This window comes from Dama dama, chromosome 3 (assembly GCF_033118175.1).
Source record: "Dama dama isolate Ldn47 chromosome 3, ASM3311817v1, whole genome shotgun sequence".
NCBI lineage: Eukaryota > Metazoa > Chordata > Mammalia > Artiodactyla > Cervidae > Dama > Dama dama.
Genome location: NC_083683.1, coordinates 32703500 through 32764447, shown reverse-complemented (window position 1 = coordinate 32764447; position 60948 = coordinate 32703500). Strand labels below are relative to the sequence as shown.

General features: G+C 35.2%; 1 protein-coding gene across 1 annotated transcript; it reads left to right on the top strand.

Moving 5' to 3' along the window:
- Positions 1 to 397: 397 nt before the first annotated feature.
- Positions 398 to 31053, top strand: RASSF9 (Ras association domain family member 9). Its single transcript, XM_061125430.1, has 2 exons — positions 398 to 767; positions 26096 to 31053. Exons 1-2 carry the CDS (start codon positions 721 to 723, stop codon positions 27354 to 27356), a joined length of 1308 nt encoding a protein of 435 aa, XP_060981413.1. The 5' UTR covers positions 398 to 720; the 3' UTR covers positions 27357 to 31053.
- Positions 31054 to 60948: the final 29895 nt, after the last annotated feature.

The window sequence follows — 60948 nt, the reverse complement described above, 5'->3', positions numbered from 1 at the left end:
CTCAGATCCCGAAGTGGTCTTCCAGTCCACCAGGACCCAGCCTCCAGCTTCGCCCCTCGAAGTCTGCAACCCCATGCAGGGCTTTTTGTGGCGAATCGGTAGGCAAAGAATTCTTGCCCCTCACTCCTGCTGGCCTCGGTCAGATTACTTTTCACAGACCGGAGCTGGCTGGGAGGTGGGGGTGCTTACTTTTAAACCTTTTATATGTGTTCACTACACCTTGTGTGGTTGGGAGTGGAGAGCGGGGGAGGGGGGTTTCCAAATCTGGTGAAATCCCCATTCGTGGGTATTATCATGCCTGTGGGGTTGGCAGTTCTTAAAAGTTCAGCAAGCCTGCAAATAACTACAGAACACAATACGGTCCCCCTCCCTTCCTCTCTCTTGCTCTCTCTCTCTCTCTCTCTTTTTTTTCCTTTTCCTGCCTCCAAACGCCTTCTTGGAGGCTGAAGCTGGGCAGGTCTCCAAAGGTGCAGCAGTCACAACAATCCCGCAGTTCAAAGGTAAACAGAAGTTGCACAACTTTCAGCCGCTCTCTTTAGGCGGCTGCTAATGAGCTAAGAAACCAGGAGCATCTGAGGAGGTGAAGAGGAAGCTCCCAGTTCTCCTGCCTCCACTCCGCAAATCCAAACCTCCCCCCTCACCTCCAAACCGCCCACACCCCCCGCCCCACTCACCCCGAGAACTTGAAGGTACCCTTGCTGTTCGCTGGCCTGGCGGACCATGGCTCCCTTTGGAAGAAACTTGCTAAAGACTCGGCATAAAAACAGGTAAAAGTTCAGCGTGTGTGTGTTCGGAAGCCTGTGTGTGAAAGTATGTGTTCTGTGGTCGTTAGATTCTGATTAAAAATGCTCTTGGGGGAAGAAAGTCCTGGAGAGTTAGGTCTTGTATTTGTACTCCACTGGTAAGGATATTGTTCCAGCCACAGGGACTGCAGTGATCACAGTTGAAGGAGCCCTGAAAAGAAAGAATGATGTTTTTAACTCCTTTTTTCCTTCCTTTGGGCACTTCTGGTTCCACCACTAACATCCCCCTCTTTGTGCTCGTTGCCTTGCTTATTTGATAGTAGTGGAATGGCAAGTTTTCTTTTGTGTCAGACAGGATTTTAGTGTATTAGATGAAGATAGAACTAGAATTTATTAGCTACTAATTAGAAAAAAACAGAACTGCTGATACAATCTGGAAACAATGCTTTGGCTCCCCTTTGAGTGGGGCATTCTTGAAACCTGGAAAGTTCCCAAAGTGAAAATACTCTGTAGAGAAACTTTTTGTAAATTCATTCTTTCGAAAATCTTTGAGAACGTTAGGTGATTTTAGGCACTAAAAAAGGATTCAAACAGCTGTCTCCTTAATCTTTATTACTATTTGATTTGATTTGCTGTTTTTCAAGCCAGCAATGCCCATAGTGTAAATAAATGTATTTCACATACATGCAAATTTTTCTTTATATGTATTTATGTGTGTGTCAGTCCTATTAAATATTTTATTAACTCAAATACCACATTTTTATGCCTAAAAGAATGTGAGGATAACTGTAGAGATGGGCTTTACTTTTTTAATATATTTTGGCACAAGGGCTTTTCCACAACTTTTCTCTCAAACATGCTTGTTTGTACTTGTCATAATTTACTTAGTGTAAATTTGAAAGCATATAATTACATGGCAGGAAATGATATGATTATTTTAGAGGGTCTGCATGATGTTATAGTGGTACAACTTTAAAGTCAATCTCTAGACTTTATTTTGGGCCTGAATGGCTACTTGAAAAACACTGTCATTACCTCTTTCCAAGTGTCTTTATGATTTAGTTGACTAAATTAACCTAAGAAATGAAAGTAACAATCATCAATACTACCAAATTTTCTAAATATGTGTTTTATTTTCTAATAATTTCAATATATATCACAAATTTCTGATAGTTAATGAGACTATGCGTATGTTAAATATATCTGAAAAAAAAAAAGTGAAAGTATTAGTCACTCAGTTGTGTCCAACTCTTTGTAATCCCATGGACTGTAGCCTGCCAGGCTTCTCTGTCCATGGAATTCTCCAGACAAGAATACTGGAGTGAGTTGCCATTCTCTCCTCCAGGTGATTTTCCCAATCCAGGCATCAAACCCAGGTCTCCTTCACAGCATGCAGGCGGATTTTTTTACTATCTGAGCTACCAGGGTAGTCTTTAAAAGTATGATAGTGATAGTTATCAAAAATAGGCTTGTACTTTAGTACTGCTGATGCATTAAAAATTATTTCAAACAACTCCCTTTTGCCAAAAGAAAATCCTTACTGCTTTTTGAAGGGTATTTCAGTAGCATTATTTCTGAAGTGTGCTTGTTTAATGCTGTAAAGATATATAAAAGATTACTTTGGGAAAGTTCATGGTATTATGAAACAAGTTATGTTTTTGGCATACTGATCTTTCTGAATAGCACCCCTGTAAATCAGAGTTGTGTGTGTGTTTTAAATAATTCAAGAATTCTGTCATTGGTACGCCAAATAACAGTACAACAAAACTGCGTACACCCCTGTGAGTTTCCCTCCCATGACTACTTCCGTTGCCTCAAATTGACTCTTCAACATCTACCCATACAACTGGCTTTTGTTCAGGGAGGTGAGTATATGAACAGTTTAATATGACCTTTTCTATGCAAAATTATGAAAAAGTGGAAAGAAACAATGAAAGATGGGGAAGCTTAAAAGTATTTTAAGTTGCTCTGAGAAAATGGAATCGTATTCCCCAAAAGGTGATGCTTTATTATGAACATGTGTTTTGGTGAAAGTGGTAATAGCGTGTAATGACTGTAATAACTATGTTATTAAAGACTTGTATTTTTCCAATCCTTAAGAAACACTTAAACCACAGAGGTGACTTGGGACATAAAACTGTGGGTATTTCAAACTAAGCAGGTAAATAAGCCACATGGTGTGTTGAAAGAAAATTAATGTATATTTGTTTTCTTCAAGGTTTAATTTTGCTATAGATGAGATTTTTTTTGTTTTGTCTGTTTTGTTTTTCCATATTCTCAAAGGTGAAACTACAGGTGAAATTTAGTTACAGGATTAAGTTTATCAATTTCAGTTCCTGAGTTCCATAATGATTTAAATAATTATACTCCAAAACATAGAAACCAAATAACTTTCCTTAAATGACAGGTGATTCATCCTTTGATCAATTCATTCTTTGATGATAAAACAGTTATCTGATAACAGCCAATGCATTCTTCAAGTACATAGTATAAAATTCCTTGTAAAAACTAAAGGAAGAATTTGAGCAATGTATTTGTATACACTGTGATAGAAACTGTATGCAGTTAAAAGATTATTGTATCTTTGTCAGCAGGAAAAAAAATGAGCATTTTGGAGAGAATTTAGGCTTTTGAGATCATAAAATTTGGAGGTTTGTTTCTTGAAGTTTTCTGCATCCTGTTCTCTCTCTTTCAGTTTTGTTCACTCTTATTAATAGAATGATATTTAATCACCCAAGATTGAACCTCTTAAGCTAGTTCTGTAAGTAGTTTCATAATACATGGATATTTGAGAGTCTTAAAGACAGATGAAAAACAAATGAAGCTTCAAAGTATGAAGCAAAAAAACTTTTAGAAAACATGCCTTGTAAATGTTGAAGAGGGTAGAGCCACATCTGTCTAGTCCCCAGTCGGTTCAGTTGCGTCCGACTCTGCAAACCCACGGACCGCAGGACGCCAGGCTGGCCTGTCCATCACCAGCCATCACCACTATCTAGCCCCCTTGTGTTCTAATTATCAGGACAGTGCCCGACATGTGATGGACCTATATAGTACGGTTGTTTATATAGTTTTATAAACTAAAATTGTAACTTGTACTCAAAAAACACGGCAACATTCTATTCTCTCGTCATCATCTGATATCTGCTGGTATTACATAAATGCGAGTACTCCATAAAGGATTGGTTGACATCTGATGCAATCCAAAAACCAGGGAGATGGACAAAAAAATTATATGGATTTGAATACTAAGTTAATCCTACCCTACCAGAACATATTTTCTAAATGTTAAGAATCAGTCAATTAAAAAAACTGGAAAATAGTCTTCAGGAATACTGAGGATAATGCTTGGTCAGAAAACAATTTTACTTGGACACATAAACATTATATGCTTTTCATCTAACTTTCTGTAAATATTTAAAAGAAATGGAGCCAATCTAAAATCTTTATGTTTACAGTCAGAATAATTTTTTTACGGCTTTCTGATCGTTATAACATTTAACAGGAAGAGTACAATTTTCAGAAGACCCTTTGGTCTCAGGAAGTGGATTGTTTACTTTGTTTCCATAATAATTAGAATGTTCTGTGATTGAATCCCAAAGATTGAGGACTACCTTCTTCTGCAACTTTTTGTTCACATGAAGAATAACAATGTTGGAGAGTCTAGATATTTTCTTCTCAATGAACAATTAAAGTTTGTGAAAATGTTTTTAAAAGTTTCTAGGTGGCTTTTGTTTCTCATAGAAAATCCAGAGAACCAAATAATGAAGTGTGAATTCATTGGTATTCATATGCACATTCAATAATTGAATTTAGATTAATATATTTAGGTATTCACATAAGTTCCATCATGAGTGTGATTATCTTTGTATTGTACTAAGTCACCTCAGTCATGTCCAACTCTTTGTGACCCCGTGGACTGTAGCCCACCAGACTCCTCTGTCCACGGGATTCTCCAGGCAAGAATACTGGAGTGGGCTGCCATGCCCTCCTCCAGGGGATCTTCCCACCCAGGGTCAAACCTGCTCTCTTATGTCTCCTGCATTGGCAGGTGGGTTCTTTCCCACTAGCAACCACCTTGGAAACCCCTACAATTCCTTGGTGTTTAATAAAATTTGGGGGCAGAGAATTGGTTGGACTTTTTACCAAACTTTGCTAGAAGCAAAAAGTTGCCATTGTAAAGCAGTACTTCATATGTTTGTTGGAAATATAAAATTAGAATACTTTTTTCAGGTGATTCACTGAAAATTAATAATGATTATGAAAGAGTCTAATTGTGTGAATAAGACCTTATAATTATCGTTAGGTGTCATTCAGCTGGGCTTCGAAGGTGGGGGTCAATGGTAAAGAACCCTCATGCCAATGCAGGAGGCATGTGTTTGATCCTTGGGTAGGGAAGATTCCCCTGGAGGAGCCTTGCCAACTCACCCCAGTATTCTTGCCTGGAGAATCCCACGGACAGCGGAGGCTGGCAGGCTGCAGTCCATGGGGTCGCAAAGAGTCTGACATGACCGAAGTGACTTAGCATGCATGGATGCAGTATTCAGCCAATATGTCTTTGGCATTTTCCTATACCTATTTCAGAGGTGATAACAAACTTTGTCCTAATATCAACTTGAAATCAAAAGTCTCCAAACATTTTGTAAAAAAATTATTAGTAGTAAATAACACAGCTATATTGTTTTATAATTGACATATAATTTGCATTAAAATTTGCTTTTAAATGAATGAAAGCATATCTAACCAAGTTTTTTAAAACCAGGTGCCTCATATTGCTCTCTGAAGCACCACATGCCACAAATACTTCATCAGAAGGAAGAATTAAGTTTTGTGCTCATGATAGAAATTGCTGACAAGCCAGATGTTTTCTCTTTGTAATTAGAAGTATGGTAATTTATTAATTCTGTATAAAAGGAAATTATCATGTATTATTTTGTCTAACCTCCAGTAACTATTTGAAATGCCCCTGAAACTGACTTGAGAAATGCCAGATACTTGAGTACGTACATCGTTTCAGTTCCCAGGTGTTCCTGAAAGAGATTTCCCCTGATGATACCTGGTAACTTAAGTAGTTATTACTTGGCAGAGACAGTGCATTAGGAACAATGACTGGAATGCTCTATCCCTGGCAAAAGTACCCTGAGAGCAGTGGCTGCGGTGAAATTGAGCCCTAGGTTAAATCTTGAATTGTTACTCAAAAAACTATAAGCCAACTTAAAACCCAGTACATAAGATGCTTTATTATGCACCATGTCAATTCGTGACACAAGTCAAGATGAAAATCTTAAGGATTTTTTTAAAGTATTTAAAAGTTTGTAACTGGTTAACAGTTTTATTTATATGGCCTTTTTATTAGTTAGTCTGTATGACTTAGAAAGTTTTGATGTTATTTGATTGGTATATATTTGGGTAGATCTGATAATGGCTCCAAGTAATTCACAAAACTATGGCTCTCTTCTTTTGATTTTATTTCTAAAAATAGAAGAAAGTTGAAGTATAGTATGAGTTTACCTCTTCCAGGTAAATGTGGATGCCAGTCCTTGATAAGAAATCTCTGTAACATATTGGCTTTCTTAAACAAGGCAACATGCCATCTGCACTGTGTACACGTGACCAGAAAACATTCAGCATACTTCTGTGTAATAATGTTTCTTAGTGTATACCTGCTTAGGAGTTTTAAAAGATATCCATTTGGCAAAACATGCATAACACATACAACATTGATTTCTTTAGAGTCAGTTATCTCTTTTTTTTAAAAAAATGGATTGTGATTCAATTATTGTGGAGACTATTGCAAGGCTACAGCTTCTAGAGAAAGTTTGCATATCTGTTGATTTTAATTTAAAGAAATTACTAATGCAAATGGTCACCCAACAGCAAAGTATTTGATAATTACTTGTGTGAAGGAAATAGAGTCTTGGGGAGATGTTTGGCATTGGCAGTGATAAGTAAACTATTTCAAGAACAAAAATGAGTGATGGGTATTAAATATGCTGACTGACAAGGCAAATTATTCTCAGTGGTTTATATCTGCAGACTAGAATCCCCTCTGTTTTTATAAGTAAAGTGACTTAAGATATCTATAAAAAATTCTCATTGAGTATATACCCAGTGAGATCAGGGACCTCTCATATTGTGTTTTGTCCTAGATAAAGTTGAGTAGGTGCTCAATAAAACTTGTTGATTGAATAAATGAATGCATATACTCTCCAAATACAGCTGGTCCCCATAAAGCATTTGCATCAGAGTCATACATTTGTGGTGAACAGAGTCATGGGTAGTCAAAGAGTGAATCCATAAATTCATGGCTGACCTCTCATCATCCCTGCTTCTAGGCTCAAGTCCTTGCTTTCAAATGGTTAAGGGCCATATATGAGAAATAGATGCTGTAAGAGACTTTTCCTGGACTCCTGGTAAAAAACATACCAAGACATGGGCTGATTCCTTCTTCTCTAGGGATGCTCTCACTTCTGTTCATGCTCCTTGAATGTAGCCATGAATGTCTGTGACTTAGGTTTGGCGGGTGATGGTAGCTGGCTACTCTAGACCCCACTGTTGAATGTAGAACATTTCCTCCTTCTGTGGAGATAAGAGGGAAATATAATTGGGGAACTGTTTGTTTTCTCATACGAAAGGAGGATTTATGCTCTTTGTATAAGACAATTACAGTTATGAGACAAAGGGAAAATGCTCGAAATAGGCAGAAAATAATCTTAAGTGAGAACTCCAGTTCTTTAGTCACCTAGAGTTTAGGTCTTATCTCGGATTTGCCATCACTAGTTGTGTGCATCTTTTTTTTAAAGTCTTTCTTGGATTTGTTACAATATTGCTTCTGTTTTATGTTTTGGGTTTTTGGCCTCAAGGCACGTGGGATCTTCTCTTCTGAGTAGGGATGGAACCCAAACCCTCTGCATTGGAAGCAAAGTCTTAATTACTGGACTGCCTGGGCATTCCCTATTTTATCTTTCTAATACAACAATAACAGTAACAAGAGCAATCAAAGGCATTTTTTTTTAAACAGAAAACAGAAAAATTCTGTAAAGCAGTTATCCTTCAAAGGCAAATTTTTAAGTTTGACAGTTGAAGGGGTTGCTCTTTAAGTAGAGGAAATACACAATTATGATTAATAATACACGAAAGTCATTATGGGGCCTCGGAATGTGACTGTGAAAATGAGGAAGCCCTTATGCCTCAACTTCATTAGATTCAGAGTAAATCCATTTATAACACATCTTAAAACACTTACTATGTGCACTAAGTAATTTACATAATACTTAAAATTGCCCTGTGAAGAAGGTACGACTTTTTCCCCTTTTTCGTACATTAGTCAGTTAAGACCCAGAGTAGTGCAACAATTAATAAGTGGCAGAGACAGAATTCGAATCCATCCTCTTAACCATTACTCTGCATGGTTTATTTAGTATTTAGTTTTCTTATCTCTAAAACAGAGTTAATCCTAAACCATCAAGAACTTGGATTAAATCTGAATATAAATAAAAACTTAGCACAGTGCTCCGACAGTAAAAATTCAGTAAATATTCACTCCTTGTTCAAGTCTCTTGGATTAAATATCTTATGAAGTATATCTTAAGTTTTTAATACCTAAACATGATACCCTGGGCTTCAAAATTTCAACCTTGACTCACTAGAACTCTGGTCTCTTTTCCTGTTTTCCACTGATCTCTTTTCCTCCTTAGATACAAAGAGGTAACATCAAAAATTACCAAATGTAATTAGAAATGAGCGTATAAATGTTGCACAATACTATCTTTGGATCTTGATGAAATATTTCAATTCTGACAGTTTTTATCTTTAGTCCTCACATCTCATCTGAGCAAAATTATGAGACGATTAATGATTTTGCAATGTATAGCATAGGGCTTCCCAGGTGGCGCTAGTGGTAAAGGCCCTCCTACCAATGCAGGAGACATAAGAGACATGAGTTTCATCCCTGGGTGGGGAAGATCCCCTGGAGGAGGGCATGACAACTCACTCCAATAATTCTTGCCTGGAGAATCCCAAGGACAGAGGAGCCTAGTGGGCTACAGTTCATAGGGTTGCAAAGAGTCAGACACCAGTGAAGTGACTCAGCATGCAGCAATGCTCAGCATAGTTTAAGAGACAGTTCTTTATGTGCCTCTGTGAGCTTTTACTAAAACAAAATGATACATAATTTGAATATTTTAGTATTATCTTTGTTTAATAATATGAGAGACTGAATTGGATACTTAAGGTGTCTTTCATGTTTTGAGCTTTTGCGATTTTAAAACCCCCTCTGCAGAATATAATTCAATTCTCTTATCCTGCTTTTTATGCCTTTTCAAGAAAACTTTTTAAAATGGAATTGAAAGAAAGATTTTTTTTTTCTTGTAATTTTATTTTACTTAAAAATCTCATGCATTGCCACATAACCTCCACCATGAAAGGTAACATTATGGTAAAAGTCAAATGTTTATTTTCAATTATAAAGAGACACGATTAGTTTATAAATTATATCTAAGAATTATTGAGTATTTGCTAAGCACAATTTTAAGTTTAGTAGCACAAATGTAAAAATGTTAGGAATAGCTATCATTTTATTATATTTCTTTAGGACTGGTAAACTCTGTATTTTGTATTCTACCAAACATGCAAAGACACAACCTCATTCCTAAGAGATTAAACTCCTGATTGAGAAAACAGCACTATAGTAACTCATGCATGAAATTGTTTTTTAAAAACCACTCTTCCATGGGAAACTATCATTGACAGGGTAAATAAAGTCATAATCTTTATACTACAATTTAAAAAATGAAAGTATAATCTTGTAGAGTTGAGGAAGGCTGTTCCTGTGTAGAGTAGCTGCTCACTAAATGTTTTTGATTGACTCTAAGTAGAAGTACATAATAGAGAAGTAAATGGAGAAAAATAGAAATAAAAGGAGCATCATCATAATTAGATAGTGTTTATTAAACTCCCACAGTTAGGTGACAGGCTTGGACAAGAGAAGGGAACACAACAAGGCATATAAAGAGATGTAGGAGGGGACTGAATCATACAAAGCTAGGAATGACTCAGGATGATCAAAAGAGAATTCAGGAAGCAGGCAGAAATAGGGTCAGTTTGGCAAGAATCCAGAATCTTGCTTGGGTTGGTGAAAACAATATTTTACAATTGAGAAAAACGTTAAGGATGTGTTTATATAACAGTATTAGGCTTACAGTCAACTTTAATTGACTGATGCTTATTCTAATAACCATGTTAAACTGGTCAGTGTATCAGTTTATAGAATTGAGTTGTTCTACTATTTTGTGGATCTTTTAAATTTTAGCTCTACTAATGTGGATAGTGGTCCAATTTAAAAATGTTCATTCTCACTAATTATGGTGTATAATTGGTAGGAATTTTGTGTCTGGGTTTTACCGCTGTACTGCACAGTATCTACTTGGTCTCAACCAATGACTGAGATATTTTATAGCCACCTAAGATGCCTTTGGTTACTCTTATGCTCCTCATTTACTCTGATTTTTTCCAGTCCTCCTCGAATTCCCTGCAGTTATGGTTAACTGGAGGTACGTAAGAACTATTAGCAGTGAATCAGCTTGGGGGAGACCACAGACCTTCTTGGGCTTCCCAGCTGGCACTAGTCCTAAAGGACCCATCTGCCAACGCAGGCACATGAGAGACATGGGTTTGATCCCTGGGAAGACACACTGGAGGAGGACATGGCAACCCACTCCAGTATTCTTGCCTGCAGAATCCCATGGACAGATAAGCCTGGTGGGCTACAGTCTATAGGGTAGCAAAGAGTCAGACATGACTGAAGTGACTTAGCACACACACCCTCACAGACCTTGAGAGTAGAACTTGTGTATTTTAGCTCTGCACATAATTACTTTTGTCTGTAAGCTATGAGAGATGCTATTGAAAAACCATGGATGTCTCCACGGAGTAGACATGTAATAACTACAATCTCATAAGAAGAAAAGAATTGTACACAATTAGCAAAAGCGTTTATGAAACTATAGTGGACCTTTGAGTTCTATCATTTTTAATGCACAGGAAGTCAAGCACTTTATAGCAGGCAACCACAAAGTATTAGATTTAATTTCTTGACTGCTTCTTGTTCTACTTTGGTAGTGAAAGTCAAAGAACTTTTTCGTAGAATTACTAATAAGAAGCATGGAACTTAGACTTAGTTTGTTTTTTTTTAATGCTCATTTTTAGTGGTTCTACTTTTAGTTAGGAGAACTTGCTTAATCGCAGTTAAGTGAATTTAAAATGGCAGCTTTTGCTATGCAATGCCTTATGTAGTCTCAGCATATAATAGTATTGCTTTCTTATCTACCTTAGCATCTGAAAATAAAACATTCTCAACTATCCCACTCTATCAGATTTAGCATCTACTTGTATATATTTCCCTTATTTGGACTCAAGATAATGGTTATTTGATGATTTTTAAAAATTCAAAAATATCAAATGAACCCCATACTTTGGAGGCATTATTAAGATTAAATGTGAATCAAATATGGACCTTACTTTAAGGAAACTGTTGCTTGGTAGACACACAGACATACTTTAAATAATTAAAATACAAGCCGGTATTTTAAAACATCATAATAAAATCTATGGTTTCAACAAAAATATTTATTTACCTTAAGATGTGTGCCACACGTTTTTCTATGTGTTGCAGATAAAAAAGTGAGAAAGACAGTCAAGCTCTCTATTCTTATTGAGGTTATAGTGCCGTGGTGGACAGGCAGACAGGAAGCAAACAATAAATGAACAAGAAATTTCAGGTAGAGATTACAGTTATAGGATCACTATAGAGACAGAACTTATAAGAATTCAAAACTGAGTGGAAGGGCATGGTAGGAAGTATCAGTATGGGGAAAAAACAATCAATGATAACTACAATTTGGGCTCTGAGTAAATAGGAATATAGTTGTATCATCATAAAGAAAAGAAAAACTGGCAAGAGTAATTTGAGGGAGGGAAGAACATGAGGGTGAAGAGTAAAAAAATTCAAGGTGTCATTTGAACGTTACCAAATATTCCACCTCCAAACACCTGGTGTTTGGACACACTGCACATTGAAAGCAGCCTTTCATCCAACCTACTCCCATCCATCCTGACATCCATATGGGACTGATTAATATGGAACATACTGCACCTGGAATGGGACCTTAAAGGCAAAACACACTAGTTTCCCAGCCAAGACCTTCACGCTGACTAATCCTATGTTAAACCCACTCATTCTTCATACAGCATTTCATTGCCATCATCTTAGTGAGCCTTCACTCATTGCCTTTGCTTGAAATTGCTTCCAAACATGGTCATGACTTCCATAAGAATTTGCCTTCTATTGTATAAAGACCAGATTATTTTTACTTTCTTTTATTTTTAATTGGAGGATAATTGCTGCACAACAACATGAATCAGCTATAAATATACATATATCCCCTCCCTCTTGAACCTCCCTCACACTATTTTTACTTTCTTATCTGCTAAAGAATAATACATAGAACCATTGTATAGATATTGGAGTTCAAATAATATTTTAGTAATTAAATAAACAAAATCTAGATTTTTGATGCAAGTAAGTCATCTAGGTCAGGAGTTGGTAAACTTTTTGTGTAAAAGGTCATATAATAAATGTTTAGGTTATTCCCACCATAATGTCTCAACCGCTCAACTCTGTCCATGTAGTATGAAATAGACAATTCAGAATTAAGTGGGTGTGACTGCACATAAACAAAGTTTTATTTACATAGAGGGGATAGTCCTAGTTGACTGAAAAATTATTTTTATTTATTTCTCCCTCAAAACCCTTCCACCACTCATGCTCCAAAAAAAAATAAAAGAACACTTAGACAGGTAGAGATGGTTGACTGTGTTAAAGGGGGATGAGATAGAGAAAACACTCTAGGAAGATTCCCAGTTTGCGCAGGATGATAGTGAGTCCCATTTGATAGGATGGGAAATCAAGATATGGAAGAGTTTGAGATGTGGGAAGAGGAAATGGTAAATTCATTTTGCTGGACCAAGTTTGAGGTGGCTGTAATATAAAGATCAAGTAAACATGTAAATACAAAGTTGGGAATATTAGCCTAGAGCTCAAAGGGAAAAATAATAGATTTTGGAACTACTGCCATACAGTTGGTTGATAAGGTTATGGCTGACATGACAGTCACCTATAAGATGTATATAGTGAATTGGGATGGGGAACGCATGTAAATCCATGGCTGATTCATGTCAATGTATGGCAAAAAACACTATAATATTGTAAGGTAATTAGCCTCCAACTAATAAAAATAAATGAAAAAAAAAAGACGTATATAGTGAGACAAGAAATGAGTCATAAAAACCTGGGAGATGCCTATCGTATCAGTTATCACTTACTGATAATAAAAGCATCATAAAAATTAGTAGCTGAAAACAACATTTTTTTTTCTTTTTGGCCATATGGGGTCTTAGTTGCAGCACATGGGGTCTAGTTTCCCAACCAAGGATCGAACCTGGGCATCTTGTATTGGGAGAATGGAGTTTTAGCCATCGGACTACCAGGAAGGTTCTAGCAATGCATTATTTGCTTTGATTTTCCGGGTAAACTGGGGTCTTATTTTGGTTTTTACTTGAGCTCTCTCATGAGCAGTGAGTTAGTCAAGGCTTAGTGTCCAGTGGGTCAACTGGTCAACTGAGATGGCTGGATCTCTCTGTCTCTCTATGTGGTCTTTCATCTCAAGTTTTTTCATCAAACAGCAGTCTCAGAACAGCATTCCAGGAAGAAGAAGGAGAAGCTGCAAGATTTCTTGAAGCCTGGACTCTAGAACTTGCACATGTGGTTTTCATCACATTCTATTGGCCATACTTAGTCCCAAGGTCTATTCAAGGAAAAGGAAATAGATTCCATCTTTCAATGGAAAAAGCTGCAAAGAATTAGTGGCCACCCTTGCATGACATCTACATTTATTGAGCCAGAAGCAAGGGCCACATCGGAACTGAAAAGAAGTTGGAAAGGAAGAAAGAGTAAAGTTATGAAGTCAAGGAACTGACTACTGCAAAAATGAGAGAAAAACGTCACAACATAAATCTTATAAAGAGGTCAAGTCAGATCAGTTCCAAAAATAGCAATTGGATTTAGAGATTACATCTTTGATAAAGCTAGGAAGAAATGTGTCTGCTGTGGGTGTGTGGTGGTGGAAGTCACTTTAAAGTGGTTGTTATTGGAAAGACATGAACTGGAGAAAGTGACTGTGGGTTATTATTTGAGTTTTTGAAGGAAAGATAGTTGAGGTGTGTATGTGGTCAAATTGTGTGACTTGATTGTAGGAAGGGCCAGAAGTAAAGATAGAAGATATAATGAGTTTAAGAAGGGATAAACCGGGACTTCCCTGGTGGGCCAGTGGTTAAGAATTCACCTTGCAATCAAACAGGAGTTTGATCCCTGCTTGGTGAACTAAGACCCCACATGCCCCGGAGCAGCTAAGCCCCTGCACTGTGGCTACTTAGCCTGAGCTCCACAATTAGAGAATTCTGTGCATCACAACAGAAGATCCCACATGATGCAATGCAGGTCCCACGTGCTGCAACGGAGACCCCGCTCAGCCAAATAAATAAATGAAAAATGAAATTATTTTAAAACATTATAAAAGAAGGGATAGATTATGAAGCAAAGTCCTAGAGGAGGTGGAGGCAGTGAACATTCAGAGGATGGCTATTAAAGAGTTAGAAACTTTGAGATGGTAAATGGATGTAAGATACTTTTGATATAGATGACCAGTGTTTTTCTTTTATCGATAATGTTTTCAAGGAGCTCTTTTAAAAAATGGCATGAGGCCCTGGTATATTCTTATTTCTACAAGTAATTTACTTGTTGTTGCTCTTTAGCTAATTGATTTGTGACTAATGTGAACAGATGATTATTTTAGATAAAACTTCCAGTTGGAAGTCATAGTTTATTACTGTCTATTATAGACCATGTTCAGAATGTAGAAATCAGGAATAAAGGAGCTCCTCTTATGTTTTCAGCTATCCTACTGAATAATTCAAATTCTTACATATTTCTAGTGCCATTCAAATCTGCCAGCATATTTCAGAACACATTTAGAGAGGGACAAGTAGGTGGCTGCAGGCAAATACAAACTGAAAATCACCGTCATTAGAAAACAGCTTCCACTAAGAAGGCAAAACCAATTATGGGCTTAGCTGCCAAAAGGAAAATGAATGTTAGTAGTTGACATAACTACAGCTATTGTTAAACAAAATACTCAGGCTGGGTAACTTTCCTTTAATGAATATGCTCTGTTGTTATGAAATATTTCTTTACAAAGTACAAATCAATAAGGAAACTTTAGGTGTTTGCGAAGCACGGGTAACACTTAGAAGTAAGCCCTAGAATTTCCAATATGATTAGATATTTTTTCAGCATTTCATCTGGTAAACACTGCATGTTAATATTTACATTGTGAGTATAATCAACTTCCGGAATCTGAACTATAAGCTTAGTTTACTTACCACCCCCCCAATCTCCAATACACATTCATTTCACATCCCCTTCCCTTTTCTCTGTTTATGGGAATTATGTATAGTATTCCATCCTGCAGTGATGGAATGTTTAGGGTTTTTCTTATCTTATATGACTGGCTTATATTATTACACCCTAGAAAATTAAACTGGTATTAGTAATGCATAGAACTAGTGATTTTTTTCTATGTATATGTATGCATAAAATTTTAATTTTCAAGATAGTTTTAATATTTTGTTGCCCCTATTTTTCATAGAATGATTAATTTTCTGAAGGACTCCTGTTTTAAAACTATTTGAATTAAATATGAATAAAATAAATAGTTTGTGTTTAATGAAAACTATTTGATAGCACTATTTTCATGCTTCATCTATCAAAACAGTAATCCAAATTTGCATAGCAGCCTAAGCAAAGACTTGTATTATTTGTGACTGACATGATCTGTGATTATCTCTTCCTGAGACTGCAGTACTATGATCTCAAAAATGTTACTTCAGAGGGCATGTGGTATTCTCTGGGTAAAATAACCAGAGTTATTTTAGCTTGCGGATGCAGAGAGATTCCTCACTATTTGTCTGCTTCATTAATTTTAATTGTGTTCAAACTTTGTTTTGTGTGTGTCTAAATGTGTAAACAGTACAGAAAGAGTCAAAATTGTCACCTAATTTTTTTTTTAATTTTATGTATTGTGTAGGGGAATATAAAGTTTTCCTTGACCCTGTTAAGTTCCATGCCTGGCTCTGAAAATTAAACTGACGGAAACAGACTGACAAGAGAAAAGCATTCAAATTGATTTATTGTAAGTTTTACATGACTCAGGAGCCTTCTTAAGGAAATGAAGATCTAAAGAAATGGTTAAATCTCAATTGTTTTATGCTAGGTTTAATGAAGAATGCAGTCATGGAGAAGTGCGGTAGATAGGTCAAAGGATACAAAGTAAGTATAGTAAACTGGGAGAAATTTAATGGAGTCTGTTTGGATTCTCCTCTTCACTTTGTGTTCAGAGATAAGAATGCTCCTTTCCTTCAGACAGAGGAAGGGCATCTCTCACCCGAGGGTCCTATGATCACTTTCAGGGGAGAGGCTTGGATGGAATGTCCACATGAACTCCCCATTTCTCCCATTTTCTAGAACTCCTTCTGCTTAAAATACTCAAGGTACCATATTTTGGAGTATCATGTATTGAATCCCATCAATAGTATATTTGCTTTACTTCACATGTCTTCATGGTGTATTAAGGTGATCAGTGTTTAAGTACAGAAAATAACCCAAACAAAATCGATTTTAAAAGTCAATTTAGCTTTAAAAATATGTGTTTATTTTTGATCATGCTGGGTCTTCACTGCTGTGCACAGACTGTCTCTAGCTGTGACGAGCGGGCCCTGCTCTCTAGCTGCAGTCCGCGGGCTTCTCATCTGGTGGCTTCTCGTGTCGTGGAGTGTGGGCTCTAGTGCGCCGGCTCAGCAGTTGTGGCTGTCTTAGTTGCCCTGTGGCATGTGGAATCTTCCCAGACCGGGGATTGAACCTGTGTACCCTGTATTGGCAGGTGGATTCTTAACAAGTGGACCGCCAGGGAGGTTCTCAGTATAGCTTTTAAATGATTAGGGACCTTGTTATTCTTTAGAACTTACTAAAAAATGTAGTCTGTATATAGAAAAAATATAAATATTAATTATCTCTAGGTGCTGGAATGAATAAAGTACTTTTAAAAAATCTGAATTCAATGGGCAATTCAGCATTTTACCCAGATGTCTACTAGAGGAACTATAAAATAATTTTATAGTTGCTTCTTAAACAGATGAAAGAATTAGGAGTCTGTGTACTGACAAGCCTCCAGATTTCCAAGAAAGTCAGTCATTAAATATCACATTGATAAATGATCCTGCATGTATTGACAATGTATAGAAGCAGGTAGTAAGTAAGTATATAAAATACTTTTATCATAATATCACAAAAGGTTTTTTTCGTTTTCCCCCCCTCAGTAGATGACTATATCTGACTCAGATTTAGTATCTTGTTTCCAGAGAGAAAACTTAATGAAATATGTTGATTATTGTATTAGGCAATAGGGAGTTCATCAGCATGGATTCAATTCTAATTCATTTAATCCGAATTATTCTTATTTTCCTTATTTCTACATGATCCGTATTTTCTCCCACTTACTAGCTGAGGGTGGTATTGAACAAATTCTTAATTTCTTGTGCTTCAGTTTTTTAATCTTTGTAATGAATTATAGGACCTAGCTGATAGGGTTGTGATGAAAATTATATGAGTTGATATATATAAAGCACTTAAAACACTTCCTGGCACATATTAAACATGCAATAAATGTTAGCTACTGTTATCTAGTGTCTCCTTTTACACAGACCCCACTGTTCTTTTCCCCAGTCACCTTAACTTATTTTCTAAGTATCCGTTCCTTAACTACCAAACCTAAACATCATCATATTAAGTAATAAACTGAAAGAGTCCACCTCACAGATAAGATCCAAGATCCTGTCCCAAATGAAATCTCATGAGGCTCTTTTACCTAATTTGACTTTAAAGGGTTATGGGAATTGAAAATGTCTTGAAGACATTGGGGTCAACTTCTATGTCTTATTATGGTTTATTACATATTACCTAGCTTTGATTATTATTGTTTTTTAAAAAAATTTTGTAGCATTTTTATACAGAATGTGTTAATATCTCATGATTTCCAATAATATTTAAGATGGTCTTGAATTTTTAAAATCTCTTTCTCTCTAAACATATCTTTTCTCCTTCCTAGCTATATAACGCATTTCTGAACTTAAAGATCATCTTATCTTCTATAGAATTTTACCCTCATTGTTTATTCATATTTACTAAAATCATAGTTCTATTAACACATTATTGACCAGGGGATTTTTTGCAGAAACTAATGCCTCTGGTCAGTAATGTGTTAAGAAATGAATGTTGAATCAAGTTATAAAAATATGTATGCTATAATTCAAAATGGACAATTTATTTGGGGAATAACTAACTTAGGATAGATTTAATTGATTTACATAGAACTTTTTTCTATCATATATTTAAACTTTTTACCAGAGTCTGTCTTGAAATTTGTGTTTGGGTCATTCTTTTTCTCTTATTACAAGCCACCCAATTATAGTACACAAAATATAAATTTTTCTCTTACATAATAGTAGTGATGTTAACTAATTAATTAGCTAAACTCATTGTATTGGCTTGTATAAAACGTTCATTTGAGTTTTTCTGTAAGATGTTATGGCCAAGCCAGTGTTTGTACTCTGATAATTTTGATTATTGGGAAAAGATGCTATTAAATTTGGAAGCTTGACCTTTTAGTTTGAAAAGAGATGTGTCATGTAATTTAAACCTTGACTATGCAAACTAATTACTTATGGCATCCTCAGCATTTTAAACTTCATAATTAGTATGGAGCTGGGTTTGTAAATTCAAATACCAGTTTATAATCTTTGGTATGGAATGTGATTTAGTAAACTTGCCCTTTATCATCACCTATCTTTATTCTTTATTTAATTATATGCTTTTATTCAAGACAATGTAAACTTCTACAAGGTAATTTTAGATTTGAGCCTGACATAAATATCCTGAGATTGAATTTTTTTTATTACTGTATTATAGCTTTCACCCCTAATCATCAGTTCGGAATCTTGCATTGTTGAGTTAGTCTGTCTCCAAGTGTTATTTACTGACATGTTTTAAATATGAGTGCCACATGTAGTGGGTTATACACTGAGGAGTTCTATAGACTGGATCTAATTCCCTGTGATAGTTTATTTGGTCAAGATATTTTGAGAACAGACTTCATAAGAAGGATTTTTATAATTCCACAGGCATCTATGTTTTCCATGGAAAAATCTGACTATTATGAGGCATTGAAATCTGTTCTCTGTGCTGGATCAGAATCTCAGTGCAACATGTATTTTGTTCTCTATATTCTTATTTTTATTACAGGATACATAAATGAATGACATATGTTGTATTAATTCTGGCTGTGGTCCTTGCTGGGGCTTTGAACTGCATGATGATATCAGGGAAAAATAAATGTTTGTCTTTTGAGGAGTTTAAATATATTTTGAGGTTTAATAAAAATTTCAAAGGGAATTAATTTTACTATGTGTTAAGAAATATTAAGGAGATAATTCATACTTCTCTATAGAATGAGAAGTTTGACTGGAAAGCATTCATTTAATTTGAACTGCATGTAAAAAAAAAATATTAAGACAATATCTTAGTTTGGCCAAAAGTCTGATAAAATTTAGAATAATAGCAACCCTCGTTTTGTATTCAGCAATCAGAAAAGCACAGTAACCAGATTTTAAAAAATACAGTATTGTATTCCAATTCATTTGAATAATGTGACTTCAAGACAGTATTATATTCCAGGGTGCCTTTGAATAACCAAAGCAAGAAAATGTTCTATTTAGTGTAGTTTTATTGCTAAAAACAATTTTAAAGTGTATTTTAAAGACAAATTTAAAGACAATTTTAAAGACAAAGTGTATTTTTAAAGACACTTTCTAACTTGTCTAGGCATGTCGTACATGCCTGTGCTGTCCACAGCCTTAACTAAGTGATAGATTTTTTTTTTTTTTTTCCCATTTCCCCTGGTTATCTCTGAGAATTTTCCTTTGGTCCTGTAAAGACTGCAGATATTATCTTGACTACTTCTTCTCCTAAACTGAAGGTGTCTCAAAACCTTCATTCCTAATTCTGGTCTTTGGTTGTCTCCTCTGTCACAGGGCAGAATAAACCTGCAAAGGAGTAAGGGAGAAATACAGTGAAACCCTTTCTGCTGACTTCCAACCCTCACCATGGCCCTGGTGCTGCCCTAGTCTCCTTGGCCACTTCTATTCTGTCGTTTCCTCCCCACATCTTTTCTTCCCACTGTCCATTCCCCATGTAATGGTCAGATATTCAAATACTATTTCTTAATGAAGAAGGAAGATTTACTATTTCTTAATGAAATCTATGAATGCAGGTTTGTTTTTTTTCCCCCTGAACTAAAATTAATCCTATTCTGAATACTTGTGTTTCTATAGTATCTTAATGCAGCTATCAATATTCTTTAGGACCAGTTCTGGGACTAACAGAGGGAAGTCCAGTTGGGCAGGATTAATAATAATAATCATAAAGACTGGCCATGAGGGTGAAAGGAGAAAAAGTTCCATTGGCAATCCATTAAGTAGAATACCAACTTGCATCACTTATTTTGGAAATGTCTCACTTATTTGTTATTTTTGTTTTAATATATTTTACTGTTAGATTCCCCACAAGATGTAAGAAAAAAAGGAATAGACAAAGCTGTGATGAAAGTATTTTGTTGTGTATATGGATCAGGATTCCTCACCGGGCTTCCTCTGTGACTCAGCAGTGAAGAATCCACGTGCAGTTCAGGAGCCACAGGAGATGCAGATTCAATCCCTGGGTGGGGAAGATCCCCTGGAGGGGTAAATGGCAACCCACTCCGTATTCTTGCCTGGACAATCCCATGGACAGAGGAGCCTGGTGGGCTACTGTCCACAGGGTCACAAAGAGTCAGACGTGACTAAGCAATGGTTTTAGCATATATTATAATGTAATTATTCTTAATAATTTCTCATTTTAATGATTATTTTTTTTTAAAGTTGGACTCAATATGAAATATTTGTCCTGATAAATTTTATACATCAAATCTCGATTAAACTTCAATGTCTACCATACTAGGAAGAAATGTCATTTTTTGAATTATTCTCCTGGGCCCCAAGTTCATTTTTTTTCTGTACAACTTAATAATGATGGCCAAATATTATCTATTTATCTTTATTTTTCTCTGCCTTCACACTTAATCCTTTTTCTGTAAATACTTATGTTGTAGATCTTCAATTTGACATTAAGATGTCTTATTTAATACTTAAGATTTCCAGATTTAAATAGTTGATTTATTCCCTACTGCTTTATGCACCATAGTTACTCAATGGAATCTTGTTGAAGAAATATTTAGTTGTATGAACTTCCATATGTAATTCCAAGCCAACTCATCTTAATTCTGTGTGTTTTGTGGTATTAAAACTAATTATCAGTGGAGACATTTTTAAGTTCATGATTGAATACAGGGTGAATGCAAAAATTCTCATATATAATTTTCACTCTATTTCAGAATAAATCTGGAAAAGTACCTGTGAGGCTAACACATGTCACTGAAGAGTTTCATTTGGCATATAAATTTTCTTATTTGTCTGAAGAAGATACTCTAAAAGGCAAAAGCTGAATAATGAAATAGTTATAGAAGAATAGTCAGATGAAATATAAATATATGTATAGATTTATTTTCAGTGTAATAAACTTTATTACCACAGTGTTAAAATCAGAAAGCTATAAATCAGAGAAAGATTAAAAGGATTCTCAGCTCATCTCTGATCCAAATATTATATTAGTGATCCTTTTAAACATCTTTTTATTAGATAAACAGTTGTGTTATATTGGGAGTGTACATGCAAAAATATTGACCAGCTGAAAACAGGTGAAAAAATATTGTGGGGTAGATGGGAAAATATTTTGAAAATAATACTGTTAACTACTGTAGCAAGCTCAATAATGTTACTGAATAATACCATACCCTTCTCAGCATTAAGTAATAATAACAGTAATTTTACCATTAGTGTTAATAACCTATATTTACCCAGTACATTTTCCACAATTTTCAAAGCACTCTTCTTCTTTCTCTTATCTGATATTTGAAGCAATCTTGTAAGAAATGTGAGTCAGATGTGTATGTATATGTGTGTGTGTGTGTGTGTGTGTGTGTGTGTGTGTGTGTATTGCAGTATTACAGTGATGAGTACAGAAGATTAGAAAAAAATAATTTTCAGAATTCAAGAAGAATGAAATGAAATTGAATTGTTAGTGAAGATTAAGATGAATTCATATTATAAAATATATATATTTATATATATAGTATATATAATATATAACATATAATCATATTATAAAATATCTAGTATTGTTCCTACTATTCCTTTTTTGCAGATCTTTACAAGTAAATCTTGTTAATGTTTCAGAAGGCAAAAAAGAATTTAAAGTGTCAAATAAAAATGGATACTGTGGTACTATGAGTGTTTTTTATTTTCTTTTATATACGTAAATAATTTTTAAGCATATTTTGTGATTATAAACTATTTGAAAACATAAACAGAGCATGTTGTTTTTATTCAGTCTCTCAGTCATGTCCAACTCTTTGCAACCCCATGGACTGCAGCACGCCAGGATTCCCTGCCCTTCACCATCTCCTGGAGCTTGCTCAAACTCATGTCCATTGAGTCAGTGATGCCATCCAACCATCTCATCCTTTGTCGTCCCCTTCTCTTCCAGCCTTCAATGTTTCCCAGCAACACCCATCTTTTCTAATGAGTCGGCTCTTTGCATCAGGTGGCCACAGTATTGGAGTTTCAGCTTCAGTATCAGCCCTTCCAATGAATATTCAGGACTGATTTCCTTTAGGATTGACTGATTTCCTTTAGGATTGACTGATTTGATCTCCCTGCAGTCCAAGGGACTCTCAAGAGTCTTCTCCAACACCACATTTCAAAAGCATCAATTCTTTGGCACTCAGCCTTGTTTATGGTCCAACTCTCACATCCAAACATGGCGGTGGTGGTTTAGCCTCTAAGTCGTGTCTGACTCTTGTGACCCCATGGACTGTAGCCTACCAGGCTTCTCTGTCCATGGGATTCTCCAGCCAAGAATATGACTACTGGAATAACCATAGCTTTGACTGTATGGACCTTTGTTGGCAAAGTAATGTCTCTGCTTTTTAATATGCTGTCTAGGTTGATCATGGAGCAAACGTCTTTTAATTTCATGGCTGCAGTCGCCATCTGCAGTGATTTTGGAGCCCAAGAAAATAAAATCTGTCACTGTTTTCATTGTTTCCCCATCTGTTTGCCAAGAAGTGATGGGATTGGATGCCATGATATTGGTTTTTTGAATGTTGAGTTTTAAGCCAGCTTTTTCACTCTCCTCTTTCACCTTCATCAAGAGGCTCTTCACTTTCTGCCATAAGGATGGTGTCATCTGCATATCTGAGGTTATTGATATTTCTCCCAGCAATCTTGATCCCAAACATAACAATACTTAATGAGAATCTTAGGATATATTCAATAATATCAAATTTAATAAGGTGTAAAATACATATGTAATTTTTTAAAGTGTATGTATGGGAAATGTCATAATATGTACTAAATAATTATGTAGTATATATTATGTATATATAGGTGGCTTAGATGGTAAAGAGTCCACCTGCAATGCAGGAAACCTGGATTCCAGTCCTGGGTCAGAATACCCTAGAAGAAGAAATGGCAATCCACTCCAGTATTCTTGCCTGGGAAATCCCATGGACAGAGGAGCCTAGCAGGCCACAGTCCATGGGGTCACAAAGAGTCTGACATGACTGAGCAACTAACACACTTTCATACTATGTAATTATAGATGTAGTATACTATATATTGGGCTTCCCAGGGGACTCTGTGGTAAAAGAATCCACCTGCCAATGCAGGAGATGCAAGAGACAAGTCTATCCCTGGATCAGGAATATACCCTGGAGAAGGAAATGGCCACTCACTCCAGTATTCTTGCCTGGGAAATCCCATGGACAGAGGAGCCTGGCGGGCTATAGTCCATGGGCGGTAAAAGAGGCCAACATGACTTAGTAACTAAACAGCAAATGCTTTATAAATCATACACATATTTCTATGATCTACATTTCCATGATGGTATCAACCACTGAAGAGATGCTCAGCAAATATTTATTAAATGAATGAGTAAATAGAAACTCAATTGGAGCCATACTATAAAATAAGCATAGTTTGCAAAATCCTAAGCCTGCTACAAAGTAGAATTAAACATAATGAAGCTTATACCAACTAGATATGGAAGATTTACTGCCTACATTCAATGAAGAATGGTCATTACTTTAAAACATGCTCAGGCAAGTGGTAAAAGTTTTGAAAATTGCCTGGTTTGAATGATGGTAATAAAAATTCCTCAAAATATTTAGAGAATATTGACTCAAGAAAATAAAAGGACATTTAGAGCAAACTTTTTAAAGTGTTTGGAACCAGTTAGCCTGTGAGACTATTAATAAAGGCACTCAATTTCTCATATGTAATATGGAAATAATTTATCTTTCTTGATTGTGCATAATGACTGTTAGGGTTATATCATCCACATGAGCTGAAAACTATCAGGTATCTAGTGGAAGCCATAACATATAAGCACTTGCTCCTTCCAAAACAAGAGAATCCCAATTAGAGCAGGGATCATGGAAGAATTGGAGAATTCTCATGTACGTCATTATTATTCTATCGTACATAAAGACTCCCTGATCCCTGTTTCCCAGTCTTCTTCACAGCTGCAGTGTAGAGCTGAAGCGTTTATAAGTCCTGTCATCCTTAGCTACAGACCCAGAACTGATGTTTTCCATCTAGAAAATGGAACAGGATGTGAAGATTACTCTAAGGAGTTAGCAGTGGGGCTTTTATATTTATGAGGGTTTTGTCAGCTGAGGGAGGCATCCAGGCCAGTCAAAATCCTTTATTGCTGAATGAAAGCAGGAACAAGATTAATAAGAAAAAGGCATAGAAGGTAATACATTTCCACATACTTTTCTCCAAGGCTGGCTATTGGGAAATGTCCTTCCTTGACCAGTTGGGTGCTCTTATGAGGCACTATGGTTCCACTGCTATCAAAGGCTAATTTGTGTGGTAGAGTTCCTCTGTAAGAAGTAGTTTATGATTTTTCTTCCAATTTAATCCACATGTCTAAGCCATTAAACTCGTAAACTTGTCTTTACAATGCATCAGTTAAAAGTACTCTCCAGTCAGCTTTTTTACTTAGGTTGAATCTTCACTCTGTCACTACTGACTGTGTGACTTTATTCCTATTCACATGTCACCTTCTTAGAGAAGTCCCTCCCGAGCTCTCTAAATAAAGTAGACCTCTCCTTCTTCCAAGTCATTCTCTATCACTTCACCCTCTTTAATTCTCTTCCTAGCATTTACCGCTATCTTATATTAATTACACATTTATGTCCACATCCTTGTCTCCTTTGCTTATTGCTATATCTTTAGCATCTTCAGACATATCTGGCACATGGTTGGCATACAGTAAATATTTGCAGGATGAAATAATCACTAATTTCAATAGTGGAGTATTTTCAACTCTTTTACTCTAATAACATTCCGTTTACATTTTCATGGTTATTTCCTAGCCCTATGTCTCCAGCAGAATAGTCTTGTGTGTGCGTGCTAAGTCACATCAGTTGTGTCCTCCTGTTTGTGAACCTATGAACTGTAGCTCTTCTGCCCATGGGAGTCTCCAGGCTAGAATACTGGAGTAGGTTGCCACATGCTCCTCCAAGCAATCTTCCTGACCCAGGAATTGAACCGGCATCTCATACATCTCCTGCATTGGCAGACAGGTTCTTTACCACTAGGACCACCCTGGGAAGCCCCAGAATAGTCGTATTCTACCTCTTATTCATCACCACTTTGATTATTGTCTTAACTCTGGCAATTCTAACTCCAGTTATATTGTGTCTGGCTTTCTAAAGATAAAATAGCCTTCATTATCTTTGACGGCAATTTGCTTGTTCCAGAGCCCAATAGGAGTTAAAAAGAAAACTAAGATATTTTTCATGGTCTTAAATTTTCTTTATTACCATAAAATGTCTGATTCTTATGTAGTCCCACCTCAAAATGCATCTCTCACTAAGGGTAAAATTTAGAGAGGGTATTAAAATTAAACCATCTTTCTGAGTTTACACAGTGATGACAGTAGTGTAATGTACTTTGTTTTCTTTTAGATCCCCAACTAAAGAAATGGATTCAGAAGAGAAGGAAATTGTGGTTTGGGTTTGCCAAGAAGAGAAGATTGTCTGTGGGCTAACCAAACGCACCACCTCTGCTGACGTCATCCAGGCTTTGCTTGAGGAACACGAGACTACATTTGGGGAGAAACGATTTCTTCTGGGAAAGCCCAGTGATTACTGCATCATAGAAAAGTGGAGAGGCTCTGAACGGGTTCTTCCTCCCCTAACTAGAATCCTGAAGCTTTGGAAAGCATGGGGAGACGAGCAGCCTAATATGCAGTTTGTTTTGGTTAAAGCAGATGCTTTTCTTCCAGTTCCCTTGTGGCGGACAGCTGAAGCCAAATTAGTGCAAAATACAGAAAAACTGTGGGAGCTCAGCCCGGCAAATTATATGAAGACATTACCGCCAGATAAACAAAAAAGAATTGTCAGGAAAACTTTCCGGAAACTGGCTAAAATTAAGCAGGACACAGTTTCCCAAGAGCGAGATAGTATGGAGACATTAGTTCATCTGATTATTTCCCAGGATCACACTATTAATCAACAAGTCAAGAGAATGAAAGAGCTGGATCTGGAAATTGAAAAGTGTGAAGCTAAATTTCATCTTGATCGGGTGGAAAATAATGGTGAAAATTATGTCCAGGATGCATATATGATGCCCAGTTTCAATGAAGTTGAGCAAAAACTAGGCTTGGAATATGATGAAAGGCAGATTCTGGAGGACCTGAGGGAAAGTGATGGAATTGTACAGCTGGAGGAACGACTGATCTACTACAGAAAGCTCATTGATAAGCTCTCTGCCGAAATAGAAAAAGAAGTAAAAAGTGTTTGCATGGAGATAAATGAAGATGCAGAAGGGGCAGCTGCCAGTGAACTTGAAAGCTCTAATTTAGAGAGTGTTAGGTGTGATTTGGAGAAAAGCATGAAAGCTGGTTTGAAAATTCACTCTCACTTGAGTGGCATCCAGAAAGAGATTAAATACAGTGACTCATTGCTTCAGATGAAAGCTAAGGAATATGAGCTCCTCGCCAAGGAGTTCAATTCCCTTCATATCAGCAATGCAGATGAATGCGAGCTGAAGGAAACCAGAGGAAAGGAATCCGAGGTGCCCACCAGCAATGGAGTGGTTTCTCCTTTTACTCAAAGAATATTTAACATGTATACCAATGACACGGACTCAGACACTGGTATCAGCTCTAACCACAGTCAGGACTCAGAAACAACTGCAGGAGATGGGGTGCTGTTGTCAACGTAATTTAAATGGCTTCACTCTGACCTACTTTAATATTGTTCGTGTTTGTTTAATTTAATAGGAAAATTTAAATATTCCACTCTGGAGAAAAATGTAAATAATGTTAAGGAATTCAGTAGCTAATAAGAACTAGAGAATTTTGTTTGTTGGTTTATTTTTGATTTAAGAGTTCCAGTGTTATCTAATTATTACAAGTTCAAACAATGAGCTGTTTATTAGGAATGCAGCAAAAATAGCTTGTAGGTATATAACAGAGAAATAATTTGATGTGAATTTTAATCTGTTTCTATGAGAAGTGATTTATTCAAACTTCAATTCTTAATATTAGATATCAATATATTGAAATTGCATATGTGAACAAGTAAAATTAAGATGTATTGTTATAGAGTTTTCAACACTGTATCATTGGTATTTAATAATCTGTAAAGTACATGATAACTCTTATATTGTAACTGTATTAATTCAAATTTGTTCATTTCTTTGCTATTTAGAATGTACATCATCTCTGTTACTTCTTGAACCCCTCTACCTGTTTAGGTTTAGGTTACAGGAGATGGAAGGGTCGTTACTGGGACATGTACAAATACCATCAGTGGATCAGACAGGGGTATAAATAAGAAAAGCCAAGTTTTGCAGACAACAGCAACTTTTCTAAAGAAGCTAAAAATTAATAAGCGATATGTATGTGCTTTCTCTATCTGATATGCAAACCTTTAGATCAAACCAGTCATCTGTGCAGGTTCATTCTTCGAGTGAGATATGGTGTGGGTTACAGAGAAGAATCACAGGGTCATAGTCCTATTTGATTATACCTTATCTAAAAACGTTGAAGGGATGTAGCTTGGGGTCCTTTGTGTGGGTAAAATAGAGCTCCATGTACCTTAAGTACCCCGGGAGGAGGGCATGGCAACCCATTCCAGTATTTTTGCCTGGAGAATCCCATGAACAGAGGAACTTGGAAGGCTACAGTTCATAGGGTCGCAAAAGGTCAGACACGACAAGCAACTTGGCACACACAAAAAAACACCCATAAATATTAGTGTTTTTCCTCTGAAAATAGAGATAGGAGCTCCTGTGAACAAAAACCTTTTATTCTGCTACACTATAATTCAGATTGTCTTTATGGTCCTTCATCCAAGGTGCAAACTGAAAAAAAAAAGTAGCTCTATTGTATCCCACTCTCAAACATGAAAGTAAATATCCAACAAATTAAATAGATGATTTAGATTCTGTCTTGACTGACAATCATTATAGAGCCAGAAGAGGCTTGGTTTAGCTTGGTTTTTAGTTAGGAAGTTCCTTTCTTTTCTCTTTCTCTCTCTTATCTCCTTCTTTCCCTGCCTTATTTCTTGCTACTGAATACATGACATAATCATATTAAAAACTGTTTTGTTGTACTATTACATGAATACAGCTGCAGTTCATTTTTCCTTTAGCTAACACCTTTCTCACATGTGAGTAGATGATTATTTTACTTAGCTTTAATATGTGGATATTGGTTAAGGGTCAGTATTTCTCATTTCTTCCCTTTTTACCTTTATGTTTACTGTACTATATGTTTTAACTCAGTTTCCTAATCTTTTTTAAAATTTCTCCATCCTCCAGACATTTTGCCAACCTTTGGGAAGATATTTAAATTTTCTTAATATTTCAGTTTTGGGGAGTATCTAATGTTACCATTTTTCATACTAAGATACTGTTGAAGGCCTTACTTAAAGTTGCATGGTAAACGCCTTATCTGAAGTTGCATGGTAAGAAAAGTAGGAATTTCCACTATAGGGAAAAGTATGCTAATAAGTAATAACACAAACATGGGTTTAATTTAAAAGAAATAAGAAGGGAATTGAATAGTCATTTAAGAAAGGGAAGTTTATTTGCCTAATATCTCATTAATCATTCAGCACTATGGAAAGCTATTGACATATTTATTATTCTCTTCTGGGGATTAAACTCAGAAGATCATCATCAAATATAAAACAGTTGTAGTGTTGTTTTTCAAAAGTAATCTCTTTAGATCTCTTTGGATTACTCTTTAGTGAGAAAAGAACATTGTTATCTGCTATATAATTTGATTATCTGAATCCAAATCTGATAAGAAATAGAACTAGTTAGATAATGCCATTTTAGAAACTTTGCATTAATGTCTGATTTTATACAATTAAGCATAGTGATGCATTCTAAGGGCCAATTCTTCTATTTTTACAGTAAATAATGTTAAAAACTCTTGTCAGAAAGCAAGACCATTGAGTTTTAAAATCGCATTAGAATTTCAACTTGTTCTGTTGTTATACAAATGTATTTGTGCCTTTGATTCATTACAGTATTAAATCATCATTTTCCATGGTGAATCTCTAATTTAGAATAATATATTAATACAAATAAAAATACTAAAATGCATTGCCCTCATCTCTGGATACTGAGCTATGCAAAATTAAATGAGAATGTATATTCTAAATTTAGAACTTGATAGAAACTTTAGTATCTTAATTATTTATAGAAGCTTTAAAATAAAGTGTTTATAAATTCTTGAGTAACCTAACAGATTAACTATGAAATTGTTATATGAAGCTAGAAGTAGCAAACAAAAGCTGACTATTTTCCCCTATAACAAGAGAGATTTTCACAGAACTGTGTTCATTCTCCCACTTGAAATGTCTCTTTTTTTCTTCTATCTGCTGTATACTGAAATACCATCCATTTGAAGCTTTTCAATGTGTTATCCCTTTCTATGAAACATGTTTTTCTATTCAACCATTGTAATACTTTATCTCTGATACTTTGTAATACTTTATCTCTGAACCCACAATTATTTTAGGTGTATTTTTCATAAAGGAGCATTTATATTCTGGTTTAGCTTATATTTATTTGTGTACTTATCTAACTTCCCTCCCTCAACATATTTTTATTGTCTTGTTACTTGGTCTATCTTGTTAACCTTACTGCCTCTAATCAATCTTTTTGCCCCTACTCAATTCTGGAATTGAATTGCTAAATTTTAGAAGACTGTAACTTAAAAAAAAATATTTTAAAAAAAATACAGAAGACTGTAACTTAAAAAAAAAAAATGATACCAGTGCATTTTATACATAAAATATGCATTTTAGCAAACTTAAAACATTAACAATTCTACTTATAAATCCTTTGGAAGAGAGACTACGTCTTAGTGTCATTATGAAAAATTATTACTGTAGTATCAATTTTCTATTTTATTTTTAATTCACAGAGTTACCGATTACAAACAATGGGAATATTTTCTTTATAAAAGCTCATCAATGGTTAAATTATGGTGTTTTTCACTGCATCCATGCATTTAATAAAAAATATTTTATAGAGCTAGGTTTTAAGAAATACACAAAATAACTTTGAAATATCTTAACTGTTTTATTTTCTCTTTTTCGCTAAAAATATAAATAAATGGCCTTTCATTGGTGTGTAGAAGCTATTTTAATCCATTAAAATTTTATTTTTATATTTATTTAAACATCTACTGTACATGACAAAATATATTTCTGTGGCTGCATTTTATAATTTTACAAGGTAGGATTATTATTTTAATTGAAATGTATTTTTCTTGAGACAAAAGGAATATCTTTTAATGTGATATAGATTTCTTTTAAATATTACGCTATTTCTTTTCATGTTGTGACAAGTACAAAATACAAACAATTTCTTCAAGTGTAACCAGTCCAAAATAATAAACGGAATAGTTGTATACTTTTGTGTGATATTGTTTGTCTTTTTGGGTGTGTTACCTGTCTATATTAAAAACAAATTTTTTATCAGTTGAAATTATATAATTGTCATGCTAACTCACACAAGTTGATATCAGGCATCATTTCATGACAATATTAATATAGAGCAAAATGATCTAACAAAACTTTTTGTTGGGTTTCATACATATTTGTTTCAACTTATCATGAAAGAATGTCCTCACTTTTATACTAGATGACTGGTTTTATACTAGATGGATAATAGATGGCTATCTTACTTTCTATAATGAAATTCAGTTAAAAATAAAAATACTCAAGTATATATCTACCCTGCTATTATTCAGTTTGCCACTACCCTTATTTCTCAAAAAGCAGTAATTTTAATTACCTTTAATTTAGGAAATAATGATTTGGAAAATAAGGAAACTCATTTGTTCATTGTATAAATGACCATGAAATTGCTCTTAAAAGATTGTATATAATATTTAGTAGTGACACATAGAAATAAGTTAACATTGTTTTCTTAGCCAGCGTATCTCAATAGTGAGAGAAAATACACAGTAGTCATTTTCTTAACCTAAAATTAATTTGTGTTTTCAATAACACTTGGAATTGAGAATCGCAATTTGTAAGGTCCATAATGAATAGTTTCATGTAAGGAAATGAAAAACTAAATGCCTTCATATTTTTTAAAAAAAGGAATTTATTGAATTTTTCCTAAATACAAATATCAGACACATTTTTATAGACAACTACTAAGTCTCTCCCTACATCACATATGTATATATATAATGTATATGTAATACCATTGAGTTTGTTTTCAAGTAAAATAGACACACGTTATTCAAATTATTATTATTACTATAATTCAAATATTCAAAAAATGTGTACCAGGAAAAGTAAGTCTCCCTTCTATCCCATGACTTAATTATCCAGATATCCTCCTCAGAAATATCACTGTTATTTATTGTTTTAGAGATAACTTATGCATACACACACACACACACACACACACATATATTCCTACATTATTCATGTAGAGGTTCGATGGTAGCAGGGAATTCCACTATATCAATTATAATTTTATTTCACTAGTCTTCTTCTGATGGACATTTAGGTATAGTCCAATCATTTATTAACAGTCATTTACTGTTATCTCATTAATGCATTTCTGTTAGGCTAGATTGCTAGATATAGAAATACTGTGTTAAAGAATGAAAAATGGAATTTTAAAAATTTAATGAACATAGCTAATTACTCTTTAAGGAAATTAACTCTTTAAGTTAAGAACTGAATTGGAAACATACTCATTCCTTCCACAGTGTGTGCTGTTTGTCTGTTTATTTGAATGTAAAAATTAAAAACTTTTTTAATTTTGAATTTATGGATTTTTCTCATTAATAACACATGAGGATTTTTTTTGGGGGGGATGATTCTTTAAAACCACCTTTCCATTTCATGATAAGTGATTTTAAAACTGTTTCTATCATGTCTTCTGTATGCTGTATTTGTTTCATGTCTTATTTTTAAACATTTGAACTATCTGAAATTGAGTTTACTACAATGTTCAAAGGTAGAAAGACAATTTTTTTTGATAGTTATTAGAAAGAGAATTCTTTTGATAGTTACCAGTTATCCTTCATCACTTACTAAATAAATCTGTCCCACCTTTTTTTGGTGAACTAATCTCTGGTATGTATTTCAGGTCTACTTCTGGACTTTGTATAGCATTCCATTGATTTAGATGTGTATTTTATTAGAATTTGTGCTTTACATTGTACTGGTGATTCCTATAACTAACATTAGAAAGTAACTTGGAAATACTGGTATCTATCAACGACTCCAATTATTCACAGCTTTCAGTCAGTACTCCTATTTTTCATAATAAATGGCAAGAAAATATTCCAAAATTTGTGGAAACACATATGCATTCAGGTATTTATCAAGTTTTTATGAATAATAGTAAATTAAAATCCCAATAATAGGAATTAAGTAAATTCTGAGGTGTTATTTGTGTAAGAAATTTATAAACACTAATACTGATGTTTTTATAAGACCATACAACAGAGAAATCTAGTTTGAAAGAAAGGAATTACAAATGTATATTGACCAATTCTGTTAAAAAAAAAAAAAAAACAACATCCATCGTTGTTGTTCTTGCAGTTGCTAAGACATGTCCAACTCTTTGTGAGCTAATGGACTGCAGCATGCCAGGCTCCCCTGTCCTACACTATCTCCCAGAGTTTGCTCAAATTCATGTCCATTGAGTTGGTGATACTATCTAACCATCTCATCTTCTGCCACCTTCTTCTCCTGCTTCTCCAGCACCAGGGTCTTTTCCAATGAGTTGGCTCTTCCCATCACATGGCCAAAGTATTGGAGTTTCCACTTCAATATCAGTTCTTCCAATGAATGTACAGGGTTGATTTCCTTTAGAATGTCTGGTTTGATCTTGCAATCCAAGGGACTCTCAAGAGTCTTCTCGAGTACCACAAGGATTGAAAATATAAATTCTTTGGCACTCAGCCTTTTTTATGGTCCAACTCTCACATCCATATATGACTACTTGAAAAACCACAGCTTTGACTATACAGACCTCTGTTGGCAAAGTGATGTCTCTGTTTTTTAACATGTTGTCAAAATGTATATTGACCAATTCTGTTTTTAAAAAAATGCATACCAAATAGCAAATTCATATAGAAAATTCAAAAAAATAGCAAGATGCATATTTTTTTGCTAAGAGTTTTTGTATTAATGTGAAAATTTGGTTCACAATATACTTCATATATACATATCATAACCTAAAGACTTTAAAAGTGTTTTCTGTACATAATAGAATATCCCTCTGACTTTTTTATATTTTTTTCTGAGACTTTTTAGAGACTTTCATGTACATCAAACAGCTAGAATGATGAATAATGATAAGTTTAACCAACTGGGAACAGAAAGCCTGAATGCTATAAGCAAACCATCTGAATCCCAGAATACCAAATTCCTACCTATAAAATAATTTTTTAAAGGAAAATGAAAAATTAAAAAAAAATAAGTTAGCTAATCCACATTTGGCTTCCGTGATGGCTGAGTGTAAAAATCCACCTGCCAAATCAAGAGACACAGGTTTGAACACTAGGTCAGGAAAATCCCGTGGAGAAGGAAACTGCAACCCACTTCAGTATTCTCGCCTGGGAAATCCTATGGACAGAGGAGCCTGGTGAGCCAGAGTCCATTTTGCAATGAGTGGGACATGACAACAACTAAACAACAAGAGCGATGGTTCTTGCTAGCTCGGTTAAATTATGTAAGATAGTGCATTCAATGAATTTGGTAAATGACAACACACATTAGATATATTTCTTGTTTTTGGCTCTGTTCTCTTTCTTTTATCTCTGGCAGCAGCTATGCAAGGTTAAATCAAAGTAACCCATTGACAAAAGGAGTTAAAACTAAAAATTCCGCCTTTCCCAAAATTTTCACTCTTATCTCTTTCCAAATTAGTTAGGACAGGGTGGTAGGGCAGCTAGCTTGGCCCTTGATAGACAAAGGAGTCATGGTTATTTTAGTTAAACAATACATGGCCAGGGAAAAAGAACATCATTTATGTTTCCAGAACAGAAAAACTATGCTGGAAATAGAGTTGGAGAGAAAAACAGCCTGTATTATTTATATTTATATTGCTCCAGAGTCTAACAGATATTAGCACCTAGTATTTACCAAAAAATTTTTAGTAAAATCAGATTTGTTAACAGAGTTCTAACATAGTTCCTAGACCATAAAAGCTGTTCTATACACGTTAACTATTATTTTGTAAGTAATGCAAAAAGTGAAATTTCTATCCAATAATTTTCTGATTATAATTTAAGTATCTTGGGAAGATTATATCATAACTGTCTACACTGGCACTTATATAGAGGCACATTCAAGGTAAGGTTGTTCCTTTCTGAGTCCTATTTTTAAAGTTTATTTTTCATTCTAAGTAGCATTTGTCATACCTCACACGAGAATGGAGAGAGTTTTATACCATTTCAGAACTGAAACTAAGACTTTGAAATGCTTCTTAGCTTTACCTTTTATGTATGTGAGTTTCATGAATCACTCCTCTAGCAAGTGCGAGTGTTTGACATAGTGATTGCCAATATTTTTTCTGATTTTCCAAGTATTGACAAAAAGCTAAATTACCTTAAGGAGAAAGAGCCCAAAGATGGACAGGAAAGCTAACTAACCCCTTTTCAGCGTCTACCCACACTACCCACTCCTGAGGTCATCTCCCAAAGGATTATATCATGACAAATGTCAATACTGAGAGGAACAGCAGTTTCCTTGGGATGAAGCATGGTAATGCTAACTGGGATTTATAATTGAAAAGTATGTCAGACTAGGGAGGAACATGCCCTGGGTTGGAGAGTTAAATTTTTAGGCATTCTGATCTGTGAAGCTTTCTGCAGTAATTCCCAAACCTATCTCCACAACAGACTCACAAAGAGTGCTTGTTAAAAATTCCTAAACTTCACCCTGGAGAACTGGACTAAAGGAAATCTAGATTGTAGCCCCAACTTTTGTGCTGTTAAAGAGCTACTCCAGTGTTTCTAAAGCAACAACATTCAATTGTGGTTTATTAATTCTAGCAGAGCTGGTGAGTAACTGAAGGTTACTATGCTAACCTGTGCTAAAATAAAGGATGTGAAGAGCAAGAATTCTCGCGTTGACTAAGAGATCATTGGCTTGGGAAAGATATAAACAGTTCTAGGGTCTGAAGCCAAAGGCAGTCTGAAAACAGACACTAAATTTGTTAAAAGGCAGCTCCAGAGATGGCAGGTGCCCAAAGACAGAACCTTTATTGTATCACTTTCAAACAGCACATAATATGAGGTAAAAATGATAGAAGAAATTAGACTATTGTGGGGGCTACTGTTGACATGTATTGCAGATATTTTTTGTGTGTTTATACTCTGTTCCTCAAAGAGATGAGTAAGGAGGCTTGCACACTGAGAATAATAAACTATCCAACCTGTTGTGTTCTATTAGCTCAAATTAAATATGATTTCTTCTATCATAAAATAGCTAAGAGTTTTCACTCAAAAAGCCAGGTCAATTCTGTTCAGTTTGGATTTCAGGCTGTTTTCCTACATGATTTTAGCCAAACTGTTCAAGCATTTTGTGCTTGAATTTTCTCAACTAAAAAATTGAGATAACAGTATCTGAATTTTTGTAACGCTTTAAGGGTAAATGATGTAGCATGAAAAATACCTGGCATAGTACCTGTAGGCCTTTTTTTAATTGCAGCAAGTATACTACTTGTGGTATTGCTACTACATATGTTCTCGATCTTTTTACTTTTTAATATGTTAAGGATAATGAAATAATCATGTATCATTTCATTTATGTCAAAAAATTTAAATACCCATCAATTTGAAGAATAGGTTATGTTACCGTTTTTGCTGTCAATTTTGGGGCATTATTTACAAAGTGTCTATCTATTCATCCCATTTCAGCTATGTATTTATACAGTTAGTACTACATCATAAAATTTCACTTAACATACTTGACTACAATCCAGCATGAAAATTAAAATTTTGTAGGAGAAAAAAGAGAATGGATATAGAGCTATGAATTGAAATATAAATGCAAGTTTATAAGCAATGTATATATCCTTTCTTAGAGAATGACTATGTTTATCCTTAATTTGAAGCAACGACCAAAATTTTAATGAAATTAATAAGATAAAGTTGCACTATACTTGGTCATTGAGGCAATTATGAAGGGACTGTGTATTCACAGAATGGACAATTAAAGGAAAAATTGCCTAGAATCTGAAAATAGACCACAAAATTTTCAGTTAAGAAATGTTGGTGTGAGTAAATCATGTATGGTGCAGAATATCTCTCAGACACCAAATGACAATTTATCAAAAACATCTGTTATGAAAAAATTAATTTCCAATAATATTCAGTTATGTTAAGGAATCAAACTATTACACATTCTCTGTTTCTCAAGATAATGAGATCAAGTTCATAAATATTTGTTATGAAACCAGCATTTTATGTACATATGAAGTAGTCATAATTGTCAATACTTTGTGATTTAGAACAATTTAGGAGTTCTTAAGAGGAAGACTGACCTACACTTTTGTTATAACAGAAAAGTTAGTGATACTATGGTTGGCCAAAATGTCCTAACATGTAGTGTTTCTTTTATTCCTCAAGAAACATTACTGAGCAAATACACATTATTCTATCTCTAGCACATTTTATCTTACCACTATTATTTCATAACAGATAACATCAAGAAAGACATAATTTCTAAAGAAAATCCCAATTTCTGAAGAAACAAAAGGCTGCTGACCATCTTTCTCTAATGTTACTTCAGGGTAGTTGAGCTAGGGAGGAGGCCGTATGTGACTTTGGCACACGAGGAAATAAATGATAGTTATGAAACAGCTGGAAAGAGACCAACTCTGACCTCTATCTCAATGTCACATTAACAAAAAGAAAAGACTACTTTAGCAATTAGTAACAATTCTTTTCGAGATTCAAGTAATGAAAATACTACAGAAAAAAATTACAATTTGGTTATTACAATATAACCAAAGTATCAATAATGATTAAAGATGAAGAATCCCCAAATGCTATAAAAAGATAAACTATATACTTATTTTTAACTGAAATCTTGTCTTTTCATAAATACACACATAAATAAGTAAGCAACTTTTTTTATATAATGGAATTGAAGGATGTGATGTGAGTTGAGTACTTTAAAGTCTTGATGCAGTGATATGTCATCCCGAATAGACTTACAAGCACTGTGTAAAGGCTTCAGTCACCATGGAAGCTCAGCTGAAACTGGCTCTGTAAGTTTCCGTCTCCACCTTATTGTACTTAATACCACCATTAACTGGGATCATGGGTGGTCACTTCTTTAAAATTTACTCCACTATCTTAAAATTATAATTACAGCCCATGCTTAGCATTCATCATTCCTTGTAGATACAAATTAAATGAGGCTTGAAGAGTGTATGCTTACTCTATGCTAAGTGAGTAATGAATTTTTAATGCATATGCCAGGGGAATTTTTCTAGATGGGTAGAACAAGAACATGCAAGTCAGATAAATGAAAAAAGATTGATTATAGTTTTCTTAGGCAATCAGTGCTCAATTGTCAAGTATATGAATCACCCCTCTCATTTCAGGTGTATCAGGAAGGAGTTAACAGTTAACTAACCTCTCTAAAACATTTACCCAGACATAGGTTATCCAATTGGAAACCTCAGTAACTCCTTAGAGTCTTCACTATATCAAATCCTCACATTAAATGATCCATTATTTTGGTCATCCACATAGTTCTCAAAAATCCCATATTTCTTTATTATTGTCTTATTGCAGTTAGGGCCTGAGACAAATTTAAGAGTTCCTGTACTTCATGTTTCTCATATTATGAACAAAATTCCAGATACCTGATGTTTTAAAAACAGTTAGTGGCAGAATTATAACTGAGATTTCAGACCTCTGAATTCCCAATAGAGTTCTCTTTTCTCTCTTTCTTCATGTTGCCTTTAGGAAAGTGGATTATTCACAGTCTCTGTATTAACTTACCACTTACTGTCCCAATTCTAATATTCTAGGAATATTTATCTTAGTATCCTTTCCTTCTTTGAGGGGAAAAACAAAAAAACAAAAAACAGTATTGATAGAGAAGTCTCATGAGGCCCTGGAAGATCTAGAGTCTGGGATCAAAGCCCTCTGTAACTCATACCACATAGTCACAGAAGCAACAGATAGACAACTGCAGTATCTTGTTTACCTTTTCATCCTTAATTACTAGAAAATGCTAGACCTGACAGGTATTTCATGAATATTGGTTGAATTCAAATGAACTAGTCATTTTACACAACTGGTTATACAATTCAAAGACATGTACCTTCTCCCTATCTCAATAGACAGTTAACGTTTTTCCATATATCTACTACAGGACTATTGAGAGTCCCTTGGAAAGCAAGAGGTTCAAACCAGTCCATCCTAAAGGAAATCAACCTTGGATATTCATTCGATGAACTGACACTGAAGCTGAAGCTCCAATATTTGCCCACCTGGTGTGAAGAGCTGACTCATTGGAAAAGACCTTGATACTGGGAAAACTTAAGGGCAGGAGGAGAAGAGGGTGACAGAGGATGAGATGGTTGGATGGTATCACCAACTCAATGGACATGAATTTGAGCAAACTCTAGGAGATTGTGAAGGACGAGGAACCCTGGCATACTATTGTGGTCGACTGGGTCACAAAGAGTAGGACATGACTTAGTGACTGAATAAAAATAACTACAGGAAAATCAGCAGCAGCTTCCAAAGGGGCAGAACGAATGTTGTTTCTGAATGTCATAAATATTAGGCAATCTTTTAAAAATTACTATTTAATATTTAGCAGATTTAAAAATATTTCATTATTATTTGTTGCTTTGTTGCCATGAATATATTTTACAGAAAGCCTGACAGAGTATCTCTTGTTGAAGCCTATCTTCCTGAGACAAGAGTTTGCACAGCCACAATCTTTCTTCCGTGGATGCATTTATTTACTCCAAACTTGTCATGGAAATAAAAGAAGAGATTTCTCTGCTGGAGCCACACCAAGTAAATCCTCTCACTCACTCATTTACTCAACAAATGTTTCTTGCTAAAGGCTTTCAGTTTTGTCAGTCCTTTCATCCTGCAGGGATAAATGACACAGGAACATTCCAGAAGTTAGCTGTTAAGCCACCCTCTGGAGTTCCAGTCACTGTGCGGAGTCAGCCTGCTGATTCCTCTCACCCTACCCTTTTTGCCACTCCCTGGGAGAGTTTATTCAAGGTGAAAAATCTCCAAACCTGGGAGAGTTTATTCAAGGTGAAAAATCTCCAAACCAATCTGTTTATATAGACTCTCCCAGTAACCCATTATCATAGATAATTGAGAGCTTACTGTACTCTAATTATAAAAACAAACATTTTGAGCTTTAGCCTAAAACTTAAGGTACACAACCTTTAGGGATGACTGAAGAAGCTGAACTTAGGTAGGTCCCAGTTTCAGGGAGCATATTCAGCAAGAGAGGGAGGGAAGGAAGTGTAGATCATATCAGGTAAAATGAATGCTATGTAAACATGAAATCATCACTAAGAAGAAATTATAAAAATAAACTAATATTGTAAATCTGGAAGAATTACATCTACACGATATTTATAGTATACACAATGATGACCCCACTTTATAAATAGTAGTAATTGAAACTTTCCAAAAATCTCAAAATATTTCCATATATGACATTATCCTACCATCATAACTCACATGGAAGAGAGTTAAGTGAATTTACTGCATTTTAGAGATGCTAAAACAAAAGCACATCAAAGTATTTTATTCCAAGCATTATCATCCAAGGTAGTAGGCAGAGAATAAAACTTGTCTTCTAGTTCTCTCATATCAGTTTCTTATCTTAAACTGTACACACATTTTACTTTTTAAAAACCACATTTTAATTGCTCTTCTTGGCCTTCCTTCCTCTCTTCTTCCCTCCCTCCCTGCTTTCCTCTCTTGTGTTCTTTTTTAAATACCAAAAGTTAGATGGCTTTTTTTTTCCATCTACAAATTAGGAGCACACATGAAATTCTTCACAATTTAAATTTTCAAGATTTTAGATTATATTTCAATGGAAGAATGTATAACTTATTTAGCAAAATCCATTCAACTAATATTGAATGATCCTAACAATGAAAGCAATACATGCTTAGTCCTGTGGTGAAGACAAAAGAAGTATGATTCAAGAAGGGTGCAGTCTCGAAGCAAGACAGACATACAGCCATGAAAAGAGAGGAAGTGATGATTATAATTAAAAAGTAACATGGCAGAATTCTAAGGAAAATCTGTAGAGAAGGGAAAATCAGTTAGGAAAGAAACTTGACATTTTTGAGGGTCTATATTTAACTAGGGACTTTGCAATCATTATCTCATTTCAATTGTACAAGCCTGCGATAGATATTATCATCTCAACCATCCAGATTAACAAAAAAAAAAAACAACCCTGAGACTAAAAGAGGATAAGCGCATTTCCCATGAAAATACAGTCAGATTTGAAATTAAGTGCATGATGCCAAAGATCTTATTTTGGACCCCGAAGGACTTAGAAAGTTGTTGTTGTTATTTAGTTGCTAAGTTGTGTTTGACTCTTTATGACCCCATGGATTATGGCCTGCAAGGCTCCCCTGGTGATGGATTTCCCTAGCAAGAAATACTTAGTAGGCTGCCATGTCCTTCTCCAGGGGATCTTCCCTACCCAGAGATCAAATCAGGGTCTCCTGCATTGGCAGGCGGACTCTTTACCCTTAGGGAAGTGGTGATAGTTGGTAGAGAGAAAAAAATGTAAACAAAGGAATACAAAGATTAACAAATGAGAAAGAGATCTGAATAGTCTAGCCTAGCTAAAGGAAACAGACTTGGGAAGAGTGATAAACAACTGTTGTGTTTGTATTTAATTTAAATAACTAATAAATTGGCAATAACATGATCAAAACTGTTTTGAGATTACCATTCTGGAAGGATAAACTGAACAGACGGTATAGCAAAATGTAGTTAGAAGGGAATGAGGTACTAAAAGGTGGCTGCTATTGGGGTTATAGAGGGAAAAACAGGAGAGATACTCGGGAATATTAACTGTAGGAAAGTGTTTGAAATATGGTTATGGTTATGGTTGAGGAAGGAGACAAAACATACATAAAATTGTGAATTGATTAGGACTTAGTAGAACCAAGAATAGATAAAAATTAAAATTCTGATTTGCTGATTTCGAGGTTTCATTAGCATTTAAAAATTGGTTGCTATCACTAAGAGAGAATTCATGGGAGCAGTGGTCTTCAGTTAGTTCAGTTGCTCAGTCATGTCCAACACTTTGCGACCCCGTGGACTGCAGCATTCCAGGCTTCCCGTCCATCGCCAACTCCCAGAGCTTGTTCAAACTCATGTCCATTGAGTCAGTAATGTCATCCAACCATTTCATCCTCTGTCATCCCCTTCTCCTCCTGCCTTCAATCTTTCCCAGCATCAGGATCTTTTCCAATGAGTCAGTTCTTCACATCAGGTGGCCAAAGTATTGGAGTTTCAGCTTCAGCATCAATCCTTCAATGCATATTCAGGACTGATTTCCTTTAGGGTAGACTGGTTGGATCTCCTTGCAGTTCAAGCCTTGAGCCTTGGCTTCCTTATGATGACTTTAAGAAGAGCTCTGATGATTATATTGATAAAACCAAAGTAGGAGAAAGGAGGAAGAGGTTTATTGAAATACTGACTGTGATGTCTAATAATTGGGAATTTGCTCAGGTAAGTAAAGAAGTATAATAGAGGAGATAAGAAGAGAGAAATATTTCAGAGTTTAAGATTAAGCCATGGAAGGAACTTCCCAGGGTGTCCAGTGGTTAATATTCTGCACTTTCAAGGCCGGGGATGCAGGTTCGAGCCCTAATCAGGGAATTAAGATCTCACATGTTGCACAGCATGGCTAAAAAAAATTTTTTTTTTAATTGGAAATTAACATCCAAATACCTTGAGGACTAAAGAGCCAAAAGAGTAAAGATCACTGAATTTAAAGAGTTTGAAGCCTTGTGAGGCTATTGTCTAAAAAAATTGCACAAAGTGGAAGCTACTAAAAGAAATAACATGCTAAATATTAAAGAAAAATCATTTCTGATATTTTTATATGAGCATTCATCAGGGATTTTTCACTAAAACACTTGCCAGTTATTAAAAAAATAAAAATAAAATGGGGGAGTCCCATGGTCCAAAATTTGGGGAAATATTGTATCCTACTATCATTGGATATTTACAATGCATATTAGCATGTTAAAATATCTGAGAATATCTATGTTAAAAACAAACAAAAATACACAATAAGAAACAACACAACAACAAATAACCTGCTTCATTTAAGACAACTAAGTCCAAGGTTATTTGGTTTCTGAACTCTATTTTTCCTGTTACACCTTTAAAGCATCCACTAAAGTAGCATTTTATGAGACATTTGGGGAAACACTGGCTTGCCTAGTACAAATTAAATTGTAGTCTTAGCAAGGATTTTTTCACATTCATTGGGAAGTAAATTATTCTGGAATCTTTTACTTTTTCTAATTTTACTTTATTGAAATAAGTAGCCCGCTAATTTCTCTTTTGTCTTTAACTCAGTAAACAAAGCTTCATTTCTATTGATGCTTCTATCAAATATTTAATTTTACATTAATTGAAACACACATTTGTGTACTGGTGTTATAGGAATCTACAAATACTCATAATTCTAAAACAATATGAAAGAATTATTAATTATCACTAATATGTTAGTGGCCTCAAAATATTTGTAGATACAGAAGAATAGAGGATACCACAAAAATAAAAACTCATAAGAAGGACATATTAACAGGTCCATCAACCATTTATTTTTTTCCATGCAATTGTATATACATACATCCCATGCACATACAAAAAATATATGATGAAAGTGCATATATTGATTCATGTAAATATAACATAGGCTTAAGAAAAATTAAAAGAACATACATTAGAATTGTAGTGTGTGTGTGTGCGCATGCTCAGTCACCCAGTAGTGTCTGACTCTTTGCAAACCCTTGGACTAAACTCTAGAGAAATTGATTTCAATTTTTTTCCATTTGGTCCAATTATATATTCTAAGGTTTTTTACCATAAGCATATATACTATATCTACAATAAAAAAAAAAAAAAAAAACTCCTTGACCAAATGCTCCACTGATCACAAGAGAAATTCAGTTTGAACTTTAAAAGGCTAACTCACATTCTCATAGAAAATTACAGACAACTGAAACACAAATGTAAGCCTGCACCAGTGCAGGTCCACACCTGGGTCGAGAGGTAATCTAGTGGTATTATATGTAATACTGTGGTGTCTCAAATCTAGACTTATGCTGAAAAATATGATTATAAATGAGTGTGGGAAAGATAAAATCTCACACGTAAAGGTGTTCAATGGATTTTAAAAACTGTGGGAAAAAATAACTCCTTTCAAGTGAACAATAATCCAAACACAGGTTAATCTTTCTTAAAAGAATAACTGAACATCAGGTATCCTGCTAGGTAAAGCAATATAAAGTTACTGTTATTAAACTAGTATTGAAAAGTCATTCTGCTGTTTTCCTTTTCTTTTTCCTTGTATCTGATGGAAAGGACTTCCAAGGACAAATAATTAATAGTTTGATTTGTACTGTATTTAAGACACATAATTAAGCTACAGGTTGCAGCTATACACAGAAACACATGTTACAAGTGATGGGCAGGAATCTAATGAGATGATAGCCTTCGCTGGTGGTACAGATGGTAAAGAATCTATAGGCAATGAGGGAAACCTGGGTTCGATGCCTGGGTTGGGACAATCCCCTGGAGGAAGGCATGGCAACCCACTCCAGTATTCTTGCTTGGAGAATCCCCGTGGACATAAGAGCCTGGAGGGCTACCATCCACAGGGTCACAAAGTGTCAGGCATGACTGAGCGCCTAAGTAAACAATGAGATGAAGGGTTTAGGCCAAATTACAGTAAATGTTTAATTATATAGAGATATATTGTAGCTCCCCAACAAGAGAAAAGGGCACAGCAATTGCTTTCTTTTTAGAATGAAGTTGTCTTAAAACAATAAGATTCTCTCTGGTTTCAATCCTCACCTGTTGAAAACTAAGCATATTTTATTCAATCCCATGATCCTCTTCCTAGTCAAGATATTGACCACCTACTTCTTTCATGAAGGTTTAGAGACAGAAATTCTAGGTTAATAATGCTAGTTTTATGACTTCTAAATTCTATTAACTTTAGCTACATTCAACTTTTTTTTTTTTTAAAGCTGCTTTTATTTTTACAAATGATCTGCTACTGTGTCGTAACACAAATATACTGAGCTGGTTTGCTGAAGTGTAGTAGTAACCCATAAAACCTTTGTGGCATTTTTGTTTGTTTGTTTCAGTTGTTGTTTATTTTGGTTTGCTGTGTTTGAATACAAGTTCTTAATTACATAAAGTGAAAAAAAGAAATGTTAATATATCACTGTGAGGAAAAAAATTACAGTAAATTAAAAAAAATGGTAGTGAGCCACAAAGAAAAAAAATTGGTCATAAAATTAGGTGACAGACTATGTAGGCAAAGAAAAATCTCAGAGATGTGCCAAATTCAAAACTAAATAATCAAGACTCTATGAGAGCTATGGAATGGAAAGTTCCACAGGTAAGCAACTTTCCTTAGAAACAACAGAATAGAATATGTGAGAAACCAACTGAGCACAATAAATAAATCAGAGCACATTTAATCTTTACATATAACATATGATGAAATCATTTCTTTAACATCGCTTTTAGCTTTTTGTTTGTTTTTTGCCATACCCTACGGCATGTGGGATCCTTAGTCCCCAGCCAGGGATCAAACCTGTGTTCCCTGCTTTGGAAGCGTGGAGTCTTAACCACTAGATCACCGGGGAAATCTCTAATAGCTCCTTTATACTAAAAAAATGAAAAATTTCAAGAAGTTTTGATTATTCTTCGACCTTAACCCTTGTGACTCAGATGGTAAAACATCTGTCTACAATGTGGGAGACTTGGGTTTGACCCCTGGGTTGGGAAGATTCCCTGGAGAATGAAATGGCAACCCACTCCAGTACTCTTGCCTAGAAAATCCCATGGACGGAGGAGCCTAGTGCAGGCTACTGTCCATGGGGTCACAAAGAGTCAGACACGACTGAGCGACTTCACTTTCAGTGATGATACCTGAGTGATGAAGAAGCTATACTTTGCTAATGATAAATTACCATACTACCAAAAGAACAAAAAATGTCTAGAGAACACACCAGAAACCTTTAAATTAATATTTCAAGTTATATGCACAAAGAAATCCACATAAAATTACTAATATGATCATTTATCTATTGGTACATAACAAATTATCTCAAAGCTTAGCAGCCTAAAAACAATACAAATTTATTATTTCACAGTGTCTATAGGTTGGCAGCCTAGAAACAGCTGAGCTAGGTCTTCTTCAAAAACTCTCACAAGATTGTGATCAAGGTGGTCTCATCTGCAGGCTCAAATTAGGAAAGATTATGCCCTCAAGCACTAACTTGGAAGAAATACATGTCATAGTAACCTTAAAGTCACACATCTAACTTCAACTGTAGAATCTGTCCAAATTATTTGGAATAAAAATTGCAAACCTTGAAATGAAAATGATTGAAGCAATGACAATAGTTAGAAACAAAACATTTTAGATGCCATTACTCTGTTCATTCACTGATGCATTGATTTTTTACCTATTCTTTCACAATCTATTTTTGAACCCTCACTTATTTCTAAGGATCTATCAGTGAGCAAAACAATGTCCCTGTGCTCATTCAACTTATATTATGTTAATAGAGATAGAAAAATATTCAATATATTAGCTGGCGTAACTTGCTATGCATGCTATAAAAGTATGTCTAATTTTATGTACAATGGTCAATCCATGTCTCCCTGAACAGGTGACATTTGTGAAGATGCTGGAAGGAAGAAAATAAGTAAAATGTGTTATAAAATAACAGGTTGAAGAGCACTTCTGAGGGAAGAGAAGGTGCATAACCTGAATTGTGGGCATGTATGATGTGTTTATAGAACAGAAAGAAGAGAGGATGGTTAGCAGCATGGTGAGAAGGAAATCTGAGAGGAAACTGCTATATTGTGTAAGCCTGGTAGGTCATCATACAGGTTACCATTTCTCTGGGTAAACTGGGAAGACATAGGAGGCACAAAATTAAAGCTATGCTTTCCTTATGGATATTGTATATAGAACAGAAAGCTGGACATGGGGTATACAGGACAGTAAAAATCCACCGAAACAGTTCAGGTGGGAAACAGTGGCTTAAATAAGGGTGACAGAAATGAAGGTGGTGAAAAGGGACCAAATTTGGGGTATACTTTGATGTGTGGTGAACTTTTTACTAAAAAACTAGATGTGGTGTATAAGTAAAACAAAGAAAGTTTTGTTTTTTCTTTTTTGCAGATGCTTAATTAAACATAAAATTAATCCCTAATATTACTGATAAAATTTTCATATAAACAGCTTAAACTAGGTTTCTTAAAGGAAATAATATTTTTTACTGAAAAAAAAAAAGAATTTTGTCTTTTTAAATTTCACAAGATCTTTATGTGATGTAGGATTTTTAATAGCTTTAACACTAAAACATTTACAAATATTTCTGAAATATTTCATTTCTCACCAAGTAATCTGTGAGAAGCCTATCTCAGAGAAAATTTTGGAAGATTGCTTCATCTCAACTTTCACTGTTTATTTATAATAAACTAAAAAATCTTTTAAAAGTTTTGATGAATGATGCTCAATATATACTTAGGGCAAATGTCAAAAGCTTAAGAATCAATTATGTATCCTGGAGTGTCATATTGACAGACTCACTCTCTTTTTCACTATTGATTTACTCTCTGTTGGATAAACATAAGTACACAAAAAGGAAAGAAACTTATTTTTTATAGTGACTAGAACTTTAATTCCTTGCCAATTTGTTGTTAAAAGCAGAAACAATAAATAAAATTAACAAAGCAATGGCACTAATAAAGATTAGTAAGTAATTTTATCTAATTTAACTCACTGAATTACTTTTGCTTTAATATTCCAAGCAAATGCTATAAAACTATTTTTATTTTTTTGCCTCATATCTGTGTAAGGTTGAGGAGGTTGTCACATACCAAAACTGTGATTTTGGTTAAGTTTAATCAGTATGGGGCCTATATCTTTCATCGGCAAAATGGTAACATTGGACAATAAGAGTACTGTGGTCAAATATAATTTACAATTTTATTATGAGAAAACATTTTAAAACTGACTTATAAAATTTCATTATTTCAAAATCTATAATTGTGCATGAGTTTAAAGTTGCTTTATTTTCAAAGCTTTGCTAAGTTTGTAATCTGTTAACATATTTATTCAATAATTATGTATTGTTTATTGTGTTAATATTTGCAGAATCATATACCAAGCATCAACCTCTCTTCTCATCCCTTAAATTTTCAGTCTTATTTGGGGGAATGAAATATACAAACATAAATCAACAGAAAATGAGACTACTCATGTGGTTCAGGTTGGGTATTTTTATAGTTAGGACTCTGTGGTTGTGAGTGACAGAAACCTAGTTAATCTGCTTATACAAAAAAAGGAGGTAAGTTGTAAAGAAAAGATTCTCTCACAATTAAAGGAAGTTCTATTGCAACCCTGGCATCTCTGGAAACTTCAGGGTTTAGAAGAGGAATTCACCTCTGAGAATACTATTTTTCTGAGCATCTTTCCTCTCCATTTAGCATTATTTGTTATCCTACAAACAGGCTTTTTCATGTAATGGGGAACATGGCCATTAGCTGACCCAGATCCCATGTTTCCTGTTCCATTGTCCAGAACAATAGAGTTTTCTTGTTACTACCATAAGAAAAATACTGGAAACAGACTCGGGTTGGACAGGATAAATCAGTTCTAGACCAGTAACCATTGCCAGTAGAGTGAGGATACTGTGACTAGCAAGCTGGGGCCATCTGTCCTCCTCCTTTTGTGAGAGGTAAGGAAAAGGAAAGGAGTCTGACAGGAAACAATAATAGCAAAGCAATAACTTTCCCAGTGATGAACCTAGAACATGAAAATTTAGAGCAAGGAACATCTGATACTCATCTTAAGGAGTAAGGGCTACCCTGATGGCTCAGACGGTTAAGAATCTGTCTGCAATGTGGCAGACCCGGATTTGATCCCTGGGCCGGGAAGATCCCCTCAAGGGAATGGTAACCCACTCCCGTATTCATGCCTGGAGAAGCCCTTGGACAGAGGACCCTGGCAGGCTCCAGGCTGTGTGGTCAAAAAGAGTCAGACCAGACTGAGTATCTTTCATTTGTACATTTTCACTTAAGGAGTAAAGAGGCAGTGGAAAGGGTTAGGTCTCATTATGTAGGGCCTTTATATATAATACTAAGGTTTTGACACTCAGACTTTGATGGGAAGATTATTGAGAAAGGAGATCAAGAGACAATCCAGGCAAAACTGGTAAAATCTTGAAGTGAGCTAGAGATATGGATAGAAAGGAAGTAGAGAAGAGACAGAGAGGGATTTTGAAGTATAATAATTGGGCTTTTTGCAAAGAAGTGGGGACAAGAGAAGGTAAAGTCTAGGATGAAACACCATAGGATGATTCACATTGAAAAAATGGTACTTATTAACACTGAAGAGAGAGCATCAAAGGAGCACAAACAAAACTTAGGAAAACACACAGTTTTGATAACTTCAGAATAAAATTGCTTAGGCATCTGGATTACAAGTCTTGCCTTATGATTTCAACTTGGACAGCATGGTCTGTTCTAAAGCTAAAATCTTTCATTTGACTGTAGCTCAGCCATTTTATTTTTTAAACTGAATTTACCCTTGATTGGTTTGATATAGTGAAATCCCAAATGGAAGTATTTAATCTATGAGTTTTACTAGAACTCATAGAAGTAATCTATGAGTTTTCTAGAATCAACTGACTAGTTGATACCAATATGGATTAACTGTTGTAACTACTTGTGTGACTAAGATTAAGTAATCATTTTTAAGTTATTTTATCTGTAAAACGATAACTAGAATTACTTTCAAAATTTACATATTTTCTGAGTATTTTCTTGGAAACAGATTTAGAACTAATACTTTGAACCAAAACTACATTGAAAGTGGACCTGTAGTGGTCTGTTCTGTGCTTATCACTCGGTCATGCCCGACTCTTTGCGACCCCATGGATTGTAGCCTGCCAAGTTCCTCTCTCCATGGAGATTCTCCAGGCAAGAATACTGGAGTGGATTGCCATGCCCTCCTCCAGGTGACCTTCTCAACCCAGGGATCAAACCCAGGTCTCCTGCATTGCAGAGGGATTCTTTACCATCTGAGCCACCAGGCAAGCCCAAGAATACTGGAGTGGGTAGCCTATCCCTTCTCCAGGGGATCTTCCCGAACCAGGAATCAAACCGGGGTCTCCTGCATTGCAGGCTGATTCTTTACCTGCTGAGCTACCAGGGAAGCTGGTGTAGTATTCTCTAGGAATAACCTGAGAAAGAGAAAAAAGAGCAAAAATATAAAAATCTGACCTTTCGTTCTTGTCTCTGTGCATGATCCAAAGGTTGAATTTTGATGGAAATTGTCATTGAGTCCACTTCCCTGGGATGCTCAAGTTACTTGTTAGTTACCCAAATTCCATGTCTCTGCTGTTTCTACATATGTGCTTGTGCTCACCGTGTCTGACTCTCTTGTGACCCCATGGACTGTAGCCCACCAGCCTCCTCTGTCCATGGGATTGCCCAGGCAAGAATACTAGAGCCGGCTGCCATTTCCTTCTCCAGGGAATCTTGCCTACCCAGGGGTTGAACCTGGGTCTCCTGCATCTCCTGCATTGGCAGGCGGATTCTATACCACTAGCGCCACCTGGGAAGACTCCCCGTCTCTGCTCAGAGTTATGTCTTAATCTTTATTTAAAGTCATTTCCCTCACAGAAAAACACCCTGGATATCTAGAACAGGGATGGAGATAAAGAGTAATATGAACTCACATGTACACAGGTCACACTATGAAACAGGCAGTGTTTTAAAGTGCTTTGCACTTACCCAACCATGTAACTATCACAGCAATGCTGTGAGATAGGTTTTAATTTCTTATTTCTCTTATTTGAAAAGCACACTAAAGTAGACAATTTGTCCAAAGTCCTAAAGGCAGTGAGTGGGAGAGTCAAAGTCTGAACCCAAGTAGCTATCTCTAGAATCTCTATGTTTCTAACCTCTCAGGCAGGCAAGAGTGTTTAATGTCACTGGATTTCTGCAGAAGGGGGAAGGCTGTGGGCGATGGTGTACAGCAGCTTCGATACACTTTATTTTTTTTTATTTTTTATTTTTTTGATACACTTTAAACTTTATTTTGGTGTGAGGCAGTTAATATCACTCATCTGCTGCATTTATTCCTGGGAAGATCTTACTCAAGAGAGAAGTTGCATTTAAATTTATTCATAAGAAATTGACTATTTGGTCTCAAGCTTCGGTTAATTTTGGCTTCAGTTAATTTTGGCTGTATATTTTCAATTTAATCAAATGTTAGGAAGTTGTGCTTGATTAACATTAATTATTGGATTTATGGAAATGGCTTCCTATGCATTATAGGTACAAGGACAATATGTATTATATTAATATTTGTTTAAAATGTATATTGACAGTGAAATATTGACAAGGTGAAACATTTGTGCTTCCCAGATTAAGGCAATGTTGTGGAAGAAATGATGCAACTGATATATTTTATTTTTTATTATTGTCAAAACACAGAGATTCTCTGTTGTGGTGACTGTATCTATTATTTTTGCAAACACTGTTTTAAAAACCAGTCTGATCCAAAGATACAGTGAGTCCAATGAACACACTGTGCATAAACAGGTGCCTCTTGGCTTCTTTGCTCCTCCTTCCATGTTGTTTTGTGGTGATGACTGGGAACCTTTAAATGTTTTGTCACCATGTTAATAAGTTAAATGCAAAACAGAGTGGACATGTTTTAATTATATTGCTCAAGAAAGCAGTTATTTCAAATTAGGCTGATAAATTGAATTATTAACTATGTGTGACCTGATAACTTTTACATAAGAAGGTGCGTTGTAAATCAGGTGAGCATCTTATATTAACACAATGGAAGGGGCTGCACTGATATGTTATTAGAAAATGAATTTCCATAATAAATGTTATTTAGTTCTCATACATTTTCAGGACCCTTATTAAATGGTTTCCAGTGAACAGAATTTTTGATGTTATTTTCCAAGTAATACATTTAAGCAATTCAGATTTCAAATTTTAGCTTACATTAAGGTATATTAATTCACACTTTTAACTACTGTGTTAAATTATGTATAATATTATATTCATGTATTATGCAAGCCCTAGCTATTTCTTATTGTCCAATTATAGCTGATATTAGAATGCAGATCAAAGCTATCAAGGGAATATTTTTAAAAACATTTAATGACAGTGAGTGAAAGAGGATTTTAAATATTTGTTTTGTTTTGGTTAAATTTGGGGTTTTGATTAGGTTAAGTACAAATAGCTTATTTATGTACCACAGGGCATGTAGGATCTTAGTTCCCTAATCCATGATTGGTTCTCTAATCATGGACTGAACCCTCACCCCCCTACACTGGCAAGGGAATTTTAACCACTGGACTGACAGGGAGGTTCCCAAGTAACTAATTTTAAAAATGAATTTCGAAAGCTGTATCTTCTTATAAATAAATCTTGAGGTACATTAATAGAGTTCTGTTAACAGCAGCCCAGATAGACAATGTTAGCTAAACATCAATGAAGGGAGATGAGTCTATACTCCATAAACTAGAAGAGAATTGTAAGAGAGGTTGGAAGACTGACGATTCCATCAAGGCAGGTCCCTGTCTCAGACAGCTGTTTCTTCCCGTCCTACTGACACATGACCTTTGTCGCTAACTCTTTCTCCTCATACTTCTTGAGAAATTCGAATGGACCAACAAATAAATTACCAATCTGCAAAACAATTTCTCCCTCTTCCTAGAACTGATTTTGAAACCAACTATTTCCAAAATTAGCTCAATTGTGTACAACAACCTTGCTAAATAAAACTCAGTTACAGTTTTCTTTCCTTCTTCATGGCAATGCTCTTGAACATTCTCGTGTCTAGTATTTTTGAATAAAGCCTTAGGCTAAGAGTCGGACATGACTGAGCAACTGAACTGAACTGAACGGTGCTCAAATTTTCTTCCACAAAATGAACAGAAAATTAAGAAATATGCTCACTTAACAGTATTGTTGTAAGAACCAAGGTGATTTTTTCTAATTTTTATTGATACAAATTAGCAATTTCATCAAGAACTAGGAAGTCTTACACTGTAAATGGAGTCATTGTTTCTCATTCATCAAAAAGTAATGTATAAGCGTTCATTGAAATGAAAGCCACATTTGGAATTTTACTGGCTTTGGGATATAATTGGCTTCAAAAGACAGGCTAATGATAGTACAGAAATTTAAATAAATAAATAAGATGATAAAATGCATCAATAGCTGGACCTGCTTTGTTTGCAATTTCATTCACAATTGAAAAACAAAAACAAAGAAGAGGAACATGAATTGAGGTCTGAAATTCTAAAATACAATCCTTATTCACCTTGGGTACTTGAAAAACATCTCTAAATCTCAGTTTTCTCATTTGGAATAATTATAATTGTAATGAATTGAACTAAATGTGGAAAACCAAGTCCACTGCACCCTGTAAATTCCATTTCTCAGCAACAAATACCAAGTAAAATGAAAGTCACTGAGTTGTGTCCAACTTTTTGTGACGCCATGGACTATAAAGTCCCCGGAATTCTCCAGGCCAGAATACTGAAGTGGATAGCCTTTTCCTTCTCCAGGGGATCTTCCCAACCCAAGGACCAAACCCAGGTCTCCAGCATTGCAGGCGGATTCTTTACCAGCTGAGCCACACGGTAAGCCCAACAAATGCCAAAAACCTACTCAAACTACATGAAGCAATCATGATGATTTCTCTGAAGAAAAACATTGTAAGCTGAATATTGTTATGTATGATCATAAGCTATTCCTGTGTGGACTGGAAGAAAACTAAAAATTCTGCTTACTTTTTTGGGGAAGCTAGACATAAATTATATATAAATATATATATTATACATATAAAATAAATTATATATGTGTATATATGTATGCAAAATAAATTATATACATAGGAAATAAATTATCTCAACTACTCCCAGATTTAGGAGAGAATATATGATTTAAGTTTTCATTTAGGCCTTCTGACTGAATTATTGTCCTTTCCACAGTGACTGGTTTCTAAAAGAAGCATATAATTTAGACTAAAGTGGGACATTCTTTCTTTGTTAGGAGGATTAAAAGTTACTTTCTTACTTCTGGAGTCACAGTGCAGAAAGTATATTTAAATGTTGGCCTTGCCTATTTTCCCCACCACATGGAGGAAACCTGATTGCATTAACAGAGAATATGGCCAAAACTCAGAGAAGCAGGGTTAGCAGGTAGAAAGAGCTCTAAGGTCAATGTGTGAATCCTAGATCCACTCTTAGCTTCTGTCACCTCTACACCTATCTTTCTTAGTTATTGCGAGAGTGGCCTATTTTTAAAATTTCTCTACTTTGAGTTAGGTTTCTGCCAAGTGAATATTTTTAATACACACTGTGATTTGGTGGTTTAATTACTTTTAATTCAATAATTTGATATATAATTCTTTAGAAGAACATTTGATAATATTAAAATATCAATACCAATAAGAAAAATGTCTTTCATTGTATCTATAGATGAAAGGGAATGAAATTGGACACAGACAGATTTAAACAAAAATTAGAATCAAAATAATATGATTTAATATATATGTATACACAGTAGATTCCTATGACTTCCTTGTCTATTCATAAAATATCTACTTTAGTCTTTCTGTTATTTTAAACTAACATTGCATGCAGTTTCAATATCTTAACTAGTTTCCACCAAAAAAAAACTCTTGGTTGTGTTAAAATTGTTATACTTATCCATATCCAAATGAAGAATCTAGGTATTTCTGAAACTACATGCAAGTTGGGCATGCTAAGGAGAATAACCTTTAATGATTGATAAAGTTGGGTTATTTTGGAAGGAATGGTGACTTCATTCTTTACAGTGTCTCTTTGGCATATCTGTCTTAGTTAGTTAGTTCAGTTGCTCAGTCATGTCCTACTCTTTGTAACCCCATGAATCGCAGCATGCAGGCCTCCCTGTCTATCACCAACTCCCGGAGTTTACTCAAACTCATGTCCATCGAGTCAGCGATGCCATCCAGCCATCTCATCCTCTGTCGGCCCCTTCTTCTCCTGCCCCCAATCCCTCCCAGCATGAGGGTCTTTTCAAATGAGTCAGTTCTTCGCATCAGGTGGCCAAAGTATTGGAGTTTCAGCTTCAGCATCAGTCCTTCCAATAAACACCCAGGACTGATCTCCTTTAGGATGGACTGGTTGGATCTCCTTGCAGTCCAAGGGACTCTCAAGAGTCTTCTCCAACACCACAGTTCAAAAGCATCAATTTTTCGGTGTTCAGCTTTCTTCACAGTCCAACTCTCACATCCATACATGACCACTGGGAAAACCATAGCCTAGACTAGATGGACCTTTGTTGGCCAAGTAATGTCTCTGCTTTTTAATATGCTGTCTAGGTTGGTCATAACATTCCTTCCAAGGAGTAAGCGTCTTTTAATTTCATGGCTGCAGTCACCACCTCAGTGATTTTGGAGCCCAAAAAAATAAAGTCTGACACTGCTTCTACTGTTTCCCCATCTATTTCCAATGAAGTGATGGGACCAGATGCCAAGATCTTAGTTTTCTGAATGTTGAGCTTTAAGCCAACTTTTTCACTCACCTCTTTCACTTTCATCAAGAGACTTTTTAGTTCCTCTACACTTTCTGCCATAAGGGTGGTGTCATCTGCATATCTGAGATTACAAAAGTTCATATCCTTAGTTGAGGTCTTTTTCAAGTCTGCTACATGATGTGCCAGTTTTGTTTAGATTGACTTGAAAATACAAACTTCTAACCAGATTGCATGTATTGTGTGTCATTTATCAATGACCTATGTGGGACTGCCGTTTTTGGAGGACTAATTGAGTAGTTCATCCCATTTTAAAGTATGCAATTTGCCTTGACAATTCTGTAGAACTACCTCCCCCAAAAGCAGTTATAAAATGATTTATTTATTATTAACATACTGTGTTGATTTAAGGATAGCTGACTCTGTGTATCAGTCAAGGGCATCTTGCAAAACCAGGTTGTATGGAGGCTGCCTAACAATGCAGCTTGTCTTTGTAGAATTTTATAGGGAATCATTCTGTAGTGTTCTCTGAAGGTTGACTCAATTCTGACTTTCAAGTTTCCTATAGACAAATCAGTATTTTCCACTGTGATGACCTCAGCAACTCATGATTTGTAACCTACAGAAGACAGTAAATCATTTCTATGACTCACAGTTCTATACCTATTCCACACCTTTCTTCCAATCTCGTCCTTCAGAAATACATAGATTCTTCATTTAGAGATGGATAAGTATAACAATTTTAACATAACTAAGAGTTTTTTTGATGGAAACTAGTTAAGATATTGAAAAAAAAGTTTTTTATTTTATTTTATGAAGAAGGATTCTATTTCAGATCATCTGACTCCATTTCTTTCTTTCTTTTTTTTTTTAATTTTTAATGAAACTGAGAACTTGGCAGGCCAAAATTTTGGTTGATTTCACCAAGTCTCTCTCTGTCTCTTTCTGCCATCCTTCCTTCCTTTCTCCTAGTTTCCTTTCTTCACTTTTCTTTTCTTGTTCCCTTTAGACCTACTTCTTAGATATGTAAAAGAAAACTCAAATTTCTAAGGAGTTGAAGCTGAGGAAAGTTGAGTAAATTTAAAAGCAGTATAAATAATGTTCTAGCAAAAACAAAGCAAAATAAAACCTAATTAGTAGCATTTGCTGATTTCTGTAGTGTAAATATACCCACAAAGGCCAATTTCAAACAACCAACCCGACATCATGGAACATGGAGTTGGGAATAGATGTTGATACTTGGCTTTAATTAACAGGCACAAGCCTGGTCCAGTTCATTACTGAATATGAGCAAGGAGGGTGGAACAGCTTAGTAATTTACAACAACTAAGCCCTTTTGCCTCCTCTAAGGTAGACTACATTCTAGTCAATGGAAGACCAGGAAAGATATTTGCTAAAATCAGTACCAGAATCAAGGGAGGAGACAGAAAAGGAGCCTTATTTCACCAGCTGTTTTGAGGACTTGAAACTTGCATACTCACAAACTTGAAAAATTCTCATTTTGTTGCCATATTTAAATATAAGTCTGAAAATGTAAATTTATGTAATGGATCTACAATTTATTCCAAAAACCATATAACAGCTTCCAGACTGGTTATATTTTAAGAATCAATGAAGACAGAAAAATAATTACTACATTCACTTAAACATTAATATAATTAGAAATGACAGGGTTTGTAATAAGATAGTCCAGTCTCACATATAAAATAAAGAAAGGAAAAGATGGAAATATTGATATTTGAAGGAAATAAAGAATACAATTATAAGAAGATGATGCATAAAGTTCAAATAAATTAGAATACCAATTATCTTTGAACTCCACTAACCATAATGGAGATGATATTCAATTAACTCTGTTAGAAGTTACTGCTGCTGCTGCTTCTGCTAAGTCGCTTCAGTCGTGTCCGACTCTGGGCGACCCCATAGACGGCAGCCCACCAGGCTCCCCTGTCCCTGGATTCTCAAGGCAAGAACACTGGAGTGGGTTGACATTTCCTTCTCCAATGCATGAAAGTGAAAAGTGAAAATGAAGTCGCTCAGTCACTTAGCGACCCCATGGACTGCAGCCTTCCAGGCTCCTCCATCCATGGGATTTCCCAGGCAAGAGTACTGGAGTCGGGTGCCATTGCCTCCTCTTTAGAAGTTACTACTATTTCTCAAAGAATGGTCTGTGAGCAATCTGTATTAGAATTAACTAAGATTAATCTCTCTTGATAAATGAGTTTCTACTTTTGAGGACTTGAGATCCATCTCTGATAAACTTTCTAGATGAATCTTAAGCATTCTAATTTTGAAAACTTCTGCAATCATTATAGTGTTGTAAATTATTTCTGTCAAAAAGCAATACAAAGGCAAATATATTATTTTCTTACCATGAGAAGAGAGTCCTACTTTAACCTGTAATTTTCCTCTTTGGTGGTATCTTTGGTTTTGGTATCAGGGTGATGGTGGCCTCATTGAATGTCCTAAGGAGTGCTCCCTCTTCAATTTTTTAGAAGAGTTTGAGAATGATTGGTACAAGTTCTTTGTATGCTTGGGTGAATTCACCTGTGAAGCCATCTGGTCCTAGACATTTGTTTGTAGGGAGATTTAAAATTACAGATTTTATTTCAGTTCTCATGATCAGTCTGTTCAAATTATCTATTTATTCTTGATTTAGTTTTGGTGGGCTGTATGTTTCTAGAACTTGTCCATTTCTTCTAGTTTGTCGAAATTATTTATAATTGTTCACAGTATTTTTTTTTTCCCTGCAGTATCAGTTGTTATGTTTTTCATTTCTTATTTTGTTTGCGTTCTCTCTCTTTACTGCTTTGTGAACCTGGCCAGAGATTTGTCAATCTTGTTTATCTTTTCAAAGAACCAGTTCTTGGTTTTACTGACTTTTTTTATTTTTTAACCTCTATTTTATTTATTTCCTCTCTGATCTTTATTATTTCCTTCCTTCTATTCATTTTAGGTTTTACTTGTCCTTCTTTTTCTAAATTTTTTAAATGGTAGGTTAGGTTGTTTATTTGAGATTTTTCTTATTTTTTGAGGAAGAACTAAGAGAGCCCAGCTTTTATTTGACTAAAACACACAGATAAAAATAGTTGCAAGGGGGGTGGTTGTTTTCTAGCCAAGGTTATAAGTAGAGGTCCCTTGAAAGGCTGTATTGAGTTGCCTTGCCTTTTGTTCTTCTTTTCTGCCTGAAATAATATCACATTCCCTGGAAGTGGAGCAGTGTCCAAAATTATATGCTAAGAATGGTAGATCAGGAAGTCAGTATGAGTTTCGGTCCTTGATAATTTCCTTAAGCAATTGAACTGACCTCAACTGCCTATTTTCTGACTCTTGTTAGTTGAAAAAAGTAATTCCTATTTGTTTTAGCCACTGTGGATAATCTGGTACGTAGACAAACACAATCCTAAATGCTACAAGCACTAACACAATATCAAAACAATAGAGGCAATCATTGCAAAGCACTGAGTTTGGTGAAAAATAAAGGAGCATCATTTAATATTAACATATGTATTTGGAATAAGGTCAGATAATCTAATTTTTACATATTTTTCTTTTGGTTCATTTAAGTCTATATACTTTAATAGCTGTTTATTTTATTTTCACTATCTCCTTTATAGAACTTACATTTCTTAATGCAAAAATGGTATTTGATCATTATTTCCATTTGTCTATGAACCTTTTCAATAACTTACAATAAAATGTGCTGTTATTATTCTTGCCTAATAAGATACTTTCAGTTGGTATGAAGTCATTTCAAAACACAGCAAAATTATATTATTAAAAATAAGAAGAAGCTCACAAAGAAGGAAACCAACATTCTAAAGGAAAAATTTAAAAGACTGTGAAAACACTAGTCATAAATGATGAAGCTGATAAAGGACTAATTGTAGAAGCATGCAGCAGAAGAAAATGTCTCAGGCTTCTGATATAATCTCTTGAATTATTATATTAACAGCCTAGGTACTTTATTAGGCTTCTGAATAAAATGCTACATATGAAAACTAAAAAATAATCAGCATAGAACATTGAGTTTAAATCCAATAACAGTTTCAAAATTTCTTTACAATGTTTTTTCATATTGAAAAGATATTCTCTTCAATTTTCATTTAAAGTGAACAGAGCTACTGAGAAGGCTGCTAAAGGAACTAAAAAAAAAAAAAAAAAGATAGGATAAGTACTTCCAACATAGTGCAATGGATCCACCCATTTGGACCTTCCCAAAGCTCCAGGTAGGAAGAGATCTGTGTCAGCTAGAAAAGGCTATATGGGGGTCTCAATTCAAAATTCAGAACCAAAACCCATAATTAGAGGATAGGGAGTGAACTTAACCTTTCTTTTGGTGAGAGGAGATTTGGCAGATGTAGATACAAACAAACTATACCTGGGAGTCTGGAAGGATAGGAAACTCCAGCCCAATTCCTCTCTGAGACTGACCCTCAGTCATCTGCTTACACCCCACTCCCCACTCCATTGGGCTGAAGGAAAGTTATCATATTTTTCAGATTTTATGCTTAGAAAGTAATAATGAAGAAAAGGGGACAATTCTATTCTACTATCAGAATGAAACAACCATTTGATGAGCAATTCTATTGCTAATAACCTTTTCATTGGCATATTCTAGTGCAATATGTTAGGAACCCTGGGCCCTCCGCAGGAGGTGAGTGGCAGGCAAGGGACTTTTCATCTGCTGTTCCCCATTGCCTGCTCGAATTACTGCCTGAACGATCCTGAAACCAGTTCCTGGTGCCAAAAATGTTGGGGATTGCTGCTCTAGTGAATTATTAGGGCAGGGTAGCAAGATGCAACCTCTTACTCATGAAAATCTTAAGTGCCTTGGTCTGTTCTTAGCCCTAGTGTGGAAGACAGCAAAGCACCGTACTCTGAAATGGAGACAAAACAGGGAGGCATATTTGTTGTATAACAGATAGAGGAGAGAGAAGAGACAGGGGAGAAAGTGGGGAGGGAGAGATAGGAAAGAAGCGGGAAAAGAGAGGAAGAGAAAGGGGAGAAAGAGGGGAGGGGAAGGGGAGTGGAGACTGGAGGGGAGCAGAGAGAGAGGGAGAGAGAAGAGAGGCTTTTTTAAAAAGGGACCCAGAGAAATGAGAGCACTTTCTCATTATCTTTAGCAACAACTTCTGAAAGAAGGGACTACAAACCTGCGTGCTTTGTTACAAGAGATTGCTTTATCCTCAATTCTCCTGTTTCCACATGGAGGGACTTCCCAGAAGTTGCACTCTTTGCCTTTCAATCCTACTCCATGGACAAACGGTAACCGATCTGATTGAAGCCCCTGAAAGGAGTTGTGACTGAGACCCTACTCCTGATCTCCTGGTCAGCCTGCATGGCCTGCTCTTTTATTTTTAGGGAAGCTTGTGTTTGAGTGAATAAACCTCATTTCCCACTTCCATTGACTTCAGCTGTAATGGCTTTTTATTCATCTCTGCTTTAAAAATCCCCAACTTA

Excerpts from the sequence above, each read along its gene's own strand:
- RASSF9 (XM_061125430.1), top strand. The coding sequence starts at position 721 with ATGGCTCCCTTTGGAAGAAACTTGCTAAAGACTCGGCATAAAAACAG. Across the intron at positions 768-26,095 it reads AAGACTCGGCATAAAAACAG|ATCCCCAACTAAAGAAATGG; the intron begins GTAAAAGTTCAG and ends GTTTTCTTTTAG.